Source organism: Apaloderma vittatum, unplaced genomic scaffold (assembly GCF_000703405.1).
Source record: "Apaloderma vittatum isolate BGI_N311 unplaced genomic scaffold, ASM70340v1 scaffold11826, whole genome shotgun sequence".
Taxonomy (NCBI): domain Eukaryota; kingdom Metazoa; phylum Chordata; class Aves; order Trogoniformes; family Trogonidae; genus Apaloderma; species Apaloderma vittatum.
The window spans coordinates 96705-151371 of NW_009720074.1; the positions used below are offsets into that span (position 1 = coordinate 96705).

Below are 54667 nucleotides of genomic sequence, written 5' to 3' on the forward strand. Positions count from 1 at the left end.
CCCCCCGCTCTGCCCATGGGAGCAGGAGCGGAGGAGAGGCAGAGACCTCCCATGGCAGCAAGCACGGTCCTGAGCTACCTGCAGTGGCTGGCTGCAACAGATACTTTTTTCCATTAGCAAAGCAGTTAAAAATAAGAGTGATCTGTCTTTAATAATAAACATTATTTTCTGCTGCAGAAGCCGTAACACTAATAAAGCATTTTGTTTAACTGGCTTCACAGTGTCTTCTCTATAGAGGACTCAAGTTTATTTTTAGATACCTCTGTGGGGCAAATTCTATTTCCATTGAAGCCTTGCGCCTGCTTAGTTTTCACTTCCAGGGAGTTAACAGAAACTGGCTGGTGGCTTCATAAACAAACAAATCACTCTGCCTTCTAGCCTGGCCTGTTCTCTCTCGGCCATTCTTCTGTGTAATCTTCAATTATTAGTCCCCTTCTATGTAAAAATTAAATACAAAGTAGATGCTGTATTTAATTTCAACCCCGCCACTGGGGTTTGTCATGCCCGAAGGCATCTTTCCCACTTGAAAACAGGCTCCAGAGCATTGAGGTGGAGAGGTCCTGGGTCAGGCATAGCCATGAGGAGCAGGATGGGCACCTTAAGAGTTAATTTTCTCCGGTTTCTCTTTCTCATTTTAAATTTTTGAACCTTTAGCACCCATGATTTATATTTTAAAGAGGATTACTCAGAGTGTAATGTACTTTTGAGCCTTTTGAAATCTGGAAATAGGCTTTATTAAGATAATATATGAAAGTTTTGGGGGGTTTAGAAGATACAAGATTTTTTTCTTTTGTATTAGCTATAAACATCTCCCACTTACAACCAAAAACACACTGTTATTCTCACAAATGGATGGACGACGCTTCCACTTGCAATTGAATTTCCCCTAACATAAAACAATGCAAAAAAGTCCTTTCTGGTTTTGATACCTACCCCTCCCCAGTTTGATTTATGAAAGCATTTGGAAAGCATATGCACAGATTGCATACGTGCTCTCACTCCGTGAGGCTAAAATTGGCTGGGTAGCCCCTAACTACCGGTAACAAATCCCAAACATGTTTCACATACTCGGTCATTTAAGCTCTGGAAAGGGAACAAGCCCTGAGCCGGGCAGCTCACTCCACCTAAAGGAAGCAAGAGGCACAAACCACTGCTCCTCCTTATTAAAGCAATAGCCAGAGTTAAAATCATTAATAATAAGAGAAACACCAACAGTAAAAAGCCCAACTAATGCCTGTAAGATCAGTGTTTGAGGAGCACCAAGCTCTAGCCCTGCCTGCAGTGGTAAAGATGCAGCAGCTCAGAGAAATCCTTGCTTCTCCCAAGATTTCTGGTGGGAGGAAAAGTGAAGACTTGGGGCAGCACGAGGACAGATCTCTTCTGCTTTGCAGGGGTGCTGGAACAGGGCCCGGGGTGGGACCATGATGGGAGAGGACCCCTGTTAAACAGTGCCGGGGCGGGGAAGCTGCCAGGGCACTTCAGCAGCGTTTAACCTGTTTGGTCCTGCTGCTGGCCCCACTGGTGACGCCTGAACTGGCAAATGCACATGGGGAGGGGAGCTGGGGGGAGCGTTTCCAACAGGGAATCCTGCCGGTGGGGTGCTGCTGAGCGGTGCTGTGCCTGGGGGGTGACTGCACTCATCCAAAGAGGAGAGGGAGCTCTAGGGGGGGCACTGCTGCTTCTTTTGCTGCCCTGATTCAGCATAAACGATTCATTTGCAACACGTGCGCCATGCTGCTTATTTGCGTTTAATCGGGTTTCATCAAGATAAATAAGTAAAATTTGCACTCTCTGGTAAAATGCTGTGACTCACACAAGAACAAAACAGTTCCCCCTGGGACTAGCAGGGCTCGCCAGGTTGAATTTCCACAGGGAAATTCATAGTTGCAATCCCACAGTGTCCCTCCTGCAGCCCTGAAGTCATGATGCGGCTCCAGGACAACCATCCCCTAATGGCTGGATTTGTAAAGTCCTCTCAGTCCCTCCAAACAAAGTTATTTTATTAACAACTTGAACAGGCACAGGCTCAGGGTTAGTGCCTGGGTTTGGGAGAGGAAGCAGGAAGAGAAGGGTTCTGTGAGCCTCCCCATGGCTGCCAGCAGAGCAGGACCTGGCGTTAACACCAGAACGCAACGAACCTGACCCTTGGAGGCTGCTCGTCCAGAATGGGCTGAAAAGACTCACTTTTGGTGCGAGAGCCACGTTGAATGCTCAAGCCCTTGCATGGAGCCACCAGCTCACCCCTAGCCAGAAGCGAGGTCCCCGTGAGTTCAGGCTCAGCTCCGCCGTCCACAGCCCTGGCCTTTCTAGGTGAGGACAAGTAAAAAGAGCAGCCTCACGCATGCCCACCCAAGGACATGAGGACAACGGGCCAAAATCAACACAGATGCTTTGAGTGAGGGTGTTTTTTTTTTTAAATACATTTATTAACCAATGTTAACACATTAAATGACTCTATATATTGCTAGTCAGAGCAGCTTACAAAATGCCAGAATGCATCATAAACTGGACAGCCACAATGAATAATTACAATGTGCATAGTGGCTAAGCTCAACACTTTAATATAGCTTTATGATTTGCAGAAAAATTAATTTTAAATCATGATTCCTAAAACAATCAATTGTAATTTTACCTAAAACTTATACAAAACCAGGCCACAATCTTTTTTTTTGTTGTTTTGTTTTTTTTCTTTAAAACACACAGTTTTCACGCTGTAGTAACTTGGAAATGTGCAACCGTGTCAACAGAGACAAAAAAGCCAAAGTAACACGAATCTTACTTTCATGCAGCTATCAGTTAAATATTACATATTCTGGAATGATTTTACACCAAAAATATTTCCACAATAACTTGCTTTCATAGGGGTGGATCGAAGTTTTGGAACTTGTAAAGTAATTGAACAAGATTGATTTGTAGTTGTGAAGTGTTTTACAGTCACAACACAGAGGCGACAAAAGTTAATTACACATTTATCAGGCAATAATGTAGCTGTGGTAATACAAGTTACCATCTACTCACTATTTTTTCCAATCAACTCACCACTTAATTTCTGCAACGGATTGGGCATTATTTGGCAGTATCTAGTCAATTAACATATATCAATCACCACTGTAAGTAAAAAAGATCAGGATTTCAGTGGTAGTTCACAGAAGTCTTAGTTATATTTTTTTCTTTACAATGACCCTGACAAATCCTAGAGAAAACTTTTTTAAAGGCTTTCCTTCTGATTCTTCAGCTTCCATCGTTCCATCATGTAATTGCTTTCAATAAATATCAAAGATCTAAATAAATATTTACAAATTATTCCTCTAACTTCTCAAAAAATAGCTGGATGATTAATGGGCATATGACTCAGTCTAAGACCAATCTTTGAAAGAAACTAAAATGCGGAGACACTTTAAAAGAAAAGCTATTTAAGTAAGCTTTACATCTATTTAAAAAATTGTCTCTGAACATGGATGCAATTCATATATCTATATATAAAACAAACAAAAAGAAAACCATTTTTCAACTATCGATCCATTCCTATTGGTAATGCTTCTTAATCCAGACATTCCGCAAAATACAGACTTTTTACAAATCACGGCATCTTTAATACAAGAAAATTAACATGCATTATTCTTCATTCTGAGTACAGTGATGGAGCTCATTATTAGGCAATGACCCATTACTACAAACATAACGGCTTCTGTGAAACTTAAGTGCTTTTTCTCCTTTTATTATCGTTACGATGGACCAGGTGACACCAGATCATAGGCAGTCAAATGACGTCGGATTGGGGAGGCTGAAGGAGGAGGGGCGCAATAAAGAAATTTGTATGCCTCGTAATTCCATAGATGAATAAAGGTAGTTGGTTTTTTTGTTTTGTTTTGTTTTTTGGCTTTTCTTATTCTTGTTACAAGCACTCATGTTAGGATAAAGATGAAATGTGCAAACTTCAAAATTTAAATATTCATTTTTCTCTAAGATCCAGCTCAGTAAAAGATTACCCCAGTTCCCTGTGATTTTAAACTACAAGATCAAAGCTAATATTTTGTTACAAAAGTTATATATTGAAAAGAAATAAAGAAAATAAAACACAGTTGGGAAATATTTAAGAAAAAATACGCAGGACTAGCACCTGCTGTGTCAACCCTGTTCCCTAAATTCAATCATGTACCCACTGGTATAACCAATAGATAATGCCTTTAAACAGTAAAATTAAGCTGAACAAAACCAGCTCAACAAGGTTAGGAAATAAATGTTACATCAAGGTAGTATGCTTCGTTTTTCTGAAACAGTTCTATAATTCTTACATTCAGATCTAGTTTTTAAATGCTCCTTTTGTTAAACTTGCATGACTTTGTCATTTTTCGATCTGCTGTTTTTAAAGATTAAAATCTCTGTAAAACCTAAAAATGTTTTAAAATTTGCTGAAAATGCAACAAATCCTCTAGTTTAAAATTATTTAAAGCAACCTGCTCCCACAGACGTTAAATTCATTTTGCGGACAAAATTTGGGGGGAGCGCTAAACAGAAGATTGAAATCACTGTGCAAAATTTCTTTTACGAAAAGTGTTTAAAGGCTGGTGCAAAATGGGAAGCAAATCCTAAACAATTTTGGCTTCTTGGAAACAAAAACCGCTGTGTCTGAGAATAGCAATCATCGGGGTGGTTTTTCTTGGGGAGGACTAACTCTTTCATCTTTTTCTGCGGCAGGTACGTTTGTGTTCGGCATGCCAGTGCTCCTGCTGACACTTGATGGAGCAGTAGGAAGTGTTCCAGCAGCAGTGGTACATGGCCTCCTCTTCACAGTTGTAGCACTGGAGAGAACAAACAGGATGAGATTACCATGACCACCCTCGCAGGATCCCTCCTCCCCAACGCACAAGCATTCCCACCCGCTCCGGGATGCATCAGCACGTGGCAGAGCCGTGCTCCTCTTTTACTTATGCTCGGGGCAGCCAGAGGCCCGAGGGCGTTTTACACCTGTGCCAAGTAAAGCCATGTAAATCTGTAGCAAATCTGCACAACGCTTTCGTCTTTTCCAGAGTCCAGATGACGGCTTTTGAAAAGATCACCTCCCACTTAAGAAAACTCATCTCTCAGGGCAGTGGACTGACATTTTTCAGCCACGCAGTGCAGGAACCATCTTTTTACCCTGCATTTTTATAACAGCAGCATGATCTAGGTGTTAAAAGCTATGATAGATCAGCAGGCACTTCCTGTGTGAACAGGTTCCGAGCAAGCTTGAGAATCGGTGTTCCTGAGGTTTCTTTACAAGCCTGACCTGTCCAGAGGTTGCCAGGGCTAAGGAAAATCTCAGAAGTCACAACAGCATAACCAAAGAAAAGATTAATTTGTTAACAAGTGGTTTGTTCTAGCCCACTTAGGGTAGGTCTGCAAGGAGGCTACTGTCACTGGGGGCTGCCAGCTGCCAGTCTGTGCTGCAATCTCCTAAAAAGAAAACCCCGTGCTACATCGGTGCTACTGAAGATCAAGAAAAGTGCCTTTTCCTTCAAACCTTCCAGAAGGCAGCCTGTCATACACAGGATGGCTAGATGGGCTCGTGTCTCGTGTTGTGCCTGCCAGGACGGCACGAAACTCCTGAAAGAAAGAAATGCTGCACATATTTCTGCAGAAGCACTTGGTTCTGCAGCAAAGAGGATTTCTACTCTAGAACATACAGATTCATGGCAGCTGGAAAAGCCACCTAGAAAATTACCCTGTGGCCAATGAGGAACTGAAAAAAGGGAATCAATGTGGTGATCAGCACCACAGGTGGTCAACAAGGAGGGATGGCACCTCCATGGGCAATGTGCCCTGTCTCCAGGTGGTTTTAGACCCTTTAGAAGGGAGGGCTGCAAAAGCATGAACGATCATCTTGACAAAATCCTCTAAAGCAGGGCGGCATTGCTGCTAAAGGAACCACTTCTACTCAGCAACCCTGAGAGCCAGGTTCTAATGATCTCAGACTTATCTTTCTGAATTCAGTCTGCTCAAAATCAGAGAGAATCTTTACAAACCCAGCCTGAAATGTTTCTTGCATGATGGGGAACAGAGGGAGGGATATCACACAGGGCGTGTAGGCTGCTATCAAACCACAGGATAACACACAATTTACTTTTTATGTCCTGTTTAGCTACAGCATTTTTAATAAAACACAAAGAAAACAACTCCAACTGCCTTAAAACAAAATAAAAGCACAACACTACACACTACTAAGACAGATCCAAGAGAGCCAACATTTACATTGGCTAAATCAACAACTATTTATTTATATCAGCAATAAAGGGACTGCTCTATCTGCATGAGAAGGGAACCTCTCCAGTCTCATTTTATGACTTGGCTCCAGGGAAGCTTATTTGTAGAACTGTCTGCAAACAAGCGTCCTCTGGAGAGCTGTTTTCCTGATTTTTCATGTTGCTGGCTGTCCACAAGCCTGTGGGAACCATTAGGATCATCCGCTGTAAAGGTGCGGGGAACAGCTGTGTCCCTCCAGTGCGTACAGCGTGGGCCTCAGCCCAGAGGTCTGCTTCACATCTGCCTGCTTGGAGAGATCAAAACAAGCTAAGGCAGGAGAGGACATCGGATCTGTGGGTCCGGCACTTCCCTTTACATATGCCGGCCATAAGTGCGGGATGTAGATCTCCACTTACAAAAGGAAAATAGTGTCATCTAAGCTAGTACCAGCCCATGTGGCAGAGAAGGCACAATGGCAGCTGGCCTCAGGCCTCCTCTTTTCTTTGTATTTTCCTCTTTCTAAACATGGTCAATGCGTCCTGGGTTTTTGTTTCAGATAGTATGTGTCACAGACAATGCTCACTCACTTAGAAAAAAACAGTTGCACGTTATGAGTAAATACACATGTAGATGTAATTGAGAGATAAGTTAAAAATTATCTATAAAAATGAACTATGCACCAATTTAAATGTGACTTATATGCAAATAAAAGAAGTGGAAGCAATTAAAAAAGAAAGACTGACAATACTGGCACTCTAGCCTGTATTCTAAAGGCCATCACAATGTATAGTCTCATGAACATTATCCCTGCCTTTGCATTTCTTCCTTTTCTTTGCTATTTACTTGAGGTGTCTGTATTAAATCCAAATTTTCTGGAGGTATAAAAATGAAACTGGGTTAAGCCAAGGGGACAGTGACCAGTTAAGAGCAACAGAAAACGTTGTTATCTATGCACTGGGCTCCTAAGGGCTGGGAACACATCTTCTTGTGTCCCTGTACACCACCTGCAAAATGATCCCTTCACCCTGATGGCTTTTTTTCTATAAGTATGGAAAAAAGACAAATATAGCCTGGATAACAGCAGCTGTATTCCTAAGCCTAGATATCAGCATTACACAAAACCAGAGGTCTCTGCTTCTAATTAAAAAGCAAAGCCACCAAAATTCATTTAGTATGTGTGTTAATTACATGAGATTTTGGTAAGGAGGTATCATTATAATAGCAGCATCGAAGAGCAGTACTACACACCAGGGACTGTCATTAGTACCACTGAAGGAAAAGTCGCTGGGGATTTGTGTAATTGGACCAACTCCAGCCGCCTGAGGCTGCGTGTTGGCAGGCAGATCCATCAGCCTGAATGCAAAGGTGTTTATCCTTCCTCTCCTACCACATGCAAACCAGCTGCTTGTATGATGCCTTCATTTAAGGGGGTGATTGACAGATAGTTCTGGAGCTACAGAAAGAGCCAGGATGGTCAAATACTCTAACTGCTCTGCTTGCAAAGAGGCTTTATACACATGATCATAAGACGCAGCAACGTGGTACCAGGGCACTCTCTGATTAGGCTGAAAGATATGGCAAAGTCACAGTGGAACAGAAGAAAGTATGTCTCGAGAGTATCTTTCATAATTTCTGCCTCAAAAACCACCAAAAAGCAGCTGTAGTCGAGTCCAGACGCACAATCAACTCACTGTGATTGAGTTACTGCATGTCAGCTGAATGGTGGCAACAGTCCACATGTGCACTCTTAACTTTTGACAGAAGACAGCTAATTTGACACAGTTCCACAGTGGGCAAAGGCAATTCAATTTCCTTCTCAAGTGCCACAGGCAGAAGCATGCATGCGGACACCAGCAGCTGGTGACTCATTAAACACAGTAACTTGATCAAGTCGGAGACCTAAATAACTTCTCTGGTCTGCAGAGACAGGTAGACAGGGAGGAATCTTCTAACTGACAGGGACCCGAGCACTGCAGTATCATAACAGCCACAGTAAAACCTCTACTAGTAACAGAAAGGAAGACTCTGCAGGAGCTCTGGCATTCGAAGCAATTCTTCTCTTTACAAAAAAAACAAACTTGTAACTCTGATAGTCAGCAACCGACTGTCTCGCCTTAGTATTTATTTCATCCTACTACATAGCGCAGCTTCCTCTGCAGGGACCATCGTTTCATCTGTAAGAACAAGGACTAATGAGGCTGAACATAAACAAACAGCCCTTTGCAGCAGAAGACAAACGGGAGCTGCGGGAGGGAGCTGGGGCTGGCTGTCCCGGGGCAGCAGGGGGACAGCAGCTGCCCGTGGCCGCTCGGATCGGCGGACCATCTCATGGCACGGCACCCGAGCACTTCACAGCCTCGCCTGCCAAAACTAAAGCTCAAAAGGAGGAGAAAATCTTATATCCGCTCTCCCGTGTTACACAGAGCTATTACAGTGTGGCGTGATTTCCTGAACAATGGCTTTCATTTCCTTGTTCTACGAAAATCAGCAAAGAAACAGCAATGTCTGTATGTGTGCCAGGCTCGCTGCTCCTCAGCGTAACAGTTTCCACCCTTACTCTCCGAGAGGCTAGCTGCACACTGTTATAGTACTTGCATTGTTTGAGCCATGTGGGAGAACCCACTTCTGGCTTGAAAGGAGAACATGAGATGCAAAGCAAACAAAAATAGGGAAAAGTTTGCAGCATGTAATAGAATGGTAAATCAGAAGTCTGTTTTCACTTTTCTAAAGGGCATACAAACATGGTTTTTTGTCGGGCAATGCTGCAGATTCACGTTTAAGGACTGAACAAGAGAGAGAAAGGTATTTCAGAAAGTCAGGTCTTAAGTGAAGCGAACATGAAAGAGCTGCAGCAAAAGCTAGGAGAGGAAAAGGCCAAAAGAATATCACTACCAGCATTATTAGCAGGGGAATTCAGATTGATGCAGCCAGATATTGTACCCTCTGGGGCCTTGAGATCAAAGGAGTGTGAACATAATGCAAAACATATCTTATACGGAGTAAAACTATACTTGGAAAAAAAAATTTGATACTAACATCTGATTTGGATTCAAGAAGATGGTGCTGTTAGCACTACATAATTAAGGTGGAAAGGAATGGAACTTCAAGTTGAAATTTGGAGGTTCAGATAATCTGAAAGGAGAAATCCTTAAAGCTGAAAGACCAGTAAAAGAATGGTTTAGTTAAAAGCAAGGAAGAAATCATCTTCACCTGGCCTGCAGTATGCATTATACATTTCCACCTACTTTGGTAATAAATTTCTGACACTTACCCACTGCTTCTTCTTGGTCTGGGAAATCAGTTGCTTGTGCTGGCCTGCTAGCTTCTTAATTTCTTCTAAAAATTCTTCTTTGCACTTCTCCTTTACCTGCTTACATTTTCTGTCCATCTCTCCTTGTGCGTTGGCCACAGCTTTATTTACAGCCTGCCTTTTCTCTTCTTCCATCTCTGTACGCAGCTGCCATAAGAAAGTCAGCAAAACAAGTCAATGGACAGCTATGAGAATAAAAATATCCTTCCTCCACTTTTCAGATCTCTATCAGTGATGTAGATGGATGTCACATAACTAGAGATTTCTCCTATTTAGAAGAAAAAAACAAGTTCTCGCTTCTAGAATTACAACAAAACTTCCATCCCATAAGAAATGTTAAAAATAAAAAAAAAAGTCACCACATTCCTAATCTGCTAGGCATCTACAAAACCAGTGAAATAGGTCCCATGTGTATTTTGTCAACAATCAGTTTAGAGATTTACAAGTTTAGCTTAAACACAGATTTTGTCTTTTCCAAATCTACAACTGTATACAAATCTACAGTAAAGGCACAATGAAAATACAAAAGGGAACACCCCTGAGTTCATGAAGAGGTACCTTTTAGTATTCATTGTCTGCATGATTCCTGTGGCCTTGTCAGCTAAAGATTTGGTGGTTTAACCCTACAGGATTAACACTTAAACTCCTTAGGTTCATTCCATAGCCCTTCATGCTATGGAAATTCATCTTGTCATATGACAGGTATTTAAGAGAGGTCAAACAAATCATCCTCTAAATTGTCCAACTCTCTCCAGCCCAAGGGGACAGCTCAGGCTTAGATACTGAATTTAAAACAGGCTATCTTTACGGAAGAAAGCTCAAACAAATTTCAGCTAATCCATTTAATGTTTAGGTCAAAAGACTGACAAAAGAAGCATTATTTATGAATAGCTTTCAAACAATGTTATTGTTTACAACCACACTTGACAATGGAGACAAAGGCTTTGGAAATGGATACTCATGAATGAACAAGTAGTTTCTTTTTTTGATCATAAACTGATTTCACTGGACAAGAATCAAAAAAAGCAGGAGCTTTCCATTTCAACTAAGGTCTGTTGGTACAGTAACAGTCTAAAAAGCAGTAATGAAGATTATTTTTGATGTCTTCTCTTTGGAAAAGGTTTTTTATTCATTTTCTTAAGGACAGACGTCACAAAAATAGTAAAGAAGGTGAAAAAAATCGACACTCCTCCTCTCCTCAAACCAGAGTGTAGGTGGGGTTCGAGTAATGTTACCTTTTCCACTGCCTCTCGCACAACTCTCTCAGTTTCTCTTTTGTGATCAGCTTTCATCCTGTCCTTGAAATCATTAAAGATTTTGGTGTATTTGTCATGGCACATATTCTGACACACTCCATCATTACTGGTCTGAGTGCTCCGATGCAGCATTTTTGGAGAAGAGGCACTTAACTTCTTGGTCTGAGTTGAGACTGAAACTTTTTCAATGGGCTGAGGCATTGTGGGGATTTCCTGGCTTGAGCTTACTGCTTCAGTTTCAGGTTCTGGCTCCTATGGAGAAAGAACAAACTTTTAAATCTAGATATCAAAATAGAACAAGTTAACTTTCAGTTCCCCCTGGAGAAAAAAATATAACACGGCCAATGCCAGTGCAATTAATGTGAAAAGTGTCCGCTGAAGTCCTTTAGCACTAATGGGACATAGGATCCCTGAGGAAAACTAGCATGACAGCGGGTTGGCTCTTTGGTCAGGCTTTTCTGACTTCAGGTAGGAGCCCTCCAGAAGGAAGCACACATATGGCATCAGTACACCACACTCAACAGCCTCGATTCCCAAAAAGTACAACCAACATCAGAGGCTGTGCTGAATCACTTGGGATTACTAAAGGGTTGCTATAGATTCTTCCTTCTACCGTTCTCCCTGAAGAGACTGTGGTTGGCCAAGGTGCCTGAATTTTTCTGGCAAACTCTGGGCTTACTCTGTCCCAACAGACTCCACTGGGGTCTGTAATATTCCATTGGTTTCATAGAACTGCTGCAAAGATTGATTAGAACTTCAAAGGTGCTTTGAAGATGAAAGGCTAATGAGCGTCTAAGTCTTGCTTCCAATAATATAGAACTAGACTTGGATGACCACAGAAGCTTTCTGTAATTACACAATTATCAAGAAAGAATTTAGCTGCCTATGTTATTACACTGCAGCACCAACTGCTCCTGCCTTTTAGAACAGATAGAAGTAATATCCCTGGCAGACTCTTACTGATATTTGAAATGTCTGAAGACACAGATGAACACTGGGGTTTTTAGCTTAGATTTTATAAAGCTCATTTAATGGTGTAGAGGCAAAGCACACAGTACTTCTAACACTAGACTTGCTCAGAAGTGGACTTTGTGCCTGTCTGTGTGATGGGGCAGTGCTCACACCAAGAAAAAAGCTGACCATGTATTCCCTTTTGCAGCCAATTACTCTCTAACAGGGCACTGTGATTGATTTCTGCATCGCTGGATAAATATGAGCAGAGCTAAGGTGGCAAATGGTAAGACACAAATATATGAAGCTAATTACAGCAGTTGCTTGGCAGAAAACACAATAAAAATGACAAGACATCCTAAACTGTAGTCTCCCTAACTTGCCTTCAAATACAGGTTGTGCCCCAGGGAGCGCAAAGTGTGTGTTGCTGCCTCCATCGATGAAGGTGTCTCCTGTGGTGCCCAGATGAAGGTGCCCAAATGTCAGGAGTGGCAAAGCCTGTACTTCAGGCACCAAGGACATTCCCCATAACTCCAATGTTAAACTACCTGAACTCTCCTCTGGAACTGTGTCCCAAGTCCTTTCTGAACTTTTTCTTAAGTGTTCAAAATACAGCCGAAACCAGGCCAGGAAAAAATACTCAGAAGTTAGTAAATATGAAATTTATGACTGTCTCAGTAACTGCCCCCTTGTGTACAAGCATAAAAATACAGTTCCTTAGTTGCATGATTATTCAGCAAGTTGTATAAAGAAGTAAGTTCCCCAGACAAAGGTGGATATGACATTTTAAGGAGCGAGAAGGACTCAACTACGAGGCAGGAAGTTCCAAGATTAATACTAAATAAAAAGGAAAAGGTGACAGAAATTGAAGGAGTGTCTATTGAAATTTCAGACTTTTTTGTACTTTACTATCTCTGTAAACTTTGTAATTGAGGACTTACTTCTTTCTTGAGTTCCATACTCTGGTTACGTCGTCCTTTCTTTGCTCTTGGTTCCTGAGTAACCTTCAGCTGTGAACATTAAGAAAAGCATATCGAATCATTCCAAAACTCAGTTCATATAAGTAGCATTCAGTGTAATGTGACTGACGTACCTTTTATTTGTGAATGTTTGAAATTATTTAATTTAGCAAATAGAAAGGTGAATACTGTTCTTAAATGAGAAGCGCACACAATAAACTTTCCACATTATCGCTGATGACTATGATTGCATGAAGGAGCAAAATTCATGACTAAGTTTTAACATTCCTTATGCATTTGCTAAAATACTCTGAACTATTATTTTCTTCATTTCACACACAAGTTCAAACACTTGTTTTCTGGAATATTCTCATATCAGTGACACATAATCTTCACCAGATCTTGTCGGAAGCCAGAAGGCAGTAATAATTCTAAAGAGAATGCATATATGTAAAATATATGTTTTATATATTACGAATATCCAGACTTGCTATAACTGATTATAACTATGCTTGGAGGGGTCCAAAACCTCATGCCAATAAATAACAAAAGCCCATCTCCAGCAACAGAAACAAGAGAGAGATCTAAGCGGATGGCTGCATTGGGTTTGTCTGGCAAGGATTTGGTGGCGGGGGTGCTAACAGGGATGGCTCCTGTGAGAAGCTGCCAGAAGCTTCCCCCATGTCTGACAGAGCCTAGGCCAGCCAGCTCCAAGACGGACCCATTGCTGGCCAAAGCCGAGCCCATCAGCGATGGTGGTAGAACCTCCGTGATAACACATAGTCCCCTGCAGATCCCTTTGTGTGATCAGCACAACCCACTTACTCAACTTCCAGTGGCTTAAGGAAAAATTCTTCCTCCTGTCTTTGAAGCATCCATGACTAGCCAGAGTAAGTGATGGGGTACTGCAGAAGACTGCAGGGCACGGTGTTTGACAGTGACTTTTACGTTATTAGCATTAGGTATAAGCATTAATCAAGTGCAGGATGAACAGCTGGAGTAGAACAAAAATATGAAAATGGACACTTCAAACTCTATGACTGACACTTTGGAAAAACTGGGAAAATGCTACTGTTATCTTTCATAAATATGTGCTACTGTTTTCTTGTTTCACCATACACTGTTGCATGACTGCATACATGACATTAAATAAAGGGGCTTCAAAGGGTTAGCTAAGCAAACCAGGCTAAAAAAACTAAAACCACTTCGGTAAGAAGCATCCCCTTAAAGCAAAACTAGTTTAATAAGTCTGAAGTTTTTAGCTACAAATTGGACTATCGGTCTTTTTGACAAAAGGGCAAAGGAAGAGGGTCAAAACATGCTGATTTTTTAAAATATAGACTTAGAGAAAGGATAGTGGTTTTAAACAAGGAAAGAAGATGCTGCCAAGGAAAAGGCTGCCAAAAATACAGAGATGCATCCTGCAAGCTATGAAAATCTTAATGCCAAGTCAGTAATAGCGAATACATAAAACTGTCCTGGACAACAAATAACTAGCAAGGTTCAGCTGTGATAAGGGGATTTCCATATGGCAACACAAAGTTTTACATCTTGGCCCTTTGTACTTTTCACCTTTGTTAAACCAATATATTTTTTCTTGTTTTGCAGAATTATTTTTAATGACTTTGATCAGTTGCTGGTCACATTGTCCTCAAGTGCAACGTTTGCACCTAACTTTAGTTGAAGTTGCTGAAAACGTCATGGTTGGTGTTACTCAGGGATCTGTAATGCAGAATGCAGTCCGACGTGAACATAGTCCAGCTGTGAAAAGGCTGAGCAGCTACACGGCTGTGCCTTGATGGAAGTCCAAGAAGGCAGTGTTGCAGTCTATCTGATATCCATGACATTTAACTTGAACATTCCTATTTAACTTTAGAAATCTCAGTCTATCTCATCAAGGTGCTGTAGGTGACAAACATTTTGAAACTTCCCAGAGGTCATCCAAGAAACTGAGGAAAGAGGAAAACTTTATACTCTTGCTATTACTGAGCTACACAACATAGGGAAAATAAGTCTCTGAACCCTCTTCTTGTCACCACAAAACTGCAGACAGAGCACAAGGCTAATATAATAGTAGATCATGCAAAAATATGTCACCTTCGTACCCTTTAATGAATTGCCATTTGCTAACGTTGTGGCAGCACTCACCTGTTCATTGCTGGTGGAAGAGATACTCGACTCTGCCTCCTCTTCCCCTTTATCCTCATTCTTTGATTTCCAGAATCTTCCCTCACGAAGAAAACGCTGGTGCAGTTCCAGCTCATCACAGGCCTTCTTCCAGCCCATACTGCGTTTCACATGCAGCCGATGGATGTTAACTGTGATATCCTGAATGTTTTCGGAGGGGATCCAGGCCCTTTTGAATACACAGTGCAGACAAGTTCGGAAACATTAAATACTGATAAAGGATCTTGAATTGAGAAACTGACTTCAAACACAGCTTTTCACCATGGCCAATCACTGACAATCCCTTTTTACTCAGAATTTTTTGTATATTCAACACAGTTGTGTTTGCATAAGCACTTGTTAGCTGTGGGTGCTATGGCTGAAAGTCTCTTTCATTTTTGGTGAGCCACAAATCCACCCCAGCACCAACAGCAGTCTCATCTCCTGCCTGCTCTCTTGCTAAATGCCTTGAGTCAGACACAGAAACATCTTTACTGAAGGTTTATATGCTTATTTAATTTAGCCCTTGACCTTTTTGCTAGAACTGTCAAGGAATGTACCAAATTATCACCTTGAATAGAGACATTTTGTAGTTTGGACCCCTATCTATCACGACAGAACTCATGTGGGTACTGTCATGCTCTTTTGGACTGAATTCATGCCAGGACTTGGTTCCAAAGGTACTTCATCCTCTTAAATTTATCTTCAGAGTCCTCACAGAGTTAGATGGGCAGCTCCTGACATTTTGAAAGGTTATACCAAGCAACACTGGACATTAAAGAACGAGTCACTGCCATGCACATCTACATAACAGATTAAATACTGTAACAAATTAAATGTTTGCAGATTCTCAATTCTTCCAATATAAATTTGTTTTCAGAGAAGTCAAAGAAACAATGCTAACCTACACCAGTCAGGAATCTAGTCTTTCGTCCAATTCCAGCACAGTATCTAAGCAATGGCACTTTAGCAAAATGTATTTTGCCTATTTTATCAGCACACGTTTAAGAAGTTGCAAGCACCTCAATCCACAAGTGCCATGTTACCTCATTAAATTGTTTGAAGCCATGTGAACTTAATGTCAAAACTACTAAAGTTGTATTTGCAAACAGATTCAAAGTAAATCACTCTGTGACTGAGCCACAAATAAAGATCCTTTACCCACTTAATATCTACTAAAAAATCTTGGTAGTTCATATAACAAGTTAAAACAGGTTATGTACTGTACAAGTTACACTAAAAGCAATTTAAATAAATAGCCTCTTAAAACAGTTACTGAATTGTTGGGGCCCTTTTGGGATGCACCAAAACATATCACCTTTCCAACAACCAAGAACTACTTTGCAAATGTTTCCTCTCCTCACATTATAGGCATTGAAATCAAACAAGAACAAAAAAACCACACAGTACCCCCACTGTAGTAACACTACTACAAACCCTCCTGAAAAGCTGAACAAACAACTGGAGGTGAAGGTAAAAGCTGATCTCTTAAAGAGTGAATTTTCCACTGTAAAGGGCTAAACTCTGAAATTGCAACCTGGCTTACAGCAGGAGCTCTGTCAATGTTCTAGCAGTGAGACAGAAACATTTGTGATGTATATTATGTTACTAAAACACAAAATTGCAATGTGCCTGCTCAGAAGAGAACACAGCAGAAAGTCAATACTTCTTGTAGTACATTTCTGCCCAATTTTCACTTCAGCCTGGATTAGCAGGCTGCTTACTGACTGGAAGCAACAGCTGAAATTCACTTGCTTTCTTTAATTAAAATGGCATTAAGTAACACCCCTATGGAAACCTTGTAAAGGGAATCTCTGAGCCATTTGGCAACTTGAGATTTGTTAGACACAGCTTTAAATTTTTCTGAAACAATTATGGCAAAGTACTCAGTCTTTCTAACGTTGGCAACTAGCTGAGCCAGGATTTACAACATGATAGAGGAGATAAATTGTTTTAAGCATTGTTTGTAAAAAGCAGCACATGGAAATAATAAATTACCTTTGGTGGTGATGGCCAAAAAAGCGAACATCAACTTGATTGTCCTCTTTCTGCATGACTTTGGCTGGCCAAAACCCAAAGCCTTTCATTTTGGCCCAAACCAACTCATGATTAGGTATCTGGAAAAAATGTTGTATTCATTATTGGATATGAAGTATTATATTGAAATCTCCCTCAAATATTTTGTTGTAATACTATGCTAGCATGTTTAAAAATATGGTTGCTGTTATGTCTGGTGCTATTTTCATTTTTATCTTCTTACAATACATATTTCCGTGTTAAGACTTATTGCTTGGATCAAGGTAAAAAAAATGCAAAGTCTAAAACGGGTGTAACTGCCTATTGAAAACAGAGATTTTAAGCAGCCCAAAATTTAAACCTGTCTTTATAACTGCATCCAGAAGAAAAGTTTTATTTCTGTAAGCTCTTTATTTTCTTGTAAGACAACTGTAACTGGCTGATAACCAAGTTTTATAACCTATTATGTTAGAGCTTTGAAATTCAATCAAGATTTCACTAGTGTAAAATATCTAGGCTTACAGAGTTTTAACCACACTTTTGAAAGAAGTCTACTGAAATGGAATATTCAATGCATTAGTGACATCAAAACTGCAGGCTTTTATACAGAAAAGCAAACAAATAAAAGTCTGTGTCAGCAACATACGCAAGGATAGCAGAACCAATTGTCAGGTCGTGCATTTGACAAATAGAAACAATTCTTGCAAAGCTGCAGTTCATCCAGCTGAAAAACAACAAAAAAAGTTAAATAAGCCCCCAAAATCCTATTTATGTGACTTCAGTAGTACCCCTCCATTAAGCAGTAAAATTTTTCTTCCCTGCTTGCTAATTTGCTGGAGTTACTTCTGTCTATGCAAACCAGAGGTGTGAAACTCAGGTGAGCTGGGAGGGAATGACAAGCTGCAGAAACATTATTCATGTTTTAGAAAAACAAGGCAGAAGGAGGAGACCAATCAAACTCTTAATGACTTATTATAGCTAAAATGCAAAGAATAGTTGTTTAACAAATATTTCAAGTACATTCTGAAAAAAGTAATTCAACTGTACAAATGGAGACAGTGTGACAACCCCCCTAGCTTTCCTTTTTGGTCTCCTCCAAACACTGAGAAAAGTTTCAATGCCAACTACAGAACTTTGCGGGAATCTCACCTCAGGTTCAAATTTCTATTAGCAAGTACAATTATTTCTAGTCCATTAATATATTATTGGATTATTTTCAAAACTAAAACTTGACTACCAGTATTTTCAAAAGGATAGTCTAGTTACACACGGATACACAAAAAAGGAATTTTGAATCAGCTATTAGAAAGGAGAAAATTTATAACAAACTTCATACCCTTTTTATTTTTATAATAAGTAGAATAATTTTCTTAGATTCTGCAATGAATATCAAGTATCTTAACTACATTTTGGTTACTCGGTACTACTTACTTCATGACATGTGTCTTTGTAAAGCATCCTTGCTATATCAGCTTGTTCACTGTCCGCTATAAATTAAAATAAATAGTATGAACAATCCGAGTATGATCACAGTGCTCACTAAGATTGCAGCTGTCATTGTTACAACTTTCATGCTATAATTGTCTTGCTTGAGAATACAAATCATAATATAGTCACTTGGATAACCCTTCCATTTAAAATTTTCTAACCACCAGTTCTGTATTTGTTTTCTCTTTCCCATTTATATGCAAAAATACCGTTGGGAGCTTTTGAACTGAACAATACAAGTACACATCTGGAGAGCAGCATCAGGGAGACGGGGCTGCTCTTAACGTGGATCCAGTTCCTTCTCTGCCGGTGCCTTAATGGCACACTGCAATCGTCTGGAAACGTCGCTCCCTGCTCCCATCACTTGCAGGAACACAGGTACAATCACCTAAGTATTTGTGCTTCACAGAGTAATGCTTCACAGGCTATTTATGTGTCTACTTTACACCTGTATATTTCTGTATTTCCCTACCAATGAGAGCGCAAGTATTCTAATGGTGCAAATAGACTGGTCCTACCCTCCTCCCAGTTTCCCTGACGTGGGTCGTGTCTGCAAGGGAAAAACACATCCTTCCTGAAATGATGGCTCTGGAGTACCTTGTTACAGAACTTGACACTAGTTTCTGGACAAGGTGGTGGTGTTTTTTCACTTCCATCCAGACTGTCCCATCATATCAAAGTCGCTTATTACCTTCCCAGTCACTATCGGCTTCTCTGCTGGCTGTACCTCCACACACTGCACCAACAGGACATTTAGAGCGTGGATGTAGCTGTATTTGCTGTAGCAATACGGCAGATATTGCCCATGAATGAAAAATAAGTGTCTATAGTACATGTTTCTGCTGGCAATGCACATCAGAGATCAGACCTCTTCCCACCCTAGAAGAACACAGGTATGCTGGCAGAAATCTGCAGCACAGACTGACTTACGACTTCGGATGGCAAAGGTGCAAATTCCCACTAGTAGATTTAGCCAGAGAGGATGAAAATACTTGTATAGTAGGTGAGCCAGAAAAGACCCTGCAAAATCCTCTTGCAGCTTACTTTCATTTTTAAGGGCTTTCAAATGATCTCATCTATACTTATCTTACTATCTTATCTTACTTATACTTACCAAATTCACTCCTGAACTTTTTGTTTTCTACAGTTAAAAATAAATCAAATGAAGCAAGCAGTAAATGTAGTACCTTACCTCCATAGAAAATCACCGTGTTGTGTAGAAGCAGCTGAGCATCTGCTTTGAACTCCTCATAACTCCTGTACTTTCCTTCATTTACTTTCTACATAAAATAAAACAAAGGTCTGTGAAAAAAACCTGTTAAAGTGCCGTACCTGCTTTATAAAGAGAAGTTTTCACAGAAACATGCATTATGCAACACAGATCAGACACCACCTTTCCTGCATACAGAAGGAATACTTACAACTCTTTGACATGGTTTGTTAGTATCTGAATACTGGCTTCATTGGTCCCTTTTTGCAATCCCCAGAAGTAAAACAGGTGCTTTAATCACTAAGTTTTTCTTAAAAAAATTCTCTTGGTTACAAGAAGATAAATCTGGAGTAGCTTCATCATAAGGTGTGGCCCAGAACACTTGTTCAACCTGAAATATATCCTCTGAGGTGAAGAATCTGTACTTTAAAATACCAACTAGTTTCAAATCAGTATTGATCGCCTTTGCACTTTCAGGATCTTCACTTGACACTCAGTGTTTTCTTATTAAGTCTGTCTTAGTCCACCAAACTCATGACAAATGCCTACATGGAGCTGTGCAGTTCACCTTCCTAGCATGCTCTTCTGTCCAATAAGGAATGCAACATTTTTGGTTGTGCTCTGTCAAGAACACGTACAAGAATTCCAATCACCACATAAAGCATCACCAGCTTCTAGGATGTTACCAAGGGCAAAAGACCTTTTGTGGAAGCAGCTGAAGGTGACACAGCGAAAGGAAGACCTGATGTATTTTCAGGCTCAGCCATTGTCCCCAGTACTTTAAGCCAGCCAGTAGTACTGGTCTCCAAATCTCTCAGTGAAGATGTTGTTTATCCACATGTTTCAATAACAATAATAAAACAAAGGCTTTTTCACATTTGTGGTTCTAAAGGGCAAGATATACTACAGCACTGCACAGTAATCCAGTTGCAGCAATGAATAAAGATGAATACTCAGTTCATTTTGGTCATGTGCACTTGATTTACATGAGTCATGGTCAGACCTTTGGTTCACAAAAAAAGGCAATGCATCTACCAGTACTTTATTTTTGGAATAATTAATGCAAAACAGATGTTTTAAGTGATTCTTGGTTTTTTCACAAAATGATCATTTCTTTATGAATCATTTAGATGTTTATAAAGTTGAACACCTACACAAGGGCATAATGACTAAAACTGGAATATGGTGAAAAACATTGGCCCAGATAGGAAAACGTAGGCGCTCAAGTCCATATTCAGTGACTTAGACAAAGTGTACTTTCTCTAAAGATTTCAGTTACCCGCAGCTCCTAGTAAAATCTTAGCACAAAAAGAACCCAGGATACTCTATGTCTAAAAACTAAGCACCACTCAAAATAGTTTACCTAGGTTATCTATTTATGAATAAAAGTTTGAAGTTTTAAGCTCCCATATTCAACACTGGACACAATACTGAAATGCTGATCATAAGCAGAATTAAACAGAATTAGTGCTTTAGTCCTTGAGGTTTATCTTCACTACTAAAAGACACCATAAACAGTGTGGAATTTAGAAAGTGAGTCACTCTACCTCCTGTATAGTAGGAACATCAACAGCTGAGTGCACCAGCCTTCTATACATTGGGTGTTTGTTGTCTTTCCCTTTCTTGTTTAGATCTATAGCCTGGAAGTACCATGAGAGAGTGTAAGTTATTGCATTTAGAATCTGCTTAAAACACACAAGAAAAAGATTTTTAAAATGCAATAGTTCCAAATATTTCAAGTGGGCAATATGCAAGGCCAAACTGTGGATCCACAATCTAACAGATTACATACGTTTCAAATCCAAAAATGTCCATTTCAGAGGAGCCACAAACTGGTGGCATAAACCACTCCAGACAGAATGATGCTAATCCCAACAATTAGACCTGGTAAGTGTATGTTGAAATACACACACCACTTCTGACAGGGGAAATAAAATTACACCCTCTTGCATCCCTCCTCCCTGCACAATCACATTTGGCCAACTGCAATGCATCCTCTACAGCACAACCCAACACTTCAGAAAACTTCCGTGTTTTGGACTCACCCGCTCCTTCATACGGGAGACTATGAATCGCAGGTATGTGCTCATCTCTTGTTTACTTGTGTTTTTCTTCTTGATACTCTGTCAAAGAAAAATAGGTTGATATTAGTATTTTAAATATGACTCCGAAATGCACGCAATGAATTTTTTCTCTGCATCACAACATTATTTGAAAGGTAACTTTGAACCACACCTCATATAATATTTTTTAGGGAAAATCTTTTCTGGGAAATTAGTAACGCTAACACATCACAACAACTATACATTTTGCTTTGACCTATGTCTGGGCTGAGGACTTCAGCTACAGAAGAATTACAGGTTTTATTTCCACTTGTAGCCATAATACTCCATCAAACCTCTCATGTGAGAAAGTGTCTAATTAGAATAAAGCAACTGAAGAAAGGCATTTTAGGGACCAGTTTAAAATTCATTTATGGTCTTTTTATTAGCGAGGAATTAATATTTTCAGTAAAATAAATTTCAAAATAATATCCTGTACCATCTACAAATTATATGCTTAGTAGGCAAAAATGACACCGTCTAAGAGAAAGTCAAAATAGGCTCTAGCCAGTAAAAACTCAGAGCACTTCTCACTGCTCAAGAAACATAGCAGTTGTTATTTTTTGTGGTTCTCCCTTCACAAAACCTAATTCAGATTCTGGAACACACACTGCTTGTTTTTAGCAGTTCAGGATCCAGTTTTCTACCTCGTCTTAGACTTCAAAGTCAATGCAGGCTAACTGCATATAGAAAATGTGCTGCAAAAGAGAAGGTGGCTCTCTGCACATGCCTTCCTCATTCCAGGTCACAGCAGCTGTGCACAGTTCTGTATGGCCTTACAACAGCTGGCTAAGAAGTGCCATCTCCCCCTTGATCTTGCCTACAGGAGTTCCCCAAAACACAAGCACAGCGAAACAGAAGCATGGGTGCCAGGTTTATTATCCTGAAGTGATTTCTAACTGCTCACATCTCTTGCAAAAACGCTTACTCCTCCTCACAGCTCCAAATGCACCGAGTGTCAAACCAAGTTCTCCCCTTCTCACACCTCACACCACCACCTGTATGCAAACTGCGTGGACCAAACTGGCTCGGTTACATGTGTCCTCAAATTTTGATGGTCTTTAGCAAAATCCACAGAATTGTGCAGATGACTGCTGCTTAGTAAACGCAAGAAAAAACAGTCCATGTTCTAAGAGGTAGCAAATAATTAATTATTAGAAGCGTGCTCTTTTTTTACTGAATTAATTCTGTATGACTCTGAACAGATACAGGGAGTGGACATACTGAGTACAGAGCAACTACTTTCACATATTTACTTGGCAAGAGTAAAAATTACAATTTAGTGTGAAAAAAAAAAAAGGATAGGATTCAAATGTGTTTCCTCTGCTTATATGCCTCCTGCAAGACACTGAAGCCACTGAAAATCACAGGCTGGCCCATGTGCAACATATACATCTCAGGACTTACTACCTCCTTCTTAAACCAAAGTTGTACACAGCACTACCAATGGAGCTGTTTATCTGTTAGCAGTATGTATAGAATCATTACAAACTGCTGAAATATCACTTCAGTCATGAAGCTATATAGATACCACAATATGCATAACAACACTATGGCTTTTTCCTGACTGGACACTATCACTGTTGGGTAAAACTCACTATTGTGGAGATGGCCAGCACCAGGTCTTTCTAACACAGTGCAATTTAAGCATTATTGTCATAATATTAACGGTTCCCTGACCTTCGTTCCGAACTCTAGAATGATACAGAATTTGACGCTGCACTGTATGTCTGAATCACTTTTTGTATATTCATGTTTTGTCTGCCACGAGAACGTGTATTCTGCTCAAATTCCATTCACCTATTCAGTTTTGCATAAACCAACATTGGTACTGCAAATGAAAACTCAAATGTACATTAAATTATCTGCATTATGAAATGCTGCTGTCATTTTGTCATTTTAGGCACAGGAGTGCTGTATGCTTGCTAATGACACAGCATTTTAAAAGCCTCAAGTGTATTAGGGCATAATAAAACTCACTTGCACTGACTAGTCCTTCTACACTTCTTTTTCTAACACTGTTCTGAATTTATCATCCTTTGAAAGTATTTCAGACTTCATGAGAACCGTTTTTCATGCCCTGCTGGGCAAGGCGGTTTGGAAGAGACTGTGTCAAGAGAGATGGTTTACAGTCTTATCCTTCAGATCATAAGAAGACACAGGTAGCTGGCTTTGTATCACTATTGATGTCAGCAATTAATATCATCTTAAGCACCAATAAAAAGGATATAATTAATTTGCCAATTCAGGCAAACTTGAATTTCTCCACTTTTCCTTCAATTTTAAGAAAAAATCCTCTACTAAATGTTGAAAGGTAATAAATTTATGGAATTGGAGCCTATGAGCCAGCAAAATGTCTTTTTATGGCAAGGTTGCTAACCCTTTGTAGAAAGCCAGTTATAACCCAACCGCTTCATGCGCTTTTCAACAGATTAGTCCTTTAGGAGGTATCACTCACACGTTCTTTGGAAGCTATATCAGAAAATGTGTTTTTAATAAAAAAAACCCTTTCTTGTATTTTAAAGAACTCTAGTGTTCTCACAGAAGTCAACCTAGAGCCACTTAAAGAAAAAAAAAAAGATAATACTAGATAGGAGCTATTATTTGCATAAAATCTATTTATATTGCTCTGACACAAGAAAATATACCCATTTATGGGTCCCTTTATAGCCAGAGTGATATAGAAGCAAGTATAAATGAAAATTAGACCTTTTAATTTCCTACTTTTGGGAAACAGATACAATGATGGTGTCTTGTGAATCTGCTAGGGTGGCAGGATCCACTGTGTTATCTTTTCTTACCGTCATATCTACTAAGAGAACGCTACCACAAACCTTGTTTAAGTACGAGTTTCTTTCAAGGAGACTGCTATGCAGATGATATGAATTAAGCAAAAAGATATTCCATGTCATATAATGGTATGCCTAGCGTTAGATACTTTTCTTGCTTTTACTCTTCCTTTTCTCTTGGGGAAGTTGAGGGGAGTTGGGGAGAAGTGAGAGAGCCACTGTGTGGTCATTAGCTGCCTACCAGGGTTAACCCACAACAAGGATGATTCCTAAGTCACATCAATTTTTGAGAGAAATCTGCAACCGTTCTGTTTCGAATCAAGGTAAACTGATTGCAGCTGCTGCAATTTTTCATTTAAAGTGAAAAAAACGTAGAAATTCTAAAAAATGCAAGTTGTTAGTGTCAGCATTCTGTCTAGCTATAAGCATTTAAATTACATTTTCTCCAGGTAACGAGGTTTCCCCATAAGCGCCCATTAATGAGTAATGATTCCCTTCCCCTCTCAACTGTGTACACACATCAAAGAGCTTCATTTAAGTTCCGTGATGGATTAGGTGAAGACTGTTCAATGACAGATACATGTTTCTAAGGCACCAGTTCCATTTTCAGAAGGAATTCAGGTTTCCAGGGGTATATCTGCAGAGGGGAACTATGTGCATGAGTCTAACGTACATTACAGAATCACAGAATCATCCAGGTTGGAAAAGACCCTTGGGATCATCGTGTCCAACCATTCACACTGCTGTTTAGAAAGTCCTTGCTTCACCCACTGGCCCTTGGATTTTTTTAGAGCTTAAATTTCCAGAGAAATTTGGTGCTACATATGGAAAGTTTTACAGCTCTGCCACCCTCTCGAACTTCCAACCCTCAAGTCGTCAGGTTTCCTGTACCATTAAGAAAGGTATGCAGGCACACTGGATGGCTTTCAAGAGTAACCAGCGCACCGTATGCCCAGAGGAGAATACAGAAAGGCATCTGCATAAACACAATATGGCATATCAAGACTATGCACAGTTAAACTAGACTCTTCAAAGCACTAGGTCCTTTCAGAAATGTTATGGCTGAATCCACAAATTGGTTTGTACTTTTATGGTGCACTAAGCACCTTCTGAATATGAAGCCTCATATGAATTAAATACACTTTTACATGTACAGAGAAGGAGGTAAGAGGCTCTAAGTGGAATTTTCCCATTTTTCTCACAGCTGTGGAAAAATTCCTGTATCCTTTATTAAATACGCCCTAGGCAGTGCCCAGTTCTGCCAGCTCCCTGATTTACTCAAGGCTGTGTGTGGCTGCAAGGTGAATGGGAGGGACTAGTGGGGCACTAACACCTCCCCAGGTGTGGGCTCTGCGCACAGAACCACTTGGTTCTAGCATTGGTCCCGGATTAGGACTTCCCTTCACTCCGCAATCTGTGGCTATTATTTGTGTGATTATGCCAAGTCCTGTTTATAAATACGTATCACATGTGTTGCCTGATCTAGTTGAGAGGTGGCGTCCCTGGCGACAGGGAGGCTGGATTAAAATGATCTCTAAGGTCCCTTCCAGCTTAGGCAATTCTATGAATACGACATAAACATCATATACTGTTCTAACAAACTCCTACCCTAACACTCCATAAAGCAATATTCTTTTTTAATTCCTTTCATTTTACATTAACCATATTGGCTGACAGCAAGCCCTTAAAACCCCCTGATCTAAGTACTTGAGTTAGTTGAATAAGTAACTCAGTCTTTCTCTGCTGCTAACTTTCTGTTCGTCATTTTCACTTGTCAAATTATGTCTAAAGTTGACTGTGAACTGCAGGATGGCGTTTTTTTATGTACTCTATGAAATGCTTAGGACAGTATCAGAAATAGCCTATTTATAGGATACTTATCAGCACAGCATTTAATATCCTAAGCTCTACAGTTTACTTTACTCTCATACAAAACAGAAATGAAACATGCACTATGTTACGTAAATTGGTTATAACTCTGCAAAGCATATGCATGGAAGATCAATCCCTTATCAGATGCTTGTAAAAATTTAGTAGTCAAATGAAATCATATGAATGATTCTTTTTGTTTCATAAATCAAAAACCATTCCTCTGGGACAAACTATGTGTCACCGTGCATAATTTTACCTTTCTAAAAATTATTTTAGAATTTGAGGTTTTAAAAATATTTTTTCAGAAATAATAATGGTTGGTAACCCCAACATGTGATCAATATTCTCCTATTTACATTTCTGTATATATCTATTTTCCCAAGAAAACCCCACTGGTATTTTTGCAGTACTTTCTAATCTTTAGGTTAAAATAACAGCTGGAGAAAATATCCTCCTTTTACCTAACTAAAGAGCAACAATAAATGTAAAAGTCTCCTGCATTGTTTAGAGATTTAGCTGACTAATCCTGTCTTGAATGAACCATTCCAGTAGTGTGGAATGTAATCTCTAAGTTCATTTGATACTGAGTCTTTCTCTTGTGACCGGTTTACTAGGAATTTTGCTGATAATACCAGTTTATTTCACTTAAGACAATGATTAGTCAGCAGTCAGGGAAAATTTTCAGTCAATGCAATGTGGTTCAAATTGAACTTTGTTTGACTCTTGACTCCTAATGAGAATTATGCAGGGTACAAAATATTCAGATTAGTACCATCACATTAAAAAAAATCCAACAACCACAAAACAAAAAGCCAGGATCTGGACATTATTACTTATGGATGCAGTGGAGAAAAATCACCACCAGGGAAACAGAGTTCAGAGCAAGCGACTGTTATAAATGTCATGGGAGGAAAAATATTTAAAGTTATGAACAAATCCTTGGCAATGTCCTTTATAAAATGTTTCTGACTAGTCAAGTGTGCAAGATGGAGTTGCACAGGTTGATTGAACTAGTACAACCAGCAATTGTGAAACGAATAAACCAAAAGTTTGCTGACCTTGGCAGCATTACAGAAGCAATCTTTACATAAGAATGAAGTGTTCTTAGATTATTTTTCCCAATATATTATGTTTCAAACATTCTTTTACTTCACCTTTGTAAGGAGCTTTCAAATCCTCAGGTGAAAAGTATGTCCAGTTACAAGAATTAAAGTATGAGAATATATGCATCTCTTTGTCCCAGCTATTACTTTTCTTTAACGTACATATTTACTGCTGATAATGCAAAGTAAATCCTATTGCCCTTACGCAAGATGGTTAAGCTCTGTTATGTCCTCTGGACATCAGCCAGGGCTCTCCCAGTTACCATAGTTTTCTGAATATAGGCCTCTCTCTTGATTTTAAAATAAAATTAGAGCAGTCATTTCCTAAGAACGTGGGGAGAACGCAGCAGAATAATGAAGCCTGACTCGAGGATGCTAACTCTCGTGCCAAACTGGATCTCTTTTGCTTACAGGGACTCTGCAAGGCTCCTTGGTCCAAGTTTGCAGAAAAAAAGGTCTTGAAGTGATTCGGATTAAGGACAAGGTAAAGAGGAGCTACCAGAACAGGGGCAAATAGGATGCCACTGCACTCAAAAAGGCATTATTTACAAAAACAGGCTAATCATCATGTGAGGCACTGAGGAAGCCAAAGATCTCTGAGATAAGAGGCATTTAAGAGCCCCCAAACGCTCTCCTTAGTCTTCATATGAAACAAAAAGAGAATTAACATACAGAAAGACAGACACAGCGTACATGGTCTGAGTTTCACTGGATATTTTTTCCAAGGTATCATTTGTTGAATATCATTGCCATGAAGGATTTCAAGGCTCCATGATAAAAGTCAAACTGCTGGCAAAACTGACCACTCTACGTAACTGTGCACGTTTCATGCAATGATTCAGCACTTCCACTTTGATGACATCCAAGTTACAAGACATGTTATAAGCCACCTCATATACAAGGTGGTTTAAACCAATTACATTCCCTGCTCTCACCAGGTGTCATCTAAAATTAGTGGCAAACTAGAATGAAGACTGGATCTAGTTCACCTAATTTTAACTATTTATAAGAACTACCATTTCATTATGAAAAACAACAATTTCTAAAGAGATTATTTAAAAATCTGAAAGCAATTCACTGATACACAGTCCTGCTTTGCTTTTAACAGAGGCACTACAGAGTATCTAAATTAAGTGCTAGTAATTCAGTAGAGAGGATACAGTAAATGTCCCTGTTCTTAACTGTTTTTCTCCCTGCCAGTACTTCCTTCTCTTTCCTTTCCATTTCCTTGAAGTAGGCTTTTCTTGCTATTTTCCTAAACCCCAAGAGCCCCCAATCTGAGGCAACAAGTGGGTTTTTTTTACAACTGATTCGAAGATAACGGCCATCAGAAAGTGATGTTTTGAAACAAAACAAGCCACGTGTTTTCCAAAACAGCTTCTCCATACTACGAAGTGCCTGAACCCTTACATTCCTTGCAGCACAGATCATCTGAAGGTCAGTCTGCTGCTCCACAGCTAGATTTAAGCTTTTAGCAAGGTAATTTCCTCTCCCTCCAGCAATCCAAGGCAGAGTTCAACTGGCACGTTTATGCCTTTCTATAGTAATAATTTTTTTCTTAAGCATTCATATGCATTATTCTTTCCATTTAAGGAAGCCTAGGAATGTGCTCCAGTGGGGCAGGTGATGCGGAGACGACAACAGTAAGGAGAAGTATCTGGCTGATTCAAGACCAGGTACTAGTAAGCATCATCCTGAGTAGAATGTTTAGTCTCCTAATAATATGTAAACAACATACCTGCTCATTCTTGGAAAATACAAAGAAAATACTCTTTGCTCTCTCCCTATCATACTCATAAAAATAGCAACTTTAAAGAAGAAGCCATAGACATGGATGCTATGGCTGAAATCCAGACTGGCCTTTTTGCACCAACAGAATACAGACAAGTAAATGAGAAGTAGGATTTCACCCTATATTTTTTGATATTGCCCTCATCAATAATGTGATTGTGGGTTTATAATTTAAAACATGATTCTGATAAAATATTAGGAACGCAATCATCAAAATATAAAAAAGTTACATCATGATTCATTAAAATGAGGTTAAGTAAAACCAATAGCATCTTATACAGCAATTTGTTTACTCATGCTGAAGATTTCCACAATATACTGCAGTCACACGTGACATTCACACGTACACACATTCCCACACAGTATACTGTGTGCGTTCAAATGCATAAGTAAAACTTTCTGGAGTCTTCAAAAATGACCATCTGCTACATGCACCGTATTTTGATATCTCTGTATGGATGCTCTAGGTATGCACCATCGTTTCAATATTCAGTTCTTTATCCATTAACCTGACCAGACCATCTGGACACCTTAATGAATCTATTAATGAATATCAATCCTCTAATCAGCACATGAAATCTCATAGGTACTCACCCTGCAAACTGGGCACTGCCAGTGACTACTGCTGTCTCTAAGCCTGAACTCATCAGACAAACACTTGGAATGATACACACGAAAACACAGGTCACATATCAACACCTCTCCAGGCAAATGGCATTCAAAACAATACCAGTCATGATTTTCTGTTTCCCAGTCCTACAAAAAATACAAAATATTTTGGTATGACATTGTGTCAAAATCTGCAGGAACTAAGCACAAAATTGATATGTCTTGAAATCCAGAAGCAATTAGACATTATAAACATTTTACGAAGTGTATAATGTTTAAAAAACAGGGGAAAACCTACATGCTTAAAGATCTTCATCAATTTAATACACACTAACTCCAATATGAATGCCAAGTTTTAGTTTTTTCAAGTGTCTAAGTAGTAACAATTTCAAATATGAGCTCTGTCCGCAATGAAAAGTGGGTTTGTTTTCTACCTTTGCATAAAACACTTGATGATTGCTCTGTATTAGACTACAAACAAAAGTCTGTGCACCTCAACAGACCGTACCTATTTCCTTGGAGTATTTCCCCTTGTTTTGATTGTTACAATGTGTTTTCAACTGTAATTTTCAGAAGGGCAGTTCCTTCCAGTCTTTACTGTCTTAAAACTGACAACTTTTCAGCATCAAAGTGTTGAGTTACAATAAATAAATAAAATCTTGAACCTATTTCTGCAAGAAATGCTTCTGCTAAGCAATCTCAATGCAAAACTAGAAAATGTTTCACTTGCAGTGCTCAATAGCACTAGGCTTATTCCTGAAATGTTCTACAGAGGACAAAGGATATGGTTCTTCTGATGCACAGATGTCTTTAATACATTCTTCCTTGAAATTCAGCCCCAAAAGCCAAATTCTGACCTTTGAAACATGTGCACAAGCTTTGCTGAAGTAAACGAGAGCAGCATGCATATAATTTGGAGGCAGAATTTTGCTCTAGGAATGTACAGTACTAAAACCAGACAGAATTGCCAGTGGCCACCATTAAATCTTTATGTGTGTTATCTGAAATGCCACACTTTCCCTTAGAAGACAAAATAGCTGTCATATCTCAGATAAAACTCCCAATGCTTTTTCATGTCAAATGTAAATTTTCAATGGGTTCAGATCTCTGAAAAAAAAAATTTACTCCTATTCTTCCATAATTTATCTTGATAAAAATCTGATCAAGCTATTTTTAACATCATGTTGTAAAGGTGGAGTTAGCAATTCCCATTAACTGCCAGAACTGGCATTCTTCTGACTCGCATTTCCCTGTGCCTGCGTACTACGGTCCTTTAAGTCCTTGTGCGAGAGGTCTCCTCCAAGGGAGCAGCAAGGACGGGCAACACAGAAGTGGCACTTCCAGTCCCTTGTGCTGAAGAGCAGCCGTGTTGTGCACATAATTCATCTGACCTGAAACCCCATGAATGGAAGAGATTTAGGGACAGCCTCAACCCAGACTGCCTATGCTCAAGTTTATATATCATGAATACTGGATTGCAAGGGCACTAAGTTTTGGGAGAAGAAACCCTCAAACAACCCTCAAGCAATGATTTTTGAACTCAGAACTTTGCCCTCCTTTGTTGTCCAGATTAACAGTGTAACTTGACTCTTCTATCATTTCTCATCATTTAATTTCACTTGTCAATTCTGTGTATCTCAGAATGGCATAATAATAGCAACAAATTTGGCTATAAAGAACACACTCTTGTTTCACCAAGTCTTTCCCCTTCCATAAATTCCAGTGGCAGTGCGCTTTGGGAGCCCTTTCTTGATATTTGAGAAACAACTAAAGATACTGCATTGTCAGTGCACTTGATTTGCCTGTAGATTGAGAAAAATCAGGATAAAGTGTTCTTTTATATTTCTTTTATGTTAACTGTAATATTTATCTTCTTTATGAAACTAAAAATAATCATATGATAGCAAAGGGCCAATTAAGCAAGAAAACGAATCCATTTTGATGAAAGATCTACCCAGATAAAAATCAAGCTGAGAAGACCCCAATAGGTTCTGGCTGCTGAGAAATTTCACCACAGAATCAGGATTTCAGGAGTCTTAATTTTTATTCATACTAGTTACTTATTGGTATATCCTAGATATTCCATTGTTAGGAATATGCTGGCAAATAAATGTGGAATATCATAAACATATGGAAATATATTTGCTAGCAAGAAAAATCATACACTCAAGCCAGAAACCATGACATTAAATAAAACACCAGAAGAAGTTTCCTTCAGAATTCACACCATAAAGTTTTGAAAACATCATTATTTCTAGATATAAAACCCCAGGTGTTTCACAGAAAAGATTTTTAGTTTAATGCAGTATATTTAGTGCATAAGTACATATAAAACATTCATTTATGCAATATATTTGAGAAGTTAATAAAGACAATTAAAAAGGTGCATAGCCCTTGTGAACAACTATGCTACTGACTTCGACAGCAAGGTCAGAGGCGCTAATTTTGCTCCAACAGCAATGCAACGTTATTGCTTCTCTTGGCTTGCGTAAGTTTGGATGGGAAGAGAATATGCTCAATGGTTTGTTTGGGGTTTTTTGTTTTTACTTTTTTTTTTTTTTAATCCATGCAGCGGATCGGATTCATTTAAATAGCTCAAACTCTGACTGTCAGTGCTCAGGGTAGGACACGTCAAAATTCTCCGCCAGCTGCGTAAGTTTGCATTTACAAAATACACCACCAGGTGTCAGCAGTCACTCCGAAAATGACTGATTAAAGGGCAACCATTGTAACGTCTTGAACTGTAACATGTGAGTAACCACTTCCAGACCCCAGGAGAGAGAAAAAATCATCAAACTACATACATACATAATGTAGACTAAACTGAGAATTGGAAGTGATATGGATGATGGTGGTGGTTAATATAGTAAACTAAGCTATCCTAATGGAAGACAGAAACGTAATAGAAAATATGACAGAATTCAAAACCACATAGTGCAAAAATTGTTCACCTTGTTTTTTGCTGCTGTCTGGGAAAAAGGCTGCATACCGTAGGCCTTTCAAAATAAAAACAAAACAAACTTTGTATCTATACTGTAAGCCATCCAATTATCAGGATATACACAAGGCTAGAAAGAATTCATGCACAGTGACCAGGAAATCAATCTCTTAACATTTGGTTGCATACATTTCCTCCTGCATTTCTGGAATGTTACCTAATGCTTTCACCAGAGCTTGTTTCTTTAAAATATCCCATGTGCTTATATCATTAGAAGAACCCAACACCCATCTTCTTCCCCATAAACACTCCCACCACCAGGCTAACTTAAAAATTGTCAAGAATATTAATGAGTGTTAATTAAGGCACTCTCTTTGATGCATAAACCTTCTTGGGGAACCTAGACAAGATTCTTGTAACACAATTTCCTGCATAGGGAGTGGCCCCACGGAAATCAAAGCAACACCTTCTTTGCTGCGTATTACCAACGATTAAGCTATCAATTCATCAGGACAACTCACAGTGCTTATTTGTGCCTAAAAGGTGATACATGTTCCCTGCGGCCGTGCGGAATGAAGGAAGGATCTCATTTTGCCTATATATTCGTTTCCTGACGCAGGGCCGGGAAAGCCTCTTGGGTCACCGTGTCGGCAGACGAAGGGAATCCTCCGTTGGCAGCAGCCTGCTGCCCGAGTTCAGCAGCACCCAGGGACTGGCCACAGCCCCCAAGAGGGAGCGGGTTTGGCAGCAAAGCCACACAGCTCAGGTGTAACAGAAAGCCGTACCCCTCTATTCTGCTCAGCTTCCTCTCACGTTTATAGATAGATGCATCAGCGGGGCAGCAAATGTCTGTTTGGGGGATTGCATTCAATAGCCAAAGAGCTACGCTCTGTTAAGCAGAGTGGGATCTTGCAGCCATATGGATCACCTGTGGTCACTTGTTCTTTATATTCAAATCAGTAAAACATTATTATCATAAAGGTCACTTTGCACTGGCATAAACAGTTGGGATTTCTCAGCAACATGAATGAAACAACGCAACAATTTCAAAAATATGGCTTAATTTATCACCGATATGCAAGCTTACTTTTTTGTGATTTGCCTTAAGCAGGTTGTCTTTAAGCAAATACATGAATTTACTCTGGAAGTACAGAAGAAATAACATGGGACAGAAAATGTCAGGCTATCCACAACACTTGACAATTTAAATACAGATAAACCCAACAGAAAGGAATGAATCATCATGTCGTAGTCTTTACTGTAGAATAAAATATATAGTTGTTGTCAAGGGAAGAATAATTTTTATGCATAAAGAAAATGTCCATTATAATGCAAATGTACGTGGAAAAGAAATGCTTACTCATTAGTAATGGAGATTTACTTAGCTGTAACTGAAATAGGGAATCTGTAAGTTGGAGAATGTGACATCCTGCTGTACAATTAGCATACCATTAAGTATGAGATGTGAAGCACATACTGACAGTAAAATTAACAGTAACTTAGAGGTCACAATTGTAACTATTAGGTCACTTCCATACCTTAGCAAGCCCACAACCATTGCAAAAAAAAAGATGTAAAATTAATAAGTAAATTTTATTTTCCCATATACTACATGTAGGCATAGCACATGAAAACAATACAACCTCCTTTCTTAGATTTTGCCTAAAAGGACCACTTTGCCTTTTCATAATGCATATTCCGTTAACATAGCTCATTTCTTACCTGTTAATCTGTTTTCTCCAAGTCCCTTAATGGTAGCCAGATACTCGGTATTAAGTCACTCTACTATCAGGTGGAGAGAGGAAAAGGGAGGGGGAAAAAAGGCAAAACTCTAATCATGGAACTCCCCTTTATGGGGACTTGCTGGTTTCACACTGTTGAACTAGATTTCCCAAATCATCCAAATTATGGATATCCTTTGGACCCAATCAGTAAGCTAAAAAAAAAAGAAGGGTCACACAGATGGGAAAAACAATTATAAGTCTGTTATCTCTTTGGCGGAATCATGTTTATTTATGAATGGCATACATACAGTTCCGTCGTCCTAAATTCTATATGACGCAAATGAAGGAAAGCATTTTCCATGGAGCTCACAGTTTCCAGCATTTTCTGAGCGGCATTTGTCCCATAGCACACTCTGGACCTTTTTTTCCCAGGTGTTCTGTTTCAAATGCTCCTCCAGGAGTTTCTTTGTTGCTTACATATGCACTGCTGTGGTGTTTCTCTGTCTCTCTCATCTGCACTCACACACACAGAGCTACTTCCAGATCACTGGGTTTTCATTCAGACCCACCTGTGCACAAGCTCATGGTCAGCCCTGTGCTGTGTCTATACCTTAACGGTACCTAGAGCTCCAGCCATCTGGCAGATAAAGAACTTAAAACAGTGTTTCACATTTAGCCTAAAGGAAGACTATTAGCAGATACACAGTAGATTTCACCCACTTGATATCATAACAACACTATCACAGTGGTGGTGGAATATAGAATAGCAACAAGGTCCATTTCAGCAGAAAGAAGTCGTTCACAAAGCATATACTATTTTAAAACGGTAGTACTTGTATGCTACATCTATTTTAAGATGCTTTCAAATCCCCAACCCAAAATTTCAGTGTAATCTTTTCCTGACTATTTCATAACCCTTTAGAAAATCAAAAATATTAACGAATGAGTTCCTTCCATTTCTCAGATTCCCATTTCTTTGACATCTAATTAGACTGGCCATGCCCAATTTGAAGATATTGTTTCTGAGGCAAGTGTTGTGGATTCCGGTATATCCAATTTGGCAACAGCCATACAGAACTCTCCTTCTGTCCCTCCATCAGCTTTAACATCAGAGTTCTTTCAATTTCCCCACCTTCAGCTAAGAGAGAAGCTTTGAAAAACTGGGATTCTGCTGCTAAGTTTTCTTTGCTGGCTTTCAGTAACTCTTCACTGGAATTCAGCAAAGTTGACTACTGGTCCATGTCACGTGGACAGCTACACTGAAAGAAATGCCTCCCAGAAGAATTACACGTTACTTGTTTTGTCTCTTTCATTTGCCTTTAGGTTTTGCAACATGTATCTGGTTTTGGGAATTAATTCCTATCTTCTCTGCTCAATCAAAATTTCTTATTTCAAATTTGCTGCTATAAATGAAAATTGTTGTAATTATTGTTATAATAATAAGTGGTGGTACTGCACTCTAGCATGGGTGTATCTACAATACCATCCCTCTTCTCTAGCATCTAGGTTCTCTCCTCGAGAGGTCTCAAAGTACACCCCAGGAACTTGCGCTCCCATTCACATTAAACAAAGCAGATCTATTTCTTTCTACATATATTTTCCATTCTTAATCAATCAGTTCCTTTCCGTCTCTTTCAGGCAGCATCTGTTCCCATCGAACCATTCTTGATTAGACATGAACTTTACTGTAGATAATTGTTAAAACCTTGCAGTGCATTTTGCAGTCTTTATGACTCACGAATATAATGAACCACTGTGGGGACACACTACCTACGTGCACTCCTGTCCTGCAGTATGAAACCTGAAGGAAATGCTTCTTGCTGATACTTCTGCTGTAAGTAGCTACTGCAGACTTACATGATTTGTTTGTTCACCAATACTTCTCTCAAAGTATAAATATCAGAATCTGGGCCCCATGCAAAAGGCAGTCAGAAACAGGCTCAGAGAAGAGCAGTTGTAAGAGCCCTTAAGAACCGGGGAAATGCTAAACCGTTCTCAGCTTTGAAATGTCTCCTCTAGCCCATCCATCCACTGCTTTTGCAATACTGCTGAACTCCCAAGTAACTCCTCTGCCGTAAGAGGATTTTTACATAATGTGGCTGTTTATCTGTAGAGCTGGACAGAATGGAGCCTTACTCCTTTTTTTTTTTTTTCAGAGGGAGACTAGCACGTGTATCTTATACGTGCACACTGGCTGGGTACACTGTTGGGTACAGTAGCTAGTAAGAAATCTTCAGCTTATAACTGATCTCTGGCAGATGTACTGGTTTTCACTCAGACACTAGCTTGCATCAAATACTACCTGGGCTGAACAAACACCCTGTGTCATGGAACGCCATTCCCAGTATTTTTTCAAATGCAGTGGGGACACTGTGTATGCTTTTCACCAGAGGTCCCAGCCTGCTGTGGGGGCAGTCCTCCTCGTGCCCCTTGGGTCAGCCGTCGCTTCATACCACAACATCCCTGGCTCCATCTATCCCTCAGCGAGTATGAATTCTCCTGTAAACTTGCTTTCAGTAGCTCACTGAATCTGCTTTTATCTTTTCATCAGAACAATAGGTTAGGCTCTGAACTGAGGAAGGCATGATTAATTCCTTGACGGCTCAGAGGACTTACTCCATCTTTGCAGCAGCTAAATGGTGAGCTAGCTGTTTAATAAAGTATTTCCCTTTTATCACAGCTGTACAGGATCCACAATTGATCAGAATGATTGTCTTGCAATGATAGAGTTTCTTAGATCATCCCGTGTTTTACATTTAATGTTAAAGTAATGTATTAGAGTAAATTCAGCAACAAAACAAGTTTATTTTCTCCCCTGCAGTTTCCTTGTATATATGCATTTACTAGACACATTACCTTCTGGTTTGCATCTATTTTTACCTACTGCTTTTGCTCATCCAAAGTGCTCAGCAAATAAACAAACATCCATCTCTCCTTCAAAGCCAGAAAGACTTCAGCAGCTAGAATCTGTTTATGAAAATTGTTTCACTTTATCTTCTCACCCATTTCTAGAAAACTACCACAGCAGGTAGCTACTATGATGTGTGCTTTTACAGACAGGATAATCTGTCCATTGCAAATCAGCTGCATTTATAGATCCTGTCTTTGATGACCTGGGCTTCATCTCTGAAATGGATTTCCATAAACTTACTCTGTAGGACACTTTGTAGCTATTCATTACTCATACTTTATCACAAAGATATCCAAAGCTATTATGAGTTCATATGTCCTCACAACTACCTAGGTATCTTGCTTCGTTTCAAGAAGTTTTACTTATCTATTAATTTATTTATTTATTATGGCCAAGATTTCCATAATCTTGCAGTTTATTGTTGGGAGTTTTAAAATTATTTTTAACTTTGCTCATTTCAGAAATCAGTTTAATTCTAAAAAGAACCAACACAAAACGATCAGTCAGGAGACAGACCAAAATGTCCTTCTCTACAGTGTATATTAAACACAGACATATTTATAGGCTCATGTTAATCCATTTCCATTTTCTTCACTGGTAACTGCTTCCTCTTCTGATGCAATGATGCAAGAAGACTCAGGCTCTGCAGTGACTTCCACAGCTTCTCAGAACACTTCTGGCTTTCTTTCATTGAGTTTAAACTGCCAGCCTAAGTTTGTCTAATTAATTTATTGCCAGTTCGTCTTAGAAGTCTTCTGTTTCTGGCAGAAACCACCAAAGTCTTCTCTGGAATCCTGCCAATACAGGTAGATTTTTTTTTTCCTCTCCTATGTTGTAGTTAATTATGTGCTGGACAATTCAGGGTGATAGGCTCCAAAGCACAGAGCCAGTCTCTAGCTCACAGAGCTAAAGAAGCGAAGTTTTTTCAGGCAGTAGCACGCCATGCCAGCAATCAAAACAACTGCTAAGAGACCTGTCACGCTTACCTTCTCAGCCTATGAGCTGTGTTCCTGAAGCAATGAATAAATCTGTTTCCCTCCCAAGAAGATTGTGTTTGGGTAGCAGTAGTTTTACACTGAGGTGAGATGATACAAGTATTCTCATCCAGGATATCAGAAATTGAAAACAGTTTCAAATGAAAATACTATTTTTCTTTCTTCATGTTCCAAGAGAATTCAAAGTTAATAGAAACTTTGAACTTATCTCCTCAGAAACTGGATTCGCTTCTGCTATTAATGTCACCATTTTGACTCAGGTTGAGCCAAGAGGAGGTTTGTAGGCTATTTTCATCAGGGAGATAATAAATACTTCATCACTTATTTAGGTGCAATGTCTTTTATTTCCACATTATGAATGTGAAGGTTTTGTTCCCCTAGAGAATGAATCCAGACCAGAAAGAAGTCATCTCTTTGTCTGTAGTTTCAAGTCTCCTTCCAAGAAGAACTGTGCACAAAGAGTCTCCCTTCTATTTTCTTTCTTTCTTAAAACATGTTTACATTGTTTTCCCGGCCTTATTTTCTCCACAGAATTTTGTGGTGGTTTTCTAGGTCGATGTTTCTGCACACACAGAAACATTTTATCTGAACCAACGGCAGAACCTCATAAACACTTTGCTTAAATCTCCAACTTTATGTCCACGTTGCATGTGCTGTGGGCGCACAGGCTGGTACTGTTTCAGCTGTCAGTGGTATAAAGGCATGAGTCCTACGTTTATTGTGAATGAAGCACGGAGATGAATAGGCCCATCACCTTCAGTGAAGTTTCATTCAGAGACCAGCATGACATAATAACAAAAGATTCAAACCAAAACAATTCTCGGAGATGCAGAGCATTCTGAACCCACAAAGGTACTAAAAACAACACTACTTGGCTACAGTTGGCATAAAAGAGATGGAAAAAACCAAGATGCACATTTTCAGAGCAAACTTAAGATGGACTGATCTATGTCATCTAGTCCATTAGCATAACATGGAAGCTTTATACAGACTAGTTTGACTAGTTTACTTCAAAACCATTAAGTAAATTGTTGTTCTTCAAAACACTAAAACCCAAAACCTGTGAACATCATCATCAGCATCTCAACTCCAAAACTGTGAGTGAAAGCCTCAAAGAAGAATACAGCATTACATTGACTGAATTTTTCAGTTAGGTTGGCAAAGCTGGGATAAGCAAGTGAAGATGCTGATGAGGTTGTTTTATCAGTTTAAAAGAAGCATCATCTCTTAGGTATGCAATAAGATGGACTCTACTAGTGTCACCTTGAGTAACATGAAGATCCTCCAAGCAGTGTGAGCTCCTTTTTAGGGGATGAGAAATATGGATGAGCACAGGGGAGGGAAGAAATACTCCTGAACGGATGGGAAGATAAAAACAAGATTGGAAAAGGAATGAAGAGAATTGTTCATGATTCTTAACCCATGCGGAGACAGGAGGAACAGCAGTGAGGCCATTCTCATGAGCTGTATGCTAACAGAGGTAAAGCAAAGGCAAAGAAGGGTCTTAGTTTTAATGTGGCAAGAACTTCTCAACCATGAGGTGGGAATTCAGAATTTTAATTTGCTGCTCATGGACAAAAAAAGTCTATGCTTTGCTTTGGGAATTTGAAAATATTTGCTTTTCTGAACTTTCACAAATCCAAAGCAAGATATTCCACCAGCAAAATTTTTTTTTGTTTCATTAATAAAGAGAATTTTACACCAGTGCAGCTTATGACAATAATTTGCAGGAAAAATAATTGCTTTTACACACAGTGGATTGATATGGTGGCAGTCTTGTGGCAAAACAAGATGTGAAGGATAGGACCTCAGAGGATGGAAAGATAGACAGAAAAGAAAGATTCAAAGAGTTCTAGAAGCTCACATCCCTTGAGTGCTCTTGTGTGACTTGACTGTTCTGTGGCCTGACCTTCAAAGCCTCCTCATACTCTCCTTGAGATGTGGAATAAAAGATGGAAGCCAGTCTGAACTTTCGTCTCCCCTATGATCATTCATTAAATTTTGCAATACTCAATCACCAAATGTAAAGAACACCGGTGCTTTCACAATAATTAGGCATCTATCTGGAATGCTGTAGCCTCGAAAATCTTCAATTTGTCACAATACCTGAGATATGACGGTCTGGGCTATGTTTGGCTTTGGATCAGTGAATTCATATAGGACTTCAGATTAAAGGCAATATGGATGGATAAAACAAATGGAATTTTTTTTAAACACTGAAGGAAATTTTTTCCATTTGATGCGACATGTTCTTCCTCTTTATGCTCTCTAGCTATAAGAGCTTTTATGATGAAGGCACTGGCTGTCACTGTTTCATATTATCTGTCTGCTCATAACTGAAACAAATGGGATGGACATCAAAATCATTCCCCAACGTAGTTAGCGAGAAGCCCCTAGCTTGCTAGCAGTAACTGGTAGCTATGCAGGTTGGTTTTGGTTTGAAGTCTGGTTTTGTGGGTTTTAATTTAAAGTAGATTTTACGTACAGAAAAGATTCAAACCCTCACAGTGACCATTTTAATGGTTTTTACAATTATCTTCGTATTTATGGAGACTCAAGAAGACACAGCCAGTTCAAAAAAACAGCTTCTGGCTACCAGTACTGACCTAGCATGGAAAAATCAATATAATTACAAAAGCAATTAAGCATGGCAAGTAAGGAATCCAGCCTTTGCTCAATCTAAGGCAATGTAGATTAACACAAACATAACTGCCAAAATACTCCTTTCTCATAGATTGATCCTAGCAAAATTGAACCTGCAATACATCAAATCACAATAATCGCTCAGTGTGTGCCTAAGGTCACTAGGGTTAACAAAATCGGGTTAACAAAATCACCTTCAAAACTCAGCACTGGCAGTAGGTTGCAACAAGGGTTAAAATGATGGGAAAGCAGACAGAATGAAGAGATGGATTATTTGTAGGCAGCCTTGTGACCTGAAAGTGGAGTGACCTGGAGAAAGCACCAATACTTCCCATATATAAAATATCAGAAATGAGTGGCTCTTTCTACAAGCAATCAGTTAAATGATCAGAAAATAGAACTCTCTAAAAGAGTAACTTCTTTAAAACATAACCACCTTGTGTGCATTTCGTCAGTGAAGAAATGGCTCAAAGTGCCTTAACTAAGAGTGAAGCCTCACCCTTCACATCTCATTAGAGAATGTGGCCACCATGAACCAACTTTAAACCACAGCAGTGCTATGAAATATGCTGCATTCAGATGTGAACAATGAAACCGTGTTACTAACACATCTCCATTTTAGAAGACGACAATATTTTTTAGCTTTATGAACACATGTAATTGAAATTGTATGTTCATAATGATTCTCTCTGGGTCAGTGCAGTTTTATGACTTTAATCACGAGTAGAAGAATTAGCACACTAAATGCTCAAAACAGCTCCATGCACATTGTCTGTAGAAAAATCACAAAATACGTAAATGAGTAAGACAAACTAAGAACTGCTCTAGCCTGCCATAAAGCTATATGACATTGCTGCTTTAATTTGTTATCTTTCATTGGGATTAGACTGAGCACTATTTTACACAGATAGAAGTACACAAAAATCATGGCATAACCCAAAATAAAAATGAATAGGTAAGGACATTCATGATACTTTTCTTCAAGAACTACATTTCCCTTCTTTTTTATCAACTGCATTGAAAACATAGTTAACAACAATATCTTGCGGTTTTTTCCTAAAACTGAAGAGCAAGCAGATAATTTCTTTTATGTGGATAATAAATAACACTTCCAAATTCTATAAGTTCTGTGAGAAACAGAAATAAAGCTTTTAGAAAGAAAAAGTAAACTTCCATTACCAGATTTCAGGGCTGACATTTTCCTTGCAAAGCAAGAAGCTGCAGAGATTTTGTTGAACTGCATAATAATGGCATTGACAAACAGTGAAAATGCAAAATTCCTAACTAAAATTCTGGATAGCAATGAAAAATAATTTCTTCCGTCATTTATTTTGTGTCAAATGCATTAATCATCTGCAAGATGAGAAAGCCTGTAAGGTGAGAACAGTTTCTGAAAATGTGCAAAACATCAGTATAGATGGCAAATGAGCAAACAAAATGAAAACCTGCACAAGCCCCAGAGGTGTAATATTTGCAGCAAAGTTTTTGTATGGGTACCAACCCTTAAATATCAGTTGGAATACAGTAAGCTTGGCAACTGACTCCATATTTTAAATTTAGTAACTTACATAAAAATATATCTCCCACATATATCTGAGAGATAAAGAGAACAGTTTTATATTCTTTTAAATCTAATGATTCCAATGATTCAGCTTTTCAGAATATTCATTTGCACGAGTTGTCCCTTTTGGAAGGGCCTCCTCATGCCCTCAAACTGTTCTGTCTTTGTACCTCAGCTTGTTCTTTTGTATGGTATCTCTAAGTATATGAGGTTTTGCTTCATTTTTTGCCACAGCTTCAACATACTGATAGAACAATGACAGCAAAGTAGCACAATTTTTTAACAACACATTCCTCTGACAGCTAAGGCTATGTGAACCCTATCAGAGATCGTGTCCTTACTGCACAGATCTATCATTATGTCAACCAATTGGATAGGGCAAATGCTTGGAAACATGTAACTAAGTATCATGGATTATCTAATGTATCTTTTCCAAACAGAGCTGTGTTTTCTTAATCTGTATACTGTCAATTATTGTTACCATTTAGCAACCGGTCCGCAGTACTTTCAGGCCTTGTGGCAGCCTCTGGCCAGGCACGTAAATAAGTAACAGAGGTGCTCAGCAGTTCTGCAGCCCAGGCCTGTAATTTACTGACTTGAATATGGATTTACAATGCTAAGATTTAGACCTAAATCTTCGAATATATAAATAGACATCAAGCAGATTCTCAAACAAAAACTCAAGGGAGGGACAACATGGACGTGTTCCTTTCCTAACTCCCTGAAACAGCTCATCCTTACCAACTTCCACTGAGGTGCCAGAGAACAAGCTAAAATCCAAGGGCATTCTTGTACTGATGTCAATAGGTGGTGCATCACTTCTCAAAAGTCTTTCACATTATGAGTTTTCCAGGTTCCTGCAGTACCAGTCAAAATGAATTTGACAATTAGGTCAAGGGTCTGTCTGAACGCACTAAAGTTTCAGTGAGCCTGAAATCCCTGTTCCAACATTAATAGTCCTGTTTCACAGAGATCTATCTCCAACAAATGGATCTCCAAAAAGACTTCTGTGTGTTTGTCTCCACTGAAATGTAACTTGAGCTCTTAGTTCAACAGTCATTGGTACCAGATCTGAGTAGTACTGAATTATAAGGAACTACAAACTGAATCTTGATCAAGTGCAGACAAAGCATATCCAGTGTGTCCACTGCAGAGAACTTCATGGTTGTGCACCAGTTGTTGGAGAATGGAAAATACTTGATCCAATGTCTAGTGATGACAAGGACACTTTGTTACTCACTAAAATTTTTTAAATAAAAGAACAAAGAGAATGACTTTATACCAGTTCAATGTGTTTTGCTTCGTCTGTCTGCAGCATTTAATTGAATATTAGGGTAAAGAAGCTGGAGGTTGGGCACTATTGAGACATGGCCTGGATCAGAAGCTGACTCCTATTTTTGCATAAAACTGTTAAATCAAGTGTGCACTGGTGTTCTGAACAACTGAGATGGCCATCAGACATATGGACGCAGGACAATGCGTCAGTGATCAGCAGTCATCCTGAAAATGCAGTCAACACTTCTAACCAAAGGGCTATTCATAGTGTGACTTGAGCAGCATTTTCAGTCAAGTCAAAGACAACTCTTTTCTTTGTGAGGTAAAATAATGACGTAATTCCAATGACTCACTGGGAATTTAAATGCTGGTTATCTTCTAAATTTTCTTAGACAATTGTTGCTAATCAGTAGCAAGAACATTTTTTGAATGACTGTTTAATAAATGGCTATTGGGAAGCATTTTGATTTTTTTTTTCTTCGCAATAGAGGAAATAAATATACCAAATACTTCAGATAACTGCAGATCTCAGACTTTCTGTCATGTTGAGTCTACACAGTTAATGTCACCTCTAAACTGAAAAAAATGACATTAGAAATACCTAAAAGAACTAAGCTGGAATTTTGAAATGTTTACTCCCAGGGAGAACAGTAAAAACAAAGCTACATGCCCTCTAAAGGCTCCCTTGAGGGTTTTTAATGAAATGAGAATGAGATTCTTAACAGTGACATAATGTACATTGAATATAAATTTCAATACTTTAAATTAGTGTAACTTGGATAATTTTAACCATAATGTTTTCTGTTACGGATATGGCTTGCTTCCACTTTCTCTCATTTTAAAATGAAAATCATCTGTTGCTTCACTTTGAGGGTCTTACTGATGCCTGCAATAACACAAAGAGGTTTTCAGTGGTTTTAAGAATTATTTTCCTGTAGAGTTTCTCTGATTTTCCCCAAAGTTTAACACATTGCCTATGTCTGAGAGAATACTCTCCATTTTACCATTTTTTGATGCAATTCATATTCCAGAGCAACAGCTCCTAGTTCAAGTATTTTAAAGATTTGCCAACTGCTTTCTTAATTACAAAAATGTGGTCTTGCAAATACAGTGACTGTGTTTCTGAAGAAGGCAAAGCAAACGTGCAAGCTTTTTCCTACTCTATGGGACTACTCTCAGTTAACGTTGTGAGTGCATTCCAGCTCAGCTATAGAGGGACAGAGAAAACATGCTTTTATTCCCTTCATTTAACTCTCAACCTGTTTAACTCAATTTATATATTTATTTTACACATCCAGTGGAACAACATCTGGATGCCTGTATGTAACTAATTTGCTAAGAAAATCTTTCACAAATACCTGTAAAACACATCTTTTCATCTGTGTTTATATATTAATGTACAGCTTCTGGTTGCAATTTGAAAGAGAGTTCCTCCTTCCTCAGGTTCAGATTAAGGCAAGAGTAAACAAAAATTCTGGTCGTGGTTTGTTCTTTTTTTAAGACACCATCTTTGGGATTGGAGGACGTCTGAGGATTTCAAGTAATACCAATAATATTTACTGTCTTCCTGTACATCTGTAGAAGAGAATACTACATAAAAGTGAGGGGTGACTGAGCAAATGACTTTGGCAGTGTTTCATAGTAGAAAACTTAGAATTCAAAAAGAAAGAGCTTATATGGAATAGAAAATGTTAAGTTTAAGAGTGCATTAATTCCCTATTCACAAGCACCAACACAGCATCTATAAATAACTCTAAAGAGAAATTAAAACAACTTTCATGCTAAGATAGCAGAAATTGTGATTCATTTTCTCAAAGACTTTATACTCACAATCTCATCTCCTGGCAACCAATATCCTTCTTGTTCAATACCAGCTTTTGACCCTTTACACCCCACCGTCAGGGTTTCAACAATAAGACCATCCTTGACTGCTAAACTCAGCTGACGAGTGGTTTCTTTTGGATGCATACCATGGACTCGAGACATATACCTGCATACAAAGCACAAAAGTCTTTAAACATTAGTGTTAAACTATAAAATGTGTCAGCAAAAAAAATATTCTTTTTCAAGTAATTTTAAGTAATACACAGTCTAAATTTGCGATTGCCTTTAAGCCCTCAAAATTTATATAATTTCCCCCTTTACTCCAAATCATCTCTTCTTCCTCTTGAGGTTACTCTGTACACACTCAAATGAGTAATAGCATAGTAATCTTCTACTAGAACAAAATATCACACTCCAAAACTAACACACACTGTCTGGGCTTGTCTCTGCTAAATTTCCACACTCATTTGTGCCCTTGAAGAGGCACAATTAATTGAAACTTGCATTTCTGTAATACCTCCTATAGCATACATACTATAGAATCAGTTTGGAGATGAACTAAGGAATCTATGTCCTGTTCATAAATATCAATGACATATGAAAACCCAACAGCTAGAATTACAGTATTAAGTGTCTTCTCTCCTTTTCTTGAGATAACCACAATGATCCCACTATGATGAACTCCACTGTTGAGAACCAAACACATATAACCTAAACTGTGTATGTACATGAGATTCTGTTATGCAATGTTGACCTTTACCCAGTAGAATTTACTTCTAGACCATCATCAAACATGAATTTGAAGTAAACAACATAAAATGATCCTCCTTCAAATAAAGACAACCTTCCTGTTTTACAAGCATTACACTTAAGATTTTTTTAGCAAAATTCCAAGAACATATTTATGAGTCACTGCATGTGAAGAAGTGGAGAGCGCTGCAATCACATACAACCAGCTGATAAATGAATTGACTCGGAACCCATTGTTTTGTGGACTTATTTTTCTACTCATAGCTCTCTTACAGTTACAGAAGTAACTGAATTTCTATTCCTTTTGGTTTCTCCAGGTACTGTATCTTTACCTGTCTTCTAGGAGAGAAATCTGTAATTTGCCTGTTCTAAGACAGAGCTGTCAGCTATAGTAACCTCTGTGTCATGCTTCATAATGAATTCCAGCAACCATAATTCTTTCGTGACTGTCATCACAAACATCTTCACAAAAAACATAATATTATCAGGAACAGTCCTGAGGAACAGTTATTTTAAAGGAGAAGCATTACATAAAAAAAATGTTACATCAGTTCAGATTCTTTTTAATAACATGGCTGACAGGAACATTTAATGCCTTTTAAGTTATAAAATTACAGTAGGGGATGAAGACCACTGTAGTGGTCTTTGAAGACATATGCCTTTCAAACCTCTTATTGCTTTGGAAGCGTAAAGGTCTTATCCAATCCTGCATTCTCTCTCAAGCTTTTGCTGAAACTAGTTTACGCTAACCTAATCTTCCTGTTTTGCTCTACAGGAACCTAAACGCATATAATCATACAGCAGATTTCTTATTGAATGTAAGTATATATTTGTGTAGTAAATCATACAATAGCCAGAGCAACACAGGACATTTACAAATTTCTGCCTGGAATCGGAGAAATTTATGTAAATACAGCATGTTTGTAGCATCTTGGTGGTTTTTTCAGGGTCTTTCAGAGGCTGATGCTGCCATTTACTATATTTTACAATGTCTACCATGACATGGTCCAAGTATGGCTGGTTTGTGCATGCTACCACTGCATAAAAATGAGTAATAATAAATGAAATAATAAATGAAAATAATAAAGGACAAAATTCTGTGTGAGTCTCTGATCCAAGCTAATATATACTAATCTTATGGGGGCTAGCAAAAAGGATCGAGGGCCAGGCAGTAGCTCTGAAGATAAGCACATTAACTCAGTTCTGTATCACAGTGGGTGGATACTCGTCTGCCCAACCTGATCTCTCTCTGCTTCTAGAGAAACCAAAACTCATCATGAGAACTTGTTCAAGTGACAGTAAACACCATGAGTTTTCCAAGTTCTCCAAATTCCAAAGAGTCTTAAATTGACAGACTCAAATCTATTACTTCACTTTCAGAGTACAAGTGAAGATCATTGGTCTGTTGAGTCATAAAGCACTGAAGCTTTAAAACTGCATGAAATCAGGAAAACAACTCAATGGTTATATACTCATGTTTCATGTTACATGTGTTCCATGTGTGTGTTTTTGTGTACATATGCAGATATTTATGCAAAAACAACTAGCTTTTTTAAGTGCCAACTATCTTTGTCAACATTTGCTAAGGTTATCTGGTCTAGGGCAAATTTTCACTTTAAGTCTGTACTAACAACTTCCCCGTCAGAACCACACCATTCACATCTTCCGCAATTTCTTTAGTCTTTAATGGGTCTCAAAATACACAGCACAGGTACTATCAGTCTTCCCATTTTACTGACAGAACAAATCAGGCACTGAGCAAGGAAACGATGTCCCTACAGTTACACAGCAGTCTGCTATAGGTCTGAGAAACCAAGTATTAACCCAGTGCCATGATCTTCAGTGCATCCTGCTGGAAAAACCACATATTCTGCATTGCATAGTTGCAGAAACATAGTCCAACCAAACTCTTGAACGTAAACTACGTGTTTTGTGATTATTTCTCACTCACACTTCTGAAAGGAACAGATACAGAATACTAACCAAAAAGCCTCAAACCAACTCTAACCAGCTAAGAGGTTTACTCTGCCTTTTTCAACTGTGGCAGTGTGGCACTAGTGAAAAGGAGCACAAGGCTCAGAACCTCCCATTTCTCAAATCCAATCTGTGTTCTCAATTAGAGTGAAAGTACTGTCTCCAACTAACCAATCTCCTGTTATTCTCCAGTTGTAAAAGAAGTAATAAATCCCCAGTGGCTTTTGAAGAATACTTTAGTCAATGTTCAGACTGCAAAGTCTGAAGATTCATGTTTTCCATTTTTAAAATAAAATGTTATCAGCTTTCACAGGAGAACACACACATGTGGAGAGAATGTTTTTACTTCAAAGAGCAGAACTGGTGTTAGAAAAGTGTCCCTGCCTCCCAACTTTTACCTGTATTAAAATCTGTGGCTAGATATTCACAAAGACTATACACTGTCAGGATCTAGATTAAATCCTATCTTGTTTCTTTTCATCCAGAAGGACGGCAGCTAAACTAAGAAGTGATTAAGGCACAGGATTTGAACCAGAAAAGACGGTTAAAGTTCTTTAACAATGAAATGCAAAAAACTGAAAGATGTTGGCAACACAAAATAAGTTCAGCTTCAGCCTAGAGACAGAAAGCATGATGTCTGGAGTCCCAACTACCACATCACACTCATTACTGAGTGAGGGAAAAACCAATATTGAAATGTCTTTCTGCAGAAGTGGCACTACGAATCCAGGGAGAACAAGTCTTTTCCTGGCACTGCACGCACTGAAGCATCTGGCACCAAGACATTAAAAAACAAGTAGGAGAGATAAAGCAATCCTCGATTGTTGTCTTCAACAAAAGCTGATTAGCCTTACCGTGGAGACAGGGAGTTGAAGCAATACTGGTTTGTTATGCTCCTGCCCAGCCCTCCACATCGACAGATTGGGAAGAGTAATACAATCCCTATTACTGCTATTACGTAGTCAGCCATGAGAAATAAAGCAAATACACTTTCAGATGGGTGAGAATAAGGCATGGAGACAAAGCAAAATCCAGTAAATCAGCAAAACAGCCCTAATCAGATAGGGGGTTGAAATAATCATTTAAAATTCAATTTAACTGTGCTAATCCCCACTATATAAAATGAGGGTCTGTCTGATGAAAAGAGGAGGTTTGCTTGATAATCTGCATGTTCAATTCCACATCTCACGGAATAGGCTGCCTGTCTGTAGGATACAGAGGCAACCGAACTGCTGCTCAGTATTACAGTATTTATGGGTCAGTATTTTCTCCATTTATAAACAAATTATATTATTGCAACACCACTTGGAAAGCAAAGGATGAAAATCTTTAGCATTTACCACCGTTAAACAAACCTCAGCATTGTCATACCATCAAATGCATATACAAATGGGCTGACCTTCAGAAACAAGAGTCAGGTAAAGGCACATGTGCAAATAGCTTAATATATGTGCACACCTGTTCAACAGCAAAAGAAAAAATTTAGAGGAGAACACTAGAAGACAATCATTAATAGGTAATAAATATGTGTGCATGCTCATCCATATTTAGTACAAAAAACACCCAACAGAAATATGTTCAAGAACAATTTTAAACCTATTTGAGACTGCAGATAAACAGACACCAAGTTTTCTTCAAATTTAGCAGCAATAGAATATCATCATATTCTTCTGTTTATATACTTTATTCTTGCTACCCATCCTAAAATCTTGACCACCTCTCAGACACCACAGGGACAGCCCAAGGGGTCACCACAGCTGGAGCTGAGGACTCGAGCAGTTGTCACAGGCCTCATGACACCCAGGAGCCACCCAGCCACCTGCTGCACACCCACCTGAGCCTGTTGCAATGACAGGGCAGGAATGATATGCAGAGAAACCTGGTACCTGCCCTACCAGAATCTCTCTCCTTCACAGCAACAAACCTCAGGAGCTCCTACTGTCAAGTGACAACCGGAGCTTGCCACCCCTCTTCACTAAACGTAGCTGCACCATAGGAGTACCCCGATCCACCTGCTTGCCTGCCCATTATAGAAGGATCAAAGACTATCAGCATATGAGCAATTCACACCTAAAATTACCACAAAATTTTCTCGAATCAGCCAGCATTCAGCATGTCTTTCTATTCAAAGCCTACATCTAATACATGTGCTTCATAACACACCTTAAAACTCAAGAAAAGGGGTTGTTTTCACCTAAGTGGTATGGAGGAAGCAGACTCTAAAGCTGAAATCACCATAGGAGCAAAACAGATACAGAAGTAGCTGGCACTCCCACGGGATCAGATGGTGAACTTTTCCCCTACAGCTGTCACACAGCTCACAATTCTTGCTTGGTGCTGTGCAAGGCACAATATGAAGCCAAATCCTGTCCCAAAGAGCTTAATACATGTGGCCACAAAACAGCTAACTTTGTTCCCAAAGAGTCCTCTTGAAGGCATCCATGGACTACTGAGATGCAGCCAATGGTTTACATGGGTGCAGCTGTGTTGTAGCCCAAACAACAAAGCTGGCCAGGGAAGCAAGGAAAGAAGAAAGGTTACTTAGGGTGGAAAGTTGGCATAGGTATTCAAAAAAAATAATCTCAGTTATTCTGGACTCATAAGGAATTAGAGGCACCTGAAGTAATCAAAAAGAAAATACTGAAAAAATACCACAGCAAGCATCTCTCTAAAAGATTGAAGTAAAACACATATAACAAATAGCTGCCTTATATAAAATACAACAGTGTGACAAGTGTAGGTAGATGCTAATTTTAGTGGAAAACACTGTAATCTTGGTATAATCAATTATCTCTGCCTATGCTGGATGTCTCCATGCTCCATGATATGAAGGGAAGTAGCAGTTTGCTGGTAGCTGCAGACTATCTGCTAAGTGACCCATCCACAGAGAAACAGATTTCCTTCCACGCACAGCCCATCTCACAATTGAGATCTGATAAAATACAGCAGATCCCATTAAACTCAACTGTAAGACTGCCATTAATTTTAAATGTTACCTACAGGTATATAAAAATGTCCTAGATTCAGGGATAGACCTTAAGGAATAATACATAAAATGGAAGGAAAGCAGTCAAAAATCTGTTCTGAGTTTTATATTGTGTTCCTACATCCAGTGAGAAATTATGCCTTTTGCTTTAGATTCAGGGTATGACAGAGGTTTATACAAGGCCCACATGCTTCTTTTAAGACTTTTTTTTTTTAATTTGCAAAGAATGGGCCACTTGGTCATACTGAAAGCAAAAATGGAAGAGATGGTTGTGATTTTTTAACAAATACAGCTATATGGCATAAGAACTTAAAAATGTCAAATCTCAGGAATCCACTAGCTATCCTTGTGGAGAGGCAGGCGGAGATTTGTGCTCACTGTTGTACCACAAGGTCTCAACCCTGAAGTGTTGACTGCCTGCTCCCACCAGATGTAGCACTGTGGTACAAATAAGTTTTCACAAAACATAGTCTAAACATTAAGGGTATTCATATTTAAAAACAATATATTTGAAATATATGTTCCCTGCCTGCCGGAAACTGAGAGCTGGTCTGAGAGCTGAACACAATACAGAAAAAGCAGAACTGTTTACAGTGGGAATGCAGTAGCACACTTTCATTTCCTAAGGTACTTTTTATATGTTCACAGTTTCTGAAGTTTTGTTTATGGATTAAATTCAATAAAATAAAGACAACCAGAGCATAGCATTCTTCTCCTGTACTTAAACTTCACTAAGAGAAAAGCACGTATATGAACAGGCTGCATTTGATTTCCACTGCACTCTACATACCGACAGCGCACAGCGCAGAACACGCAGGCATTGACAGAGCTAGTGTTTGTGCAATAAAACACTGATTACGTGATCTACATTTTGTGCAGTCCAAAATTCCAAGTGGAGGACACAGAGAAACTCAATTACAGAGAAATGATGGATTTCTTTTCCCTCTGACATCAGTATCTGCAACATTCATTTTGAAGACACATACACTAAGTAGGAAATGTTTTTAAAATCTGTTCCATCTCTCCTTCATACTCCAGAAATACAGCATTTGCATGTAATACGGAATCTAATTTTGTGCAGTGTTTTTATAAAACAAAAAGAATGCATAAACTTGATAGTGACAAACATGGAGATCTAGCAGTTCAATTAAACTCAGATGTGCCTGATGTTTCTTCTGCTAAGAAGCTAAGGAGTAATCTTGTTTGTGCATGCTTTAGATACCCCAGGCACCATGCAGTCTCCTACAATGTTAATCACCTGAGTCATTTCTGTCAAAACCCCATTGATTTCAGATCAGTATATTCCTTATTTCAGTAACTTAAATTCTCACTTGGACAACTTCACTACACATCTGAGATCGTGTAATCCTCCAATAAGACCACGAAAAGCGAGTAATTTAGGTACCAAGTTTTTCAACTCTTACCTACAAAAATCTCCCTTTCAGAACATCTACCACCTTCTTAAGGAGGAATTTATCTACAAAAGGGCTGTACATCCATTTTTCCACCCTAAAGAGTTTTATGTGGTATTGCTCAGAACATACATGTATGGGCACTGAGCACTACTAGCAAACAGGAGCACGAATCGTTCACGCGCACTGCATGCACACATACAACGTACACGCTTGTGTATATGCAGAGCCAACGTTCCATCTAGCACCTCTCTGTGGATGAACTGAAGAGACAACAAGTAATACATGACTCAGAATATAACATCCTAGCTAATACCTTGCAAAGGAAATATTTAGTCAGCTCATATTGTGTGTCTCAATTCAAAACATGCCTAAAAATATATATTCAAGTGTGTTTATGATTCAGTTTTTTAGAGTTTTCTATCTAATTAAATTTTCATTTTTGTCTGGGTTAAAAGTACCAAAAACTTTTCAGTGTGGGTTGTTTGGGTTTTTTCTGTCAGATCAGTTTTAGTTTGGCTGAGTTTCAAAATCACCACGCTGTCACACAAATGTTCACCTAATTACCAGCTAGGGAACAGCACAACGGCTGGAAAAGCCATCAGGACAGGGCTGCTGCTTTTGGTGATGATATTGTTTATATGAATGGGAATATGAAACCGCAGCCCAAAATAGAGGGCATGAGTAGTGCTTTGGAGATCAGCCTCTCTCCACTGATCACAGAGAAAAGCTTGATGAGCACTTTAGGGCAGAGAGCAACCTGTTAAATGGCCATGTCACACTCCTTTTCATCTTTTACTTCTAAGAGAAAGCCACATTTATTTACAGCAAAGAAAGCAAACCTAAGCTAGAAGTTTAATTTTAAATATTATAAATATGTTATGATTTGAGTAAAAATCAATACTGGTTGTGGCATAAAAAGTAAATTGGTTTGCTTTTAGTAATAAGAAATACAGATAGGCTGTTAGGCATTTTATTGTGTAAACTTACACAACTTCAACACAAATATTAACAGAACTACAAAGTACACGAGAATATTCATTAAAATGAAAATGAGGATAGTGTTTTTCAAATCAGTTACACTTCCACCACTTTCCTTCTCAGTATTTATACTGAAGTTCCCAGTTTACATGCAATATCTAAGGAAAATATTACACTGAACATTACAGTTTTTAAAACAACACACAATAAGGAGAGGTCGCTGGCTTTGGCTGGGATACTTAATTTTCTTCATAGTAGTTAGTACGGGGCTGTGTTTTGGATTTACGCTGGAAACAGTGCTGATAATTCAGGGATATTTTAGTTATTGCTGAGCATCATGGGTTTGAGTCTGGTGGAGTTTTTTGCAAAAATGGGGGCAGACTCATGTGAAGATTCGAGAGCATCCCCCACTCCCAGGTAGGAGCTGGACCTGCCTCTAGCCAGGGCCAGGCCAACTAGTGCCTCTGCCATCAACGTATTTAAGAGGTGACCCCATTGTTCCCTCTTTTGGTTTTGTCCTGTTTTGAGCTGTCCTACCTTTAATGTTGGGGAGTTTTTCTGTTGGAGGAGGGGAAGGTGAGAGGAGACTAAAGAAGAAGAAAGAGTGGGAGAAGAGTCCCAGAGGAGAAGGAGAGGGAGGAGGCTGCCAGAGCAGGACCTTTCCCTGAAGCCCGTGGTGGCTGAGATGGCAGGAAGGTGACTGTCTGCCAGCTGAGGGAATCGACAGCAGTGAGAACGTCCGGGATGCATCGGTAGGTGCAGAGCCCCGTGCGAGAGGGGAGAGAGACCGAGCATCATCTGGGAGATGTGCCCGAAGCGATTCGTGGCCCTGAGGGACTCACGAGGAGG

The 54667-nt window shown here is 39.0% G+C and overlaps 1 protein-coding gene across 2 annotated transcripts; it reads right to left on the reverse strand.

Moving 5' to 3' along the window:
- Positions 1-2668: 2668 nt before the first annotated feature.
- Positions 2669-45877, reverse strand: ZMYND11 (zinc finger, MYND-type containing 11). 2 transcript variants are annotated; one of them, XM_009870884.1, is made up of 13 exons: positions 45722-45877; positions 29830-29991; positions 21624-21701; positions 21126-21218; positions 19561-19648; positions 18312-18367; positions 17527-17604; positions 16863-16981; positions 14847-15054; positions 12681-12749; positions 10768-11040; positions 9494-9679; positions 2669-4802 (listed from the first exon to the last, which is right to left on the reverse strand). In XM_009870884.1, the coding sequence occupies exons 1-13, from the start codon at positions 45875-45877 to the stop codon at positions 4680-4682; spliced, it is 1689 nt and encodes a 562-aa protein (XP_009869186.1). In that variant the 3' UTR covers positions 2669-4679. The 2 variants fall into 2 exon arrangements, with proteins under 2 accessions (XP_009869186.1, XP_009869187.1); XM_009870885.1 differs by lacking the exon at positions 29830-29991.
- Positions 45878-54667: the final 8790 nt, after the last annotated feature.

Excerpts from the sequence above, each read along its gene's own strand:
- ZMYND11 (XM_009870884.1), bottom strand. The coding sequence starts at position 45,877 with ATGTCTCGAGTCCATGGTATGCATCCAAAAGAAACCACTCGTCAGCTG. Across the intron at positions 19,649-21,125 it reads ATGTTCCTACTATACAGGAG|AAAGTAAATGAAGGAAAGTA; the intron begins GTAGAGTGACTC and ends TATTTTATGTAG. Across the intron at positions 9,680-10,767 it reads TGCGAGAGGCAGTGGAAAAG|CTGCGTACAGAGATGGAAGA; the intron begins GTAACATTACTC and ends TTCTTATGGCAG.